Source organism: Sylvia atricapilla, chromosome 4, assembly GCF_009819655.1.
Source record: "Sylvia atricapilla isolate bSylAtr1 chromosome 4, bSylAtr1.pri, whole genome shotgun sequence".
Lineage (NCBI taxonomy): Eukaryota > Metazoa > Chordata > Aves > Passeriformes > Sylviidae > Sylvia > Sylvia atricapilla.
Genome location: NC_089143.1, coordinates 50,461,886 through 50,532,862, shown reverse-complemented (window position 1 = coordinate 50,532,862; position 70,977 = coordinate 50,461,886). Strand labels below are relative to the sequence as shown.

At 41.7% G+C, this 70,977-nt stretch overlaps 3 protein-coding genes and 1 long non-coding RNA gene across 10 annotated transcripts; 2 read left to right on the top strand and 2 right to left on the bottom strand.

Annotated features, from left to right (window-relative positions):
* The first annotated feature begins 14,659 nt into the window (after nt 1-14,659).
* Nucleotides 14,660-35,868, top strand: DAPP1 (dual adaptor of phosphotyrosine and 3-phosphoinositides 1). Of its 2 annotated transcripts, XM_066317886.1 has the most exons (9): nt 14,660-14,697; nt 23,214-23,336; nt 26,503-26,636; nt 29,297-29,427; nt 30,727-30,774; nt 31,014-31,076; nt 32,983-33,068; nt 33,592-33,679; nt 34,640-35,868. In XM_066317886.1, exons 1-9 carry the CDS (start codon nt 14,660-14,662, stop codon nt 34,688-34,690), a joined length of 762 nt encoding a protein of 253 aa, XP_066173983.1. In that variant the 3' UTR covers nt 34,691-35,868. The 2 variants fall into 2 exon arrangements, with proteins under 2 accessions (XP_066173983.1, XP_066173982.1); XM_066317885.1 differs by lacking the exon at nt 34,640-35,868 and having other exon boundaries at nt 14,669-14,697; nt 33,592-34,633.
* A 928-nt stretch (nt 35,869-36,796) lies between these two features.
* On the bottom strand, nt 36,797-41,960 carry LAMTOR3 (late endosomal/lysosomal adaptor, MAPK and MTOR activator 3). 2 transcript variants are annotated; one of them, XM_066317888.1, is made up of 7 exons: nt 41,879-41,960; nt 41,595-41,648; nt 41,106-41,140; nt 40,419-40,477; nt 39,485-39,618; nt 38,358-38,421; nt 36,797-37,655 (listed from the first exon to the last, which is right to left on the bottom strand). In XM_066317888.1, the coding sequence occupies exons 2-7, from the start codon at nt 41,601-41,603 to the stop codon at nt 37,582-37,584; spliced, it is 375 nt and encodes a 124-aa protein (XP_066173985.1). In that variant the 5' UTR covers nt 41,604-41,648; nt 41,879-41,960; the 3' UTR covers nt 36,797-37,581. The 2 variants fall into 2 exon arrangements, with proteins under 2 accessions (XP_066173985.1, XP_066173984.1); XM_066317887.1 differs by lacking the exon at nt 41,879-41,960 and having other exon boundaries at nt 41,595-41,776.
* Nucleotides 41,961-42,086: 126 nt separating this feature from the next.
* On the top strand, nt 42,087-43,529 carry LOC136360554 (uncharacterized). The gene is made up of 2 exons (XR_010743471.1): nt 42,087-42,618; nt 43,464-43,529. It is a non-coding gene; the product is annotated as an uncharacterized lncRNA (long non-coding RNA).
* Nucleotide 43,530: 1 nt separating this feature from the next.
* DNAJB14 (DnaJ heat shock protein family (Hsp40) member B14) lies at nt 43,531-70,777 on the bottom strand. 5 transcript variants are annotated; one of them, XM_066317879.1, is made up of 8 exons: nt 70,505-70,777; nt 64,752-64,926; nt 55,716-55,861; nt 52,578-52,763; nt 52,125-52,219; nt 51,364-51,473; nt 49,960-50,132; nt 43,531-48,299 (listed from the first exon to the last, which is right to left on the bottom strand). In XM_066317879.1, exons 1-8 carry the CDS (start codon nt 70,635-70,637, stop codon nt 48,175-48,177), a joined length of 1,143 nt encoding a protein of 380 aa, XP_066173976.1. In that variant the 5' UTR covers nt 70,638-70,777; the 3' UTR covers nt 43,531-48,174. The 5 variants fall into 5 exon arrangements, with proteins under 5 accessions (XP_066173976.1, XP_066173977.1, XP_066173979.1 ...); XM_066317880.1 differs by lacking the exon at nt 49,960-50,132; XM_066317882.1 differs by lacking the exons at nt 49,960-50,132; nt 52,125-52,219 and having other exon boundaries at nt 48,167-48,299.
* Between the last annotated feature and the right edge of the window lie 200 nt (nt 70,778-70,977).

The window sequence follows — 70,977 nt, the reverse complement described above, 5'->3', positions numbered from 1 at the left end:
GGATGCTTAGGATAAGGAGCACTGAGCAGGGTCTCCCCAGTCTGTCCCCTGCCATCATACACTTCTTGTCTTCTACCTTTGTCTCTGTCACTTCACAGCTGTCAGTGGCCTCCTGACCCTGCTTCAGGAAATGTGAGATGGAGTCTCACATTTCTGAAATCCCTGGTCCTTTTGGCCCAGCCCATAAAACAGCAGGGATGAGCCATTAGTGCTTTGGCACTGAGAAAAGCAAGATGGTCACTTCTCTCTGTTAAAACTGTTCTCCCAAACAGGCCCTTCCGCAGCATGATATGGAGAATGCTGGGCACTGTGTTCAGAGAGTGCCATCCCTGTCCTGCTTCCCAACAGTGCAAGCAATGTAGAGTTCCAGTGTTTTCCAAAGCACAGTCCATCTTGGATACAAAACTATAAAAATAGCAAATTCTCCTGTTCCAAATATCCACCAGCGTAGTACCTGCCCAGCACCCAGGCAGCACTTTACAGGTAGGTTGGTATCCCTGCTTCTTCCTCAGACAGCTTTCTCCAACTGCTGGCTGCTGCTGTTTCCCTCCTGGGTACACATACACATTAATGCGCCAGAGGGACTTCTTTGTTATACTATGTCATTTTGGGAGCTACAGATGGCAGTGGAACCTCAGTTTCTCTACCAAATTGTATGTGATCCAGAGATACTTAGTGTTAAGGTTAAAGAACTATATTATATTAATTAGGCCAAAGATTAATATTTTGATTCTCATTTTAATGAAAATATATATTCCCTACCACCATTCTTGAAAGAGTAATACTATTCCCTAATTAAACCCAGGAGCAAATCCATCAGGTACTCTTAACCTATAGGTTGCATTAGGATCCCCGTGACAGACACATATTTGCAAATTCTCTTTTTTATTTCTCCTCAATGACATTAGCTTTGAGGAGGAGCCACTGTTTATACCATGACCCACAGGTAATGAAAACTATTTAAATATAGTCTGCAAAAAGTAATTGCTAGGACTACAACTACAAACAAAAAGGAGGCTCTGTGCTTTCTCTTCTATTATCTGCCTCTCACCTCTCCACTCCAGGCTGTTTCTTTCTTCCATTTTTCCTTCTTCATTACTTCTAGTTCCTACCTCCCCTGTCATTGCTCTTTTGATAGCTTGTCTGGCTCCCTGACCATTTGCCTGCAAGTTTGATGGTTCATGTCCTGTGCTGGCAGAAAACATCTGAGCTTTCCTTTGCTCTCATGCTCCCCAAGAGTCCACAAACTGCTTTCATCAGCCAAGCCCCCCAAGTGTGGTGTTATGCTGCTTCAGTGCCTGGGGCTACTCTCATCCATCTTTCCTCTGCTGGCCTTATGGAAACACCTGTTTGGAGCATCATTTCCACTCCTCAACACAAAAAGCTTCAGTGATTTAAAGGCACTTTCTCCATGTGGTATCTCAAAGGATTTTTTACCCAGTGGTATCTCAAAGCATGTATCAAATGCACATAATTTTTCTACTTAACAGTTCAGAATTAGATATATTTTATCTACTCTAAAGTAAGTAGGAACAAAATACTGTTCTGATGCTTAGTTTTATAAAAGGCATCTGAGTTTGACATTGCCTGCATTTTTCTTTTGGTAACAATTTTTTCTCCTTCACTACTGCTTTAGTGCAAGTGGTAAAAGCACCTAAAATACTGTGAACTTGTTGGTTATGAAATTAAAAAGATAGGAAAAAGAAGAGTGCTTGGAAGACTGTTTTCTGTCCTCATAATTTCTGCACTCTTTCACTTCCTCTCATGGTATCAGTTTTTTCCTAGTGCCACAGAAATGCTCAAAGTCTTTGATTTTGATTAATGACTTAATGGTGGCTTGACTTGAAAGGGGTACAGCCTGGTGCAAACAGGACTGCTCACCCTTCATTAAAAAGGCAAACCAGAGGTGCCTGGCTAATCCCCAAAATATGGGTGTGACCCTCTGAACCTCTTATTTTTCCCAGTCACCTCCTGTGCCCCAAAATTAGGCAGCCTGGAGGTCTAGGTGCGGAGTCAAGAGCAGCATCAGCCACGTTATACTTTTGGTCTGCAGTATGCATCCTTTATTTTCTGTTCCTGCTGAGATGAGGCAAGAATGCTGTGATATGACAGCTATACAAAGAGCACACCATCTACCTGAAATCCTGTTTTTTCCTGTCTCCTCATTAAAGCATAAAATGAACAAAAAACCGATCCTGACTAGGTGATGACAAAAACTGGGCAATCCTTTAGCTGTCAGACAAAGTCCTGCCAAGAAAGACAATTCCGGTTTTCCACTCCTCTGGCTTCAGACTTCATGTATTAACCCCAGCTGCAGAAATTCAAATCTGGTCTTTAAATTTAGGTGACAGGTCACATTTATGGCTCGTCTGGACAGCTGCAGCTGTATCCCAAGTGGAAGGGGAGGGGTTGAGAGCAATTAGGACTTGATGAACTCCTAGGTATTGCCTCGAAGAGTTTCAGGATGCTCACAGCTCTCAGAAATTACAAACTATCATTGCTGTCTCTACTCTCTGTCCACTCCCTTTACACTTTATTTCATATTACTATATTACATATATTCAGGATTACTCACAAAATAACAAGTGCCTTCATTTGTGTTTATAGCATTTACCTTACTGATTAACATTCCCCAAAAAGGAGCTCAGAGAGCTCCTGACTATCAGCTCCTCTCCCACCATCACACCTCCAGAAGCCTGTGACGACTCTCCAGGGAGGCTTGTGACTGGTTTCCCTGCTCAGATGCCTGTTTTCAAAAGCAGAGGTAGATGAAGCATGACTGTGTCGATCCTGTGCTGTGTACCACTTGGAGAGAAGCCAGTTCTGCACAAAATTAATAGTATGTTGGCAGGCCCATAAAGATTTGTAATCTCCTTCACTGCTATAGGAGCAGCAAGCCCTACAGCTCCTGTCTATCATGGCACAGCTCAAAACAATGCTGTCATCAACAAAAGAGGTTTGTCCCAAGCTTGTCCCAGCTTCCCTCAGTGTACATGCAGGCACTGAGTCCCAGGCTGGAAGTTCAGCAGTGGGAGAATTGATGGTGTCAGAAAGCAGCTCAAAATTCTCCCACCACAAAAACCCATTGCTAACCTAAATTTGTGCCATCCTGGGGCCTGCTGGTGACAGGAGTGACAGGTAGTTGTGTGGCAGTATTTTTACCACAGCCACCACTGCAGTATCTGGGCAGTGTGGTATAAACACAGACCCAGCAATGGCCAGGGAAGCCCAAACAGTGGGCGAGGAGAGGGAGTGGCCAGGCCAGCTGAGAGATGCTGATTTAAGTGCATCTCCTTCAGCTGTCCTGTCCTCAGCAGCAGGTTGCCATGGGTTAGAAGTTGGAAAGATGGAAGGAACTGATCTTTGTTTTTTTTCCCTCCCCTTTAACAGCTCCTTCTCACTCTTTACTTGAGCCCATAAGATTCTTCATTTAAATCTCCAGCCACAGCACTTTGCCTTTCTACACAAAGTAACCATGTTACAATTCCTTCTTAGGAGATGATTTGTCTCATGCCTGCCAGCCTGCAGCAGCAAAAGATGAGGTCAGAGTTGTCATTCCTGCCTTACTGCTGGGGAAATCCATGCAAAGGGAAAGTACAGGAAGCACCTTCCCTCTGAAGGCCTGCAGCTCTGCTCAAAGGAAAGAGGTTCATGATCTCGCTCAAAAATCCAGTCACAGGGCTTTTAAGACAGCAGGTAGAAATAAGTTGAAATACAGGGAAAAAGGAAATGGTTGTTCAAGAAAAACTCCTGGACGTGCATCTCTCTGTTACATGGTTAGTTGCTTCCAAATACGTACTAAAGACAAGTATTTTCAACTGTCTGAACAGCTGGCTTTCAGCAGCAAAATCAGTGAGAATTTGAAATATGAGCTTTGTGTAGTGATTTCTGTCTTCTCTATAAATAAATTACAATTTTCTATTCTAAAAGGAAACCTTTGAAATAGAAAATGAGGGAGAGCGGGGAGAAGAATCCCTCACACAAGCAAGGGATTTGCCACAGGTATTTGCAAGCATGTAGCTGGCATACAGGAGCCCATCTAGTCTAACAATACTTGAGTACACCTTGCTAGAGAAGGAAGGGCACTTTGCTCTATTTTTTCCACTCAGGACACTGTGTTTTCTTCCGAAGGAATGTGACTGCCACAGCAGCCTACCTACTTGCTGCAATTCCCACAGGAAGGGTTTCTTTTTGGACTCAGCTGCTCTGCAGGGAGCTGGACTTGCCAGCAGCATCCTGGTGCACAGCCTGAGTACTTTGCTACTAATTTTGCCACTCCTTCAGAGCCTCTTGTACAGATGGAAAGGCTGGAATGAGCTGTTCTTAAGAGTAAGATCAGATTTGGGAGAGTGAGATCAGATTTGGAAGCCCCTTTCCTCCTGCAGCTGTGGAAATGGGGGAGTGCATGGACTGCCCTTATAGTGCAAAGCCTACCTATGGCTTATGGAATTCTTATCATTTAACTAATTTGAGCTATTTCTGCCCTTGCAAAGGAAATATTCTACTCTGATGTTGCTGGAAAATGCTAAAATTACTACTCACCTCTTTGCATTCAGAAGGGTATATGGACATTACCTCTTTTGAACAGCATTTTTCCATCTGTCCTGGCCTGATTCACTTAACAGCCTGGCTAAGGACTCTCTCCCCCTGGTAATTTGGCACTCCAAACTCCTTAGTAGATCACCAAGGTAGTCAAAACCAAGCCCAGATTTATGTGAGGCCCTTCCTTCCCTGTGTACTGGGAGAGCTTTTGGGAAGAGGTCTCTGACAAATGCCTTCTTAGCCCACTTCTCTGAGTAACGTGCTACAGCACCAGCTTGCTTTGCCCTGGCTTGACTGCAATACATGCTCAATAACATTTTTCAAAATACCAAAATATCTCGGTCCTAGACATCTTTTTCCCAGTTTTGCAGCAGGCTTCAGAGGCAATTTCCACAGTGATTTTGCTGTGGATGCTACTTTTTTTGTAAGATAAAAATCTGTCATAAGAAAGATCTATTTATCAAGCTGACAGTATGAGGGTTCCATGAAGCGACAGGGTTTGATCATGAAAGATCTGATGCAGCTTTTATTTCCTTGCAGTGTGTGCTCCTGTAGATGACCATCTGCTCCTGAATCAGTCTGAAGGGCCCGACAGAGCCACAGTACCAGCTATGTGCCAGCTCCTCCTGGATAAGATTTCCTCTTTCCTCCCCTGCTGCTGCTGTTACTCACCAGTGTGAGTGTGTGTTTGTGCTTGGACATCCCTGAAACAGCTCTGCTTCAATGTATTGTATTTCTATACATTTCTAAGGTTAAAGCAAAACTGGAGGACAAAAAAAAATAAGGGTTTTTCTGGTGTCAAGGTGTTTAACTTGCAAGCAGAATTGTTTACTCCCTGCATTTTAGATCCTAAAGGAAGCATAGAGTACTTAACTACATGCTGATGGCAGAGAGCAGCTGAACCTTCCCACAATGTGAAACAGCCCAGAAATGTGAGCAGAACCTGACCCTTAAAAATAAAAAAAAAAAAACAGTTTTCACCTTGAATCCCAAACAAGCAAAAGTTCGTTTTTCAAAGTACTAATGGGCGCTGCTGCTGCCTGGGTTATTTCTTGTAACCATGATAGCAGATAAAGAATCAAAATGACATTTTACTTCTTGGCATCGACTAAACTGCCCCCACCTTCACCCTCGCACCTGACTCCACAGTTTGGTGGGGTTTTTTTTCTGTAGATGCTGATTAAGATCCCTATTTGTGCACTGGTGAGACATCTCCAAGGTATGCTGGATGTGCAGCTCCCCTTTGATCAACATGATTAGGAACATGCAACTGTTATCTAAACAGGTTTTTATCACTTGCAAAATGTACTACAGAATAACTGCTGTTCAGCTTCTTGGAGCTTTGTTACATCCAGCTCAATTGCTGTAAAGTTATTGCCTGCAGCTTTCCCAGAAACACTCTGACATGACTGGCAACCGATACAGAAGTCAAAATTATGTTCACAAACTCAAGCAGATAAACATTTTGCTGTATTCTGAGATCTCTATGTTGAACTTGCATTTTTTTATACTGAGTGGTTTTGTTCAATGAACTTTTTCATTTCTAGAATTTCAATTTATTTCTGTCAGCCTCAGAACAGCTATTAAACGTATACTAAACCAACTTTGAATTTCAGCAACATTTCCCAAACAACTCAGCTCCTTTTTAGCATCTTAAAAATAGTTTTAAACTGATCAATGCTTTTCTCTGCCATGCCATTTCCATCCCAGAAGACAATGACTTTCAAACTTTCATTAGTGATACAGAATGGGATTTGCTTGTAAAAACACCTGTGTTCTGCTCCTGGCTGTGGTACAGGTTGCTTGGCTTTACCAAGCCATGCAGCCCACCTGGACTTCTGACTAAGTATTTCCAATATTTGGTGCTATCCTGTTTCCAGTTTGGAGCCATGCCAGAGCATAAAAGCTGGCAGATCTCTGTCTGACACTGGCACACGCTGTGAAACCCTTGGGTGGCACATTTCTGAGTGTTTGAAGTGAAACAGCAACATACATGTGGTGAAGTGCTACAGGCTCCTGCAGATCTGTAGTAAAGCCTCTTTGTTTTGGTGGGTGTGACTTTTACCTGGTCTTCAGGACTGAGAGGATCATTCCCAGGGGCAGGATCTCATGATTCCTACAGAAATATGGCAGGGAAACCTGATTTATACATGAAGCTCTTATGTTTTTTGCATTTGTGCAATATTTAATTTTTACACCAGTTAGTGAAATGCTTTCTATGGTTATAGCACATATACTTTGGCCAGTGGGGGGTTTTTTAAGGGTGCAAAGGTCTGGGTTATTATAGACATGAAATGTAGTTTAAATAACTTGAGTTTCCTGGATGTAAGTGGGGGCTTTGGACCTTGTGCATAATTACACTTCTCAATAGATTACGGACTATGGGGTTTTGGTTTTGTTCCAGCTCTGGCAAAAAGACTCCTGGACTATCAAATCCTTTCAAAGCAAGAAAAAAGTTAATTAAATTTTAATGTTCATAAAAATAATGATGTAGATAACTAGTACCTTATGAATTTCATGTTTGAAACTTAGGATTTCCTGGGAGATCACACATAGCCCAGTCCCCCTACAACCCTGGTATGCCCTAAAGGTAAATACTGGAGAAATGTCAAGAAATAAAAGTGGCCTACAAGAAGTCCCAAATTCTGATTCTGGCTATTACAGCTTACAGTCTGTCAGAAGTGAGAAAGCAAGCTGATTCACACATTGAATAAAAAAAGCAAATTGAATTTCTGAGTTCAAACAGGAGATTCCTGGAACCGAATCAGGCCATAATAGCAATAAAAGTCCCATGTTTCTAAGAGCCTCCTCCACTTTCTGTACAGTATCAAGGCTGTGTCTCAAATCTCAATTTCCTTAATTCTTCACCTTGAACCATAAAAACCCTCACTGGTTCATTCTTGGGTCATCCACAAATTCTCTCTTTGTTCAATTACAGCTTGCATTCCAGGCACCTGTACAGCAGGATACAACTGTCTTTTGATGAGTTTGGCCTATCTGCAATGAAATCAGATCAGTGGCTGGACTTGGAGCACACCTACAATGTTGACAAGGTCTGAGATATATCAGCTTTACAGTGGTTAAATATGAGTGCACTCTGCCCTGTTCTAAGGTAACAGAACCAAAGACCACTACCTGAAAGCTGTATTTCATTCAAACCAGAGCCAAAAATCAAGGTGACAAGGACATGTCTGAGCAAACTCCACAGCCTCTCACTACTTTACTTGTTTATGTCAATCAGTTTGGAGATTTTTAACATTTGAGTTATGTTTATCTGAACCGGTTTTCAAGGTCTAATTATAACACGTGGAGTGGGGTGAGATTGCTGCTATGAAAGTCGCAGTATAAATAAGAGACTTCGATGGGCTGGATGTTGGCACAGGCCAGGGCTGTGTGTCACGGGGGTGCCCAGTGCAGCTGTTGTGCTCCATGGTACAATAAATAGCCATAGGGAAGGGAAGTGTTGCGGTCAGGCAGGATTTTTTAGTACCCCCTACTGTGCTACTTGGCCAAATGCACTCGCCTTGCAAAAACAAAACAAAACAAAACAAAACAAAACAAAACAAAAAAAACAAACAAACAAACAAAAAAAAAAAAACAAAAAAACACGGAAATGTCTGCAGTAGAAATTAAAAACAACAACAACAACAACAAACAAAACAGTCCCTGTGCTTTTTGAAGGCTTTGCAGGAAAGCATGGCCTGGTTGCCGCCTGCCTGCATCCACTGCCTTCTGCTCTTTTTGCACAATCCTCCACAGATGACCCAAGCTTGGCTTTCCCCTCACCAAAAAAACCAGCAGAGGACATGCTCTTCTCCCCTTGAGCAGGGAGAATGTGCCAGACACGGCAATGTGCACAACCTCTACCACCTTTGCAGGAGAGATCCACTGCTGTCACCCCGAAATGGGCATGCAAAGATCATGCCTGCAAGCATGGGCAGATGGACATCTCAGGTAAGACCAGGCTTCTGGAGAGGATCTCTATTTATAACCTGGAGACTGCTCTTAGGTGTTAATGTGACAGAGTGTTGGTTTTTAAAGTCGCTGAAATGCCTGAACATGGAATGGAATGGAAGATGAAACTGCTGCTGGCTTGCAAATGGTCATTGATGCCATGTGCTGGTAGGAGAAGCAGCCATCCATGCCAGGCATTTGCAGTGCATTGAACACCCATTAGACCAGTTAGAGTCCACAAAATATTAGTTGTAAAGCCCCTGCACCCTTTCTAAGGCTAGGCTCTTATTCATTTTAGAAAAAAATTACATTCCACAAGGCATATACATCTTTAAATTAGCAACTGGCAGGGAACTGTGCTTTTGACAAGGCACTGGAAAATGCCTGGCATCTGTAATTTCAGCAAGATGTCTTCTGAGATAACCTTAACATGTTACATTCACATAATGTTAACATACTAAGCCATGCTTCCTCTGCAAGGAAAAGGCACTATAATTGCAATCATTGTTATCAGAAAGCAAGCTGCAGCCCCTTTTTTACCTAGATTCTCAGTATCCTGCTTTTGCATCAGCAGTGCCATAAAATGCAAAATGATGCAACATTCAAATGTTTTCAGAGCTACTGACGAAACATAATTTTATTTGGGTAAAATAATTTTTTCTCCTGACCTCCTTTGTACTCTGGTCTTGGTATTACTCCTATAGCTTGTCCCTAAAGTATCCATAAACAGTTGCATAAGGTGACAGGGATATCAAGTTTAATATTGCACAGATGTATTTGTATATTATTATTATTATTGTTATATGTTATTGTATTTATTATATATCACGTTATTTGTTATATATATAATTTGTTATTTATGTTATTCGAATTTAAACTTTGAAGTTTCAAAAAGCAAAAATGAAGAAAACCTAGTCTATGACACATAATAAGATCGCACAATTTTACAGAACAGCAAGTAAGACTGTTCTCAGCCTTTTCTTTTCTTATCACATCTCCAGTTTAAACAGATTCATTTTGTGTTTTATGACATTTTTACCTGAGCCTAGCTTTTCATGAGACTTTTACCAAAGCCTAAAATCCTATGCCGGATCTCCTTCAGTTTTCCTGTGTAGTGTGCAGGTGTGTGTGGTCAGTCCTGCTCTGGGTGCAGTCTCTACCTTACGCTTGACCATGGGTAGTGTAATGCCATCTGTGCGGAGCTGGGAGCCAGAACAGAGGTGGAGCTGGCACCCTGGGCTTTGCTGCAGGACAGAGTTATGGGTTGTCTTCAGGGGCAAGCAGGAATCCCTGGAGCAACTGCTGGTGTGAGGACATTCAGGTCTCCAACCCTGAATGTGCTCCCCACCCCAGACCACTGCAGCCAAGAGCTGTCTTTGAGGGAGTCTAGAGAGGCTCCTCCTCTCTACATCTTTAATTACTGGGTGATCTCAGAGCACAGACTTGCCAGCCAGGTCTGATTCCTCTTGGACAGAGGCTGAACCGCCAGCAGGTCACTTGGCTCAAGGCACCACATGGCCCACAAGAGGAGCTGCCTGTCCACAACCTTGCCCCTCATCCTGGCCTTTGGCAGCAAGACTTGCTCTCCACCACCCCTCCATGTGTGCTGCCACTAACAGCCACTGAAACCCACATTTTCCAATTTAAAGATAATTTATTGGTGTTTGGTTTTATTTCTGGAGATTTTCTTGGGGGTTTGGCAGGAAAAACATTTGCACAACATCTATTCAGAGAGCATGACACTGCTCTAAAGTGAGAAGTTTTAAGGAGACTTGGCTGTGTCTAAGAAGACATGAAAAATGTGTTGAAGGCTTCAAGCATGCATGAACATTAAACAGTGGATTGGCAAAGTTCCTAGAAAGTTTTCTTTGCAGAACTGAAGCTGGAAACATGTAATCTTTGCATTATTATCCGCATTATTGAAACTGTGAAAACCAAACCATATGCAATAACACAGCTGTTCTAGCTAGAGGGATTTAATCTCCCACCATCATCTCAAAATATACATGCTCCAGCTCCTGGTTACGCACATAGCAATCAAGAGCTAGGAAAAAATTTAGCAAGCACCAAGGGAAACTTCCTGCACTTATCTCCATGCCTCTGTTTTAGTTCAGAAAACAGAAAAAAAAAATCCTCCTGGACTTAGCCCTAGAGGAGTAACTGAATTTCCTACAGCAAACAAGAGGAGAAAATGTATTATGTTGGAAATGTTAACTACGTTTGTTCCCAAAAGTCACATCATGAAGAGTATGAAGAATGCTAGGGTTTTTTTACTAAGAGCAAAGTTAAGAGACTTATAAAGCTGAATTATTAAATTAATATCTCTGGGATCCCATACATGATCATATTCCTTTGTGGCATGGCTGGGCCTATCCTACTTGGCAGGAAACCGCAGAGGCTTGGGAGGGCATGGCTGTTGCACCTCTTGCTGTGCTTAGGTGGAGACGTGTTCCTAATCCAACTCTGGGGAATGAATCCTGACAGCAACACAGCTATTGTGAACTTTAGATACAGAAGCCCTGCCCTGCCCGAACTGTGGAGAAAATGGGGCGAGAACAACCCTTCCTTTTCCACAATTTGACTTCAAGCCATTTTTCCCTAGGAACCTGGGTAATTTTAAATTCCTTTTCTCTCCCCTGTTCTGTATTTTCTATCTGAACAGATTGCAGTCAACACAGAGCTAGCTGGCATGTTCTGGAAACATGCTTACTGTAGACATTAGAAACACATTAAATAAACATGCCTTAGGTACCTCAAAATCCACAAAGTAAACTCATCAATATGCTGGTATCCAGTATCTGAAGTGTTTTCAAGCATAAAAATTGTTTCCAATAAACACTCCAAGACAATCTGCGCCACATTCAGAAGGGAAGAATCAGGTTGATGATCAGATTCAGAGGATGATATTAGTGTGCATCCTGTGTTTGAACTGGGGAAAGACTTTTGTAGCTGCTTTAGAGAGTTCCACAGAATCCCATGGAGTCATACCTGAGTGTAATAGGGATTAGATGTCTTAGGCACTGCAAAATTATCAGATACAGTTCACCTTAAAAGGAATAAATCTATGGCCAGCTGTTTGTTGTGTAGAAAACCTGTGCTCTGCAGGTGCCCACTGTGCTCCATCCCAACCTGCCCCTCATCGCAACTGTGCTAACAATGGCTTGCTAATATATCTGTTTCTTTTACTTTTGTTTGGGTGAAATCAGTGTCTTTATGATTGACCATCTTTACTTGGATCATTCACAGCTATCTATAATCTATTCAGGTTATTGGAAGGCAAAATGGTAAAAGGAAAGAAATTCAATTTTCTGTTCTTGCTTGCCAAGTTCTGTCAAGTAACTGGAATTATTTGATTATACTTTTGCAGCAATCATGTCTATTTGTTAGTTAGCCTATCTAAGCCAAATTTTTCTTTAGTTAGTATATTTAAAAGTACAAAATTACAGCTACCTAAAAAAAATTAAAGCTTTCAAACAGTTTTAAACAATTGCTGCATAAAAACTGGAAAACCTTGAAGAGCCATCATGATACTGGGATCTGACGACTTGCAGGACACATGTGATACAAGCTCACCAAGCAACCCCACAATTTCTGCCCAAACAGAACACACAATCTCTAAAAACACTATCATAAAAGCAAACACCTGCTGGACTGAGAGGCCTGCTGGCTGCAGTGTAAAGCATTTACTGGGTTTTGAAATATGGGAAATATGGCACTCCGGAATAACCTAGTGTAACACAACACAAGGAAAATTGCACATATATTGATCACTATTGACCCTTCTTATTTTGATGGTCATAGTTGTCCTTCTGTTTTTCATGACCTAAATTTAAAACAATAGGGGTTTGGCGTTTGTTTCTTGTGAAATGGTGCAGTTATTCAAGAAAGACTGCAAGAGATTGCTCTTTTTCATTAAATCACACTCTGGTTTTTAACTGACAGCTGTGATGGGATGAGTAGAGATCCAAACTGTCTTTTGGGGGTGCTCTGTGGCCAGCAGTGCTCTGGCTGAGCTGCAAGCAGCAGAGCACTGCTGCTATCTACAGGTCTGCTCTGCATAGCACTCACACTGCACATGGAACCAGTCCTCCAATAGGGATGCCTGTGCCTGGGAGCAGGACCAAAAAGCAGACACTAAAGTGTTCTGGCTTTAGGGAAGGGCAAGGTAGCAATCTGTAGCCTTCCTGTCCAGTGGCTAACCTGTGTCAAAAACCTAAAATCAAGTGGACTTAATTAAAGGGAAAGAACCTCTGCTGCATAAGAGTACAATTTCTGCCCCCCTTTTTTTTTTTTTTTTTTTTTTTTTTTTTTTTTTTTTTTTTTTTTTTTTTTTTTTTCTACAAATGAAGAGGAAACACTGCACTCTCAGGTGCAGAGTAAGAGGAAGCATCTCCTCCCAGATGGGAACCCCCTCCCACCGCAACACACTGGTGTGCAAAACACAGTGATGTACACAAGGGCTGGAAACCACCTTGGAGCCTGTATCACTGAACTTTTAAGATCATTTATGATGTAATTAGAATTTACTAACATTTAGTTGTGGATCTTTGTTGATTGAAATTTAATTTAAATTTATTTTTAATTAATTTTTCCTTCTGTGCCTTTTCATCTGTAACCCAGAAATTTTCATAGGTGCTTTTCTGCCGCTATCAGTAGGACAGAGAAGATAACCTGGAATGGGTTCATCACTGCTGAAATCAAACACAGCAGCTTCCAGAACAGGAGAACAATAATAAATAAACCTATCCAGCAAATACAAGCAAACAGTGGAGACATCAAAACATCAATTTAAGCAAAAGTTGTGGATTTCAGAGTCAGGTTACCAAAGAGAGTATCACAAGCTTTCAACAAGCAACAGAGGAAGGGGCAAACCCAGAAAAAGGGAAAAAGCATTTTTCCTCACAAAAAAATTATTTTTTCCTAGTAAGGAAAACACCCCCAGCTTATTTGCAAAATCTTTACCTACAACTGAATGTCTGCCTGTCGACATGAACAGGTAAGTACAGAAGCAGAGCACCTTGCAACCACAATTAGAAGCTCAAACAAACGACAGCCTGATCTGACACATGGAACTTCTCTGAAGACTTTCCCATTTGGGAGGCTACAAAAGCTCTTTCAAAACTCATTCCCCAAAACAATCAGGATGTGCAGGCTAAAAAAATCCTGTACCAAATTACTCTTTGTTTCACACTGAGCATGCAGTTCACAAAACTACTTACGAGAAAAACAGTACCTGTTCCATCCTCTTTAAATACCAGTTTTTCTGGAAACAGCTGATTTTCAGTACTGGATACATGGCGAAAACTTCAGTATGACTGAAAAGGAGCATTCTGTCTTTTTTATATTTTTGGTGGAGTCCTGTCCTTTTGTCAAAAAAGTTTAGTAAGGAAATTGCCACACGTATAATAATTACTGTCTAAGAAGTATTGGGGTATACAAATAAGCTCTAGTGCTGCAGGAGATCGTTTAAGCATCGGAAAGAACAGACAGCAGACAACGCCCAGAAATTTCTCGTCCACAAAACTCAGTCCTCTCGATACTTCCAAAGAGGGAATGAAATTGTAAATTTCTAGCAGTTTATGTTCCTATTCCCGTTTCAGAAAGACAGCGTGACCCCTTCAGAGCCTGCACGGAGGATCACCACGGAGAGCAGCGGGGCAGGGAGCCGGGGCCGTGGCGGGGCAGGCGCTGGGCAAGCAGCATCCCCCTTCCCGGCAATCCACGGCGGGGCCATGGAAAGCTGCTCTCGGAGGGGCAAACCCCAAACCCCCTAGGTTCTGGGGACTGTCTGGGGACAGGATCGGACACCTGACACTTACAGAATACTCCACAAATTTCACCTCCCCAGCTTTCCTGGCTGGGTACGTTGGAAGCAGAAGAGGCGAGGGGCATTCGCTGATAGATTGCCGGAGAAAAACGAGCGGACAGAGAAACCCTTGGGACCACGAACTTCTGACGCGGGGGACAGATTAAAGCCACGGGAAGTGTGAATTATTCTGGCGAGAAACCAAAGCGTTAGCAGCACGAGAGCGGCACCGGGCGCCGCTGGAAGCCGGGGCGTCTCCCCTGGGGCGCTGCGGGCCGGGAGGGGATGGCCCCGCCCGGGGAGGTGCCGGCCCGCACTTCCTCAGCCCCGCGGAGGCCGCGGAGCAGCCGCGGGACCATGGCCCAGCCGCTGCACCGGGAGCTGATGGCGCTCGGGTAAGCGGCGCTCGGGACCCCAGGGACCACCTCAGTGCCAGCCCTGGGCGAGCCGGGACAGCCGGCGGGGCTGGCAGCGGGGGAGCTGCTGCCTCTGGCTGTGGGATTGCGGGGCGAAGTGAGGGGTGAGGGAACGCGGGGTCTGCCTGTGGGGAGCTGCCAGAGGGCTCCGTGCGCGCCGTGAGCCCGGGGAGAAGCCCAGCGGCTGGTCCCGGGGCCAGGGCTGAGAAGCCGGCGCGGGGGAGCGGGACTGATAAAGAACACTGAGAAAACCGAGAGCGCGGACACACGGTTCGGATGTAGCGCAAAGCTGGTGGCAGGAGTCTAGCTTCCCTCGGAGAACCTCCGCGGCCTTGAAGGCGTCGCCATCGGATAGAAGAGCCCAGGTAGTGCCGTGCCGCTCCCTGCGTTTCCAGGGGGCACCAAACCCAGAGCCTGTCCTCAGATCCCTGTCCTCCCCGTGCCATCCCTTCAGCTGCCTCCTTGTAGCTTAGCCTGGGGAGCTGCTGTCCTTGCCGGGTGGCAGCAGGATTCCCGAAGGTGCCGGGGGCTTCAGGAGGGAGAGCAGCGGACAATTCACAGCCACTACGAGGATATCGCGCTCACACCAAAAAGCAAAGCCCCAGGAGCAAAAAGGAAGGCCGAAGGTTGCAACAGACCTCGTTCCCTGTCTGATGTGACTCGCCCGTTTGTCTTCTGCCAGTTAGTTTTGGTTTTTACGGGAGGGAGGCTCGGGTCATTCTGTCACCGGCAGCATTGCCGTGGGCAAGAGGAAGCGCGGCCTGGAGGAGCAGCGCAGGTGGGCGCAGGCAGGGAGGGATCAGCGGCAGCAGTGCAAAGGGAAGGCGAAGCAGAAGAAAGGCCAGTGATCATTCTGACAGAGTAAAAAGGCTCTGGTGTCGCCTCTACCTTCAAAAAGAACTGATGAAAAAAAGTAAAGGTGGTTTTCTTCCTGAGTACTTGTGTATTAGGACCAAGTCATTGCTGATTTTTGTGATTCGTTCACCTAGTGAACAAATTGGAGTGCACAAAATAGCTTGGAATTGCTGTCTCCACACTGGTGCTACTTTCCCATGTTGAAAAGAACCTTTTAATGAAATGCCTGTTAACTGAAGCACCTAACAGGTATAAAATTAGGTAAAGCCACTTTGCAGTGGTACCCAGAGTAGCCATTATATACTTTTTCTTTACATCTCTAAGATTATGCTCATCCTAAAACAGTATCTACAGAGAAGAAGGAAAGAAAATTAGATGCAGCTATTGAGAAGCATAATTCCCAATTACCAGACTTCTACTGATTTACACAGTGTGGCCTGAGTTAATACATGCCAGTAACATGTGCCTATAAACAGCAAGGAGTCCATCCTCATAGATAGTCTTGAAATGCAGATTGATGTAGTACTTAAAGTGGCATCCATCAGAAGGAAGGAGTACAGATGAGAGGGCTATGAATAGGCATTTTTGAAGCTGTACCTTCTTTATTTTACTTCCAATTGAATGGAAAACCTAAACTTTTCACCTTTCCACAGAATACTAAATATCTCTTTCACGGAAGTGTGTTAAATGTATTAAAGGTGAATAAACAATACCAGGCAGAGTCCCTTCAAGTAATTAAACAAAGCCCATCCTTTTCAGGTAGTACTAAAGCCACTTCTTGTTTTCTTTTCCCCCCCAAATATGAAAAAGAAGTTCTCATGCAGCAGACATCCTTGCGGCATAACCTGAAGGATCTCTTATCATAAATACTTCTTCAGCTGGGCCAACTGGATGTGTCACTCTCCAGACTGTAAAATGAAATTCTCAGTCATCACAAGGGTTGTCCATCCTAAACTTAGTCCCATATTCTCACAGTGCTGAGTTCCCCTGACAGCTGATGCAGTATCCAGCACAACTGAGACCCAGTAGTGGTGAGGAGTGTGTGTCCAACAGAGACCATGGTCATTCAAATGAGAAGTAGCTTCAACATTAATGTAACTTTGAGAGGGGTTTGAAGCAGCTTATTTTAAAGCTTCTGCTTTCTGGTGCAAAAATCAAAGAAGTTGGATAAGGTTTAAAGAAGTGTGAAATGGGAAGGATTTCACCCTTAAGAGAAAAGGCTGAGTACCAGGATATGCTCAGAGTTTACCAGGTTAGCTGCTCAACAGAATGGAAAGTTGTCACCAACGCAGTGAAAATTCAGATTACAGTCAGCTTCATTGTATTGATGTGTATATAGGTGGCCCTAATGCTTAATCAAAAGGAAGATCAAAAGCAGAACACATTGTTAAGAAGTTGCTGCCTCATTGATAAACTTAGTCCCTAAATCTACCAAAATATTTAAAAGGGGACACTGAAAGTCCCTAAATCTACCAAAATATTTAAAAGGGGTCACTGAAGTTTGCCAAGAGAGACATAAGCACCTAGGCTGAAAGGAAAAGGAGACTGAAAATATTCAGGATTCTTCTCTGAAGGCCTCTTTGGTTATTCCCGGAGTCAATCCATTTTCCATTTGCCTTTGCTGCTGTTAGATCTGAAATCAGAGCCCGCACACGGCGGCGGGGAGCTCCTGCGGCTGGGCACGTACTGCGCTGAGTTTGGGGAATTCCGCTTGGTTCTTTGCGCAAGAGAGGAGAATGTGGAGTATCTCGTCAGCCCAGTAATTACTGGCTGCTCTGGGAGCACAGTTTGCATCCCAATACAGAATAGTTTGGGTGATACTCTTTGTCTGTCGAAAGTGAAAGGCACAGGGCAAGAGGAAACTAATTATTGTGTCCTTTTCTCCTTCTATGGTCCAAGCTTTTTTTATCACCCCTTGCAGCAGAGCTTTTATGCTTTTCTAGGTCTCACAATACCATGACAGATGATATTTGTAAGGCTGGACAATATATCTCATGCTTAGCTTTAGTAACAGAAGAGAAATTAAGCCACAGACCTAGATGGGGTGATAATAAAATTGAGGAACTGAGGAACATGTTGAATTGGAACAGGGTAAATGATCATAGGAATTTTTTTCATCTCTATTTTCTAATTTAAGCAAGATAAAAACTGAAATGACTAGAAAGTGGGCCAAAAAATTGATGAAAATTAGAGTGCAGGCAGTTGAAAGAAGGGGGAGAAAAAATGGAAGTGAAAAGCAGAAGCTGAACTAGTGAAAGTCTACAGTTAGAAGACAAACGTTAAGACTGGATACAATGATGTTATTTCCTCTTATTTCTATTTTTAAATTATTTTCCCCCATATAACGGCATCCTTGTGTTCCAGCAAAGTACTTTACACAGGTTTGTGACTAAGTGCTTCAGTGTAACACATTGAAAGGATGTCTAATAAGTACCAGTTTGGTTGCCTGACACATGTAACTTCTGTCTGAGCATTCTGTCCCTTTTGGAGATTCTCTAAAACTCTGTCAGCTCATGCACCATTAAAAACATGGCCAAAACTTCACTTTTAGTGATGTGAGGTAAAGGGAACCCATTTGTAATTTTCAGATGATGGGCAATGTTTCCACTGTGTGATATTGGGATTTTTTTTTTTTTTAATTCCCGAACTACAAACCTTGACTGACATGAGCAGAAAGTTGCTGAAATACAAAGGGCCAAAAATAGAGAACTAGTGAGTCAGTTTTACAGTAATTTTTGGAGCACAGGCATGTGAAGAGGAGATAAGCCAGAGGAGATGTCAGTGCTTTCCCATGCACTCCATGGGGCAGTACTGTGTACTACTGCTTTAACCTAGAAGTGGGAATACACCTTTGAGGCTAGAATATATAGTTTCACAGTGTAAGCAAATTCAACCCCTTGTGGTAGAAGATGCATTTAATTAAAAAAAACAAAAACAAAACACAAAACTTGACATCTACCATCACAAAAAAAACCCCAACCAAACAAACAAACAAACACAAAAAAACCCCCCCACAAACAAGCAACAAAAAATTCAATCAACCGAGGGTAAATAACTGCTGTGAGTAGTATTTGAGTCCTACTGGGAGCACATGTGGCTCACCTTCCCAGTAATATGGGTCGTTGTTACCTTTCAGAGGTGGCCAAGAGATGAATTAGGCTTGCTGTGTTTCTGCTTGGCTGCTGCAGCTCAGAGAGCCAAAGTGTTTTGCACCCACCACAGAGCAGCAGCACTATTGCCCCTGCTGCAGTAGGGGAAGGAGCTTCTGGGAAGAGAGCACAGTTCACCCAGCTGGACACCAAGAATCTCCTTCTTGCTTCGCTGAGGGAACTTTGAATTGCCTGACTTTTTCACAATAGGGAGCCAAACATGCACACAGTTTCTAATTCCATCCAGGCCACACCTGTCTGAGAACATCTGATAAGGACACAAAAACTACTCTGCCTACTGCAATTATATGGTAGCTGGGCATACCACAGTTATCACTCCAAACACTTACAGCAAATAGCAGCCAGAACTTCCAGCTGTGCTCTCTTCTGGTGCTAATAGCTTTCATGTCTGTGAGGAAGAAATACATGTGTTTCTACTGGTTGTTACACAGTTTGCACATAAAAATGGCTCAGAAGAGAATTATGCAAGTCTCTCAGCATTCAGCCTTTCATGGATGAGTGTTTGTGTTCCTTGTGTATTCTGTTATTGTTAAAATGTTTATCCACCTGATGACATCTACAAGCTTATTCAGCAGCCCCTATTTATGCAGGCAGATTTTTTTTGCAAAATATCCACATGATTTCTTTGAAAACAGCATTATCAGAAATGACAGATGCCATACCTAAGGGCTCTCATCCACAGGGGACACAGAAATGAAGTTTCATTAACATTTTTCATTGGAACAGCTTGGGTTGTTAAAGAAAGAATGAACATTTTGAGGATGATGTTCTAACCCTGACAGGGCGTTTCCCACCCCAGACTTTGCTCTAACGTATTCCTGATCTTCACCATAGTGTAGGTAGCTCCAGTTGCTGCATTCACTACACAGAGATCTTCTTAAGAAAAGATTTTAACGTGAGTGCATCCTGTTCTGGAGTTGTGAGGATTAGCACAGCTGCAGGGGCACAGCTGGCCAGCACAGACACTGCAGCTGCCACCAGCTTATTCCATGGGGAAACCCCACTGGTGACTGGAGGGGCAGATCTTCAGGGCAAGGCTGTGTGCTCTGATGAGTTTGAGCATTCTGGGGCACTGGGTGTCTAATTTCCTTCTCCTTCCTGTAAAAGCTGTCAGTAAAGTCCTTCCTCATTGCTGTCACCAATGCAGTGTGACCTAAAGAATAGGCTGATATCTGAAAATGCTTTCTTTTTCAAAGGGTAGCAAAAATTATCTCACTGGCTGTGCTTGCCCATCCTAAAACATGCCTTTCCAAAGAGCAGGAAGGATGGCATGGTCATTCAACAACACACACTGACAGCACAAACATGCTTACATGGGCAGGATAAAGAGATTTAATGTCATTTAGGATGATGTTTAAGTAACAAGAATGGATAAATGATAGCAGCTATAAACTCTGAGCCTGAGATTGCTAGTCAAATTGTAGAAAAGGAACTCCAAAAAGTTGACCACACTTTTTTTTTTTGATAGAAGAAATTAAATAATTAGAAAAGAGAAACCTCTCAGAAGTATGTATACATATCAGGAGGGTGTACAAGGCCAAGGGCAGCCAGGAGAAGTGCCTTAAACAGAGAAGGAATTTTATCTGTCTTTCTTCTTGTGTTTCTCACAGCAATCTCAAACAAGAATCTCAGGCAATTTTTACACTACTGATGATTTTCAGTCTGAAAGGTGTCAAAGCACAGAGCATGTTTCTGGACTTGTTTTGTAGTGAATACAAGACTTTATAAAGATGACTTGGAAGGACCTTCAGAAACGTCCTGATTACCCAACATTATCCACCACATTCAAAACTGAAGATTTAAGGCAATTCAGCTTTAGGAAGGACTTCCTAGGGGCTTCAAAGAGATGGGTGTTTGTAGAACATTTTAATTTCCTTAATGTCTTGTTTTAAGACAGCATGAAGGTAGATGCAATATTCAGCTGAAGGTGGACTGCCTTTTACAGTTTTGCCATTTAGCCATAGCTCCCATTTTGATTTGCCTGCCAATTTCAAGGGACTGCTTAAAAGTTTTTTTTTTTTTTTTTGACACAGATAAATAGAAGGATTCTGCCTGTGAAAAATATTTAAATTTACCTGAAGTATACATAATACTGTCTAACCACAGGACTGTTTGGGTTTATTTTTAGTCCTGGTGATTTCAACTTGTACTGTCAGCTCAGGCTTGATTGTGCGAGCAGACTGCATAGGTGTGTATTTGTTTACCTTCCTGGTGGTCTCTGGTACAAATTCTAAATTTTCTACAGCATTTTAATATTTTACGTGTGTTTATGCAATTGGAATGAAGTTTGCGTGACCATTTTCACAGTGGAAGATTGAAGTAACCTGATCAAACCATCTGTCACAGTCAGGAAGAGAAAGAAAACCCCAAAACTATGTGCAACAGTCCCTTTGACACCAAGATCTGCATTACTGTCTCCATCCACTTCTATTTTTTGAGATGAACAAGAGGAACCCAGTAACATTTGAGGGATTTTTGTCTGAGACAGCGTATTTACGCAAGAAACTGGTGCAGCCTTGTCAGCAAAGTTTTAAAAGTGCACCTTCAAACAAGATTATTTTTCCAATTAAGGGTTTTGTTGGTTTATGGGTTGTTTATCTATTTTTTTGTGTAGTAGTAACATTTCATTAGTCACTTGCCTTTTACATGTAAAGAAAGAGTGGATTTAAACTCAGCATTTTTTTTTAACTTAAGTGACTTTCAAAATTTAGTAAAAGGGATTTTTCTTGGAAATAAGGTAACAGTGCAGTTACGAGCAGTGTCAAACTAGATTTCCCTCCTTCATGACAATGACCACTCACAGGCTTTCTCAACATCTGCTTCTTTTGCACAGAAGTGAGCCAGATAGTGTTCTGAAATCCCCCCCAAAGCACAGTGCTGCACTCTCAGCTGCAGGTCTGGCCATGCTGATAAAATCCTTCCCACACCGGGACAGCTCTGACCTTTGCCTGTTGCTTACTTGGGCAGTCAATCCCAAAGCGGATTTTGGCTAACAGGTGTTCCAGACGATGACACTTCGATCTTCAAGTATTCATTATTTTATTCTACTGTGTAAATGGACCACATTCTAGAGCCAAAGCAGCGATACCCTGCCTGTATTGAATTGCACATGGATCTTCTCTTCCTCTGGGTTAATGGTCTGGAGACTCTCATAAAGCAATTTGTCAGCCAGCTGGCCTTTCAAATAGGCAGCCATCCAAATTCAGAGTTAAGGCTTTGTGTGAGATGCCAAGTTTGGTGGAAACTTGGGATGAACAGCTAAGGAGAAAGAGGATACAATTACACCTGGTTTCATTTTGGAGACTGCTAGGATACAAGTTCTGGAAAGTGCTGTGATGGCACTTCTGCTTTCAGTGAAACTGCGTTTCTTTGGCTGCAGTGACAGGCTTTGATCCCCATGCTACAGATATTTTAAAGGAAGGGAAAGGTGACCTGGCACCACTCCACACAAGGGAAGCTTTCTCCCAGCAGAACCTTGGGCGTAGTCTCCCTCCTTCCTTCTGTTCCAGAACCTCGTCTGTCTGTGCATGGCTATGGTTATCATTGTGTGCCTTGCAGGATTGCAGCTCCAGTCTTTTATACCTCCAGCTTTTTGTCTTCAGTCTCAGGTTCATTTCCACTGAGATCCTTGTCTCTTGTGAAAAATTGGCTGTTTCCATTGTGGAACATTCTGAATGGGAACAAACCCATAAATTACACTTAAACTACACTTCCTGGGACTCTTTGCAGGATTCTTTTCCTGTGAAGTCCTTGCAAAACTTTTCATATAAATATGAAGTTAATTTTCACTGAAGATAAATTGAAACAGTGTTTAGATGTTTTCCTTTGTTGCTCAGATCGCTCCTGGCCAAGAGGCAACAATAGTAAGATACCTTAATTTTCACTGAAATTCTGTCAGTTGATTTTGATCCCTTTAATTCTAAGCTTAGGCAAGCATGTTTAATTGCAGATCTTGGCAGTGAAGACTCATTGAGGGAAATACAGACTTTATGAGGAGTTTAAGTGCTGTCTGTTTGCCCAGAAGAGGAAGTGTACCAAAGAATATACATGTCAGGAAGTACAGCTTCTGAAAATAGACAAAGGATTCTGTATACCCCCAAACTGTTTTCAGCTTATCAGCACAGACCTGGCTAATTTGTTGCTCATGCAAGTAGAATTTGCAGGGGTTTTAGATCCAGCAAAACAGCTGTTTGTACACAGCTTTGCACTAATGGAAAATAGTTTTTTGACCGTGTCAAAAGGAGGCCACTGCAAGGGGCACAGATCTGTGTAAACTGAGAGTGCCTGTGAGAAGGCAACTCTCACAATTGTGAGGAAGTTTTTGCAACTCAAAACTGTAGAGTTTTGGCAACTCAAAATTGTAGAGGAAGGACTGCAACTAACAGTGCTTTTTCTAACCCTGCTCCTAACAGCAGCAGCAGCCAGTTAAGAGAGAAGTGGAGGATGCTTTATCCCCTTGTGTCTCCCCAGGTGGTACCATGACAATCTCACCCGACACGCAGCAGAAGCACTGCTGCTCTCCAACGGGAAGGATGGGAGCTATCTTTTGAGGAAGAGTAATGAAAGGGAAGATTTGTACTCCCTCTCTGTAAGGTAGGCTGTGGGCAGAGTGAACTAATCTAATGCTCCACTTACTTCCATCTTTGAATTATGTGTGTCGTCCCATGCATTACAGGGTTGGGTTTTTTCCTCGGGCTTAAACTAGTTTGAAATATGTTCCTGTTGGTATAATCCCACTGAATGACATTTTGCTAGAGGAAAAATATTGGATTGGATTTGACAACTGCTTTCATTTCTCCAAATTATGAATTAATCTTATTGGTAGAGAACATAATTCTATAGAATGGCTGTAAATATTCAGGCTCCACAATAAAAATCTGCGTGTTAGTTAAAAGAGCTTAAGAAAGAGCTGGTGGGAGGAGAAAAGTTTTATGATGAGGACAGCAGCAAACATTTAACAGGTGCTAACCTTACTAGTTTCAGGATCCCTGTAAGGAAACATCTCTGAAGGATGATCCAGTGTTTGACTGGCTGGTTTTACTCCTCCATTTTGTGCTAAGATTCAGTCTTAGCCAGGTGTGTGTGACTAAATCGAATAGCATCTTTTGAGTGATTGATGTCAATTACAGCAGAGCAGGACACAACTGTTCAGGATACAACCTGAGCAGAGGCAGCCTGGCCTGGTTACTCCACTGCTAATTCACATTAAAAAGAATCTCCCAGGAGGAGAGAAGCCACAACATTTTCACGAGGCAACCTAAGGATACATGTATTAGACATACAAGGTAACCCTGCACATCAGCTGGGTGAGGGTAATCAGCCCTAAAAACATTGGTGGCCTTTGGTAACTGTATGATACGAGCAGCCTCTAGAGCAAAATTTTAAGCTGGTGCATGCAAGCTCATTCCTGCTGCACACTGAGCCTCTGAACAATTCATGGCCGCAATTCAGCTGAATCACAGTGACTTTAGAAAGTCACTTTGATCTGTGTAATGCTGCTAGTTATTTACAGCTCTGACAGAAGCACAGCATATTATGCCCTTGAGATTGTGGCTTTCTGCATATTCAGTACCAGGAGCTGTTACAATTTGGAAGAGTCGTTGTTTGGGAACTGAGGATAGTCCAATCTGCACATACCCTGTTCCCCAGGAAAGACAACAGTGAGGTGTTTCACCCATTTTTGACAGAAGATCTAGGAGCAAGTGTGCCTATACACACACACTGTTGAAATTATTACCACTACAGGCAGACCTTTATACAAAGGGTGCCCAACAAATCTGAAGGTGATATTACAAAATGAGCATTTAGAGTAGCAATGACTGAATTGAGTGGAAGTGTTGGCAAAAAGAATAGTGACATTTAAAAGTAATAGCTTTCCTTAAAAAAGGGGTAATTTTAAATTAATCATTATTTTCCTGGTTAATATTTTTTTTATTTTAAAATGTTAAGCATTATTTGAGATAGCTACCTCAGACAATTAAATATATATACATGTATCTTGAAGGTAGCTTTAAAGGGCATTCAGGAAATAAGTTATTGTAATAAACCAAAATTTAAATAGTTCATTTAATAGGAAACAGAAGTGTTAATGAAAATAAATTTGCTGCTTTAATAGATTCTAGCCTTAGAAGACCTACAGAAGTCTATTTTTGGCCTGTTCCAATCTCTTGTTCAGCTCTTCATTTATTGAGGATTACTTACTGCATTGCCATATGAACTGAACAGCCCAGTCTGAAGTGTGATCTTTTATTCTGTTCTGTTAGTTTCTGTTGTTTCTGCTGGTACATCTTTGAATACTGATTTTGATTTTAAAATGTTTTACAGTTTTTCTAGTGGTTAATTTTACGTTTTCTTTCAATTTTTTTGACTAATATTAAAACTTAATTTTAGAATAAGTAATTCAATTTTGTTCTGATGCATTTCTGTAGAAAGAATAACTTCAGCAATTCTAGCTGTCATTTTCCTTCTGTCCTAAAATATCTTCTGTAGCTTTTACTTTAGTTTCTGCCTCAGCCTCATAAGGAACTTTGGTCATGATTATAGTTCGGGGTTTTTCAAGGAAAAAAATGCTTAGCCATCCCTTGAAGTTTTTATTGACAGCTGTAAAAAGAGATCACACATTGCCTGAAATCCCCTCCCCCAGCTACGTTAACCAGTTTGAAAAGGAAGTCGGAAGCAGAGTAGAATTTGCTCTCATTGCAACATTGTCTTGAGAAATTAGACAAAAAGATGGAAAACCCTGTAACTGCAGCATAGTCACAGCAGCTCTTCCCTGGTGTGGTGCATTTTTACTTGGCTTGTTGTGCCCCAGCTGACTGTAACACAAAACATGTGGGAAGCCCATAGAGGTGTCTTCTACAGTATCATAAATACTGTTCAAAGACAAATATTACATACCTGTTTGAAATAATAATCTTATTTGGAAGTGACAATAAACAGCTAAAGAGATGCTACAATCAATTTTCTTCACATTTTTTCAGTATATTTGCTATATAAGTTTTTCTTAGACAAAATTTACTCAACTATTTTGGGTGCTAGTAACATTAACAAAAGTAATTTTTCACTGGAGAAATACTTGCAATAAGGGCTTCACTGTCTTTTGAAGGCAAAATAATTGCCTACCCAGGAAGTGAGACCTTGCACACTTCTCTAAATGCCATCAGGTTTCATAAACAAAAGCTGTTACTTCCCTTACAGAACAAGGACCCTGGTTCATGTTTGTCAGTGCCCATCCTAGTGGAACCAATCATCCAAGTACAGAGACAAAGCAAACAAATCCTGAAGCCCTAGGTATTTAAAATTAGGTTATTAAACCCCTCTTTGGGTGCAAAACAGAGACAGCCTTTTTTCCAAAGGGAAACTGAAGACATTTTCAATGAGATTGGGACGCTACTTGAAAAGCGGGACATATACTGAGTACACCATCAAGACTGAAGTCCAGTAAGTGAAGGGGTTGCATCCCATTTAGGCAGAAGGCTTGAAATCTCTTTTGTGAGTCTTTTTGCTGATGAAAGACCTAAATTAACCAACTTGGCCTTTCTAGGCTTTCATCATCTCATATCTGTAAATCAACAATTAAGATCTGATTTTCAGATGTGTTGAGTGAGGGACAGTAATGGCAGTAGCATTACACTAGGACAGCAATTGTCAGCCTGTGATCTGGGTGAGATTCCCTGCAGTGAAAGCTGCTATTTAAGGATTGTATGTGCCAAATGCCTTTGGCATTTATGTCTTGACAAATTTTCCTCTTTTATTTTAGGGGGAAAGATTCTGTGAAACACTTCCATGTTGAACATACAGGAACTTCATTAAAATTTGGATTTAATGAATTTTCTAGCTTGAAGGAAATGGTCATGCATTTTGCAAACCAGCCTTTAATTGGAAGTGAAACAGGTAAGGAGAGCCATATTGTGTGTATGAACACATTTGTAGCCATGCTTCACAAAGTTCTAACTAAAAGGAGCTTCTGATGTGTTAGCAAATAGATCTTCTGCTAAAGTGTTCATCTTCATAAATTCACATTTGTACCTAAAAAAATTCCACTTCAAAAAACCTTTCAAGTTCTTTGAAGATAAACCATGCATAAACTTATTGGGTTTTTGCTAACCAGGGCTATGAGCTCCTTTCAGTTTCTAAGCGGAGGAATCATTTTAAAAACTGGGAGGATTAGAACATTCTCAAAAATGGCAAAACCAAAGCACGGTGTTAGTGAGGAAATAAATATGCATCTGTGAAGCTGAAATCCCCCAATAAGAATAATTGGAAAAGAGACTTGAAATTGTTTAATCTCATTATTCTTTGTCCAAGGAAGGAGTCTACAGTGTTATGCTCCTCTTTCCTGTAGGGAATGTGTTTTTAACTAGCTCTCCTGTTCTGCCTGGTGTGCCTCACCATGCTGATGCCATCTGCCATCACAATGATCTTTTTCACTTCTAAGAGGAGAGAGAAAAGCACGAGTTTCCTTTACAACCAATGTGCTGCTTGAATTAAGGGTCAAAATATTAAACTTGATTCCTACTTGTGAAGTGAACACCATCAGACTAGAATCCCTGGAGAAACAAATATTACTATGAAAATGTCAGTTTTATGTTTAGCTTCAAGTGTAGCAGTTTGAGACATGTTAGTACAAGTTAATGCCAAAACCTTCTGTAGCCTCTGTGGAAAGTGTATGCAAGTAACTCAGAGAAGAACTAATTATATATGCAAGAGTCCAGTTAAGTGATAGTTGGCACATGCAGTAACTGTAACATGTCACACACTAAATATGCACCAGTGCTCTTCTAACACAAACATTAGATTAAAGGGCTCCTTTGCCAATTTCTTCCCCCAAGAAAAATACAGTGGTACACTCAATATGGCACTTGTATCTTTCAAAACACTCTCTTTTTAAATTGCTTTCAAGAGTGGTTTAAACACAGAGCTCCTACATGTATCCTCTGTGCCAGTGAGCTATCTTTCCTGGGAAATCAGGCATGCACCCACAGGCCTATCTCTATAAAGATTTCAGATGACATAAAACTTGTATTTCCCCATTCCTCACTCCTTCACTGCATGTGTTACAGACATTAATAAACAAGACATTGGTTTTATCTGATCTCTATTGATGGGATCAGCACTTGTCACATTAAGGTTTCCTAATCAGATTCTACTGGCTGTGTGAAACATCCAAGTCAGATGTGCTACAGAATAAAAATAAAATAATAATTTTAAAAAATTGAACAACATATCAAGAAACCTTCTACTTTATCATACCATGGAAAAATAGTAGAGAGGAAAAAAAAATTAACACTCAGGCAATATTCCTTCAGATACAGGTGTCAAATTTCTCCTGGGTCATAACCATCTGTTGTCAAAAATGGGATAGGGCCTCTTCAGAGTCAACTCCAACCCAAGCACCAGCAGATGCAGGTGTGGCAGAATAGTCTTGCTACAGTGCAGCTTTTGCTAGATTTGTGTATAATTACCAGATTATTCTGTACAATTGTCTTCATGGGGAAAAAAATCCACAGAAAATTTATTAGAAAACAAACAATGTATAAAATGTTATACTGGTCATCCCAGTTCTGCAATTGTCTTTTTTTCCATGGTGTACAGATGATGGTATCCTGATTCTATGCAACAGCTTGGGAGTAGTTTCTCTGGAATGCTGATGAAGCTGTTCTCAATTTTACTTTAAAGTTTATTTTATGCTTTTTATGGTAAAGCATAATTTTTCTGCAAGGCCAGATAGAAATAAACCAATGTTGACTTTCCACCTACCGTTGAATAGATCACATTTGCATACACCCCTGTGCCCACAAACAAGTTACTTCAAATACAACTTTTCCACTTCTCTTTTTAGCCCTTCCCATTACAGAATACTTTTAAATTACCCATACATCTGTAGGTTTCAAGTTCAAGTTGTTACCAGTTCTAGCACCCCTCCTCTTAAAGAGCTGCAATATCAGCATAAAATGCAAATGGAGCAGCATTTGGTATGCTGTGACATTATTTTTAAAGAATGGAGTTAGATGGTGGAGCAGTTGCTATTTTAAGGATGTTCTTCACTGTTCCGAAAAGTACAATAGATTCACTATTGAGAATGCAGCTTTTTTTCAGGGAACATGCTATAAACATGACTCACTTGGAGACAAAGAACGGGTGTAATGAAAAGGTTTGACTGGGAAGGGCTGTGGTGAAAACAGTTGAAGGGGATGGTGACATGGACCTACTGTTAGGAAGCCTGTAGCCAAAGCTCTGACAGATCAAGTGATTTAAGCACCAGCTAGTGGGATGTTGGCAAACCTAGTGACTCTTATGGCTTCCTATCTAGTTTAGCATGCTGCCTACCCTCCAAGCCAGCCTCTTGGGCAGGAAGGAATAATGAGTCAAGAGATTTCATGCAAACATTTGCCAGGGTAAAGGTTTTGAAAAAGTATATTTGCAGTTTTCACAGCTGCCTTTTTAGTTTTAGGAAAAGATGGAGTTAACCACTCCTTAGAGATGTAGCAACTGACAAATTATTTTCTAAGCTGGACTTGCCAGATGACTTACTCCTGCTCTTTTCTCTCCAGGAACTTTAATTGTATTGAAGCATCCCTACCCACGGCAAGTGGAAGAACCTTCCATTTATGAGTCTGTCCGAGTTCACACTGCAATGCAGACAGGAAAGACAGAAAGTGACCTTGTCCCAAATGCTCCCTCAGTAAGTTGTGTTCTGGTGGCAGGGGTGCTTCTTGCCTGAGCCTAGCATGATTGCTGGAATGAGCTATGGAGTAAGACTGGTTATTAATCCCTTTATGGGTTTGTAAATACACGAAGCCTTTGCCAGGCAAGGCAAAACAAATACAGACTTGCTCAATACAGTCTCATGGCAAATAAAGGCTTTTATAATTGTTGTCACTTCAGCGATGTCCCTGGAAAAACACTATTTGCAGCTGACCTGGGTGAGTCTGACTATCCTAACAAAAAAATATATTAAAGAGTTTCATTCTTATGTTATCTTTTAGAATAATTTATCATTATTAACATTATCATAAGTAAAAAAAAAAAACAAATGCACACACACAAATCATATACATTTGGGCCACCTATGCTGACATTTGAGACTCATTTGAACAGCAGTTAGTCTCTAAATCCCTTGTAACTCATGTCTAAGTGAGAGAGGTGATTTCTCCAGAACAATTTACTCTGAACAGAGAGGAAAGTGTTTTACTTATATACTGTATTTTGTGGGGCAAAGAGGAGGAGTTTTGTTAATATGGGTTAATGAAGTTGCTAGAGGAACCACTTCTGATGTGTCTCACAACCAACCCTTCATGACTGAGTTACACTTTAACCTCCAAAGAAGCTTGACTTTCACATACCAATAAAAAGGTAATATTTTTTCAAGAACAAGTGGTAATTTGGCAAGGTTTTGATTTTCAGAGGTCTGCAATCTCACAGGCAGGTCCCTACACAGTATCTAAGAAGTCATAAGGTCCAAGTGTCACTCATGATGTCAGAGAAACTGTTCAAATCCCAATTTTTCAAAAAGCACATTGCACATAAGAGGATTTTCCTCTCAAGCGTGGGCCTGGTTGAGAGAAGAGAACAGCTCGGTAAAACAGCACTTTCCCCTGTTTGCATTTGAGGAGCATTTTCTGGGGATGATTCTGCTGTCTGTTAAACCTCATGTGCTTCTGGTCACAACATGTACTGAGGGAGCCATCCAGCTTTACTAAATAAAGTGTAAGTGCAGTTCTTTTGCTGTGTTTCCTGAGAAGGTGCAGGCCAGGAGCTCCCTGAGGGAGGCACAGTCAGGGGGCTGCCTTCAGAGCCAGCACAGCTCCATGTTTACCCCCAGACAGCTGGATCTGCCCAAGGGGAGCACTGACGTGAGGGCAAGGGGCCATGGGGAGTTTCCCAAAGAACTGATCCATCTTCCTCATGTAGGCAAAGAGGAGGATGTGGGAAAAGCAGAGTTCAGCCTCTAACCCTAATCCCTTTCTTTGTTACTTCACAGCTTGGTACCAAGGAAGGATATTTGATAAAACAAGGCAAAATAGTCAAGGTAAGGAAAACTCTTACTTGTTGCTTCCACTCTGTCATCACCCACAGAAGCTAAAGACAATGTGGACCTGAAATTGCTCCCCCTGTATTTCCCTGCAGGGAGGAACTATTTGTTTTTTGGGCAACAACAAAGCACAATTGTGAACCAGAGCAAGCCAGCAGCTTTGAAAGTTTTTCTTTCCTAAGAAGTTTTAAACTAAATTCTCCCAAGAGAGTTACCATTCATTCTTGATCTTTCAGAACTGGAAAACAAGGTGGTTTACACTGCATAGGAATGAACTCAAGTACTTCAAAGACCAGACAGTAAGTAGCAAACACCAATTCTACCTTTTAAACGTCTACACAAGCCTCCTTGTATCTCCGGCTTCTCACATCTGTATCACAGCTTTCCAAGCTAAAGCTTCCCAAACTAATAGGGAGGGTCAAACCTGTCAAGTAAAGTCAGTTTTTCTGATTACTTCAACAAGAGAAAGTTTTGCAGCTAGAAAACATTTACTGTGCTCTGCCAGTCTTAGCTACTGGATAGAGTTTACAGGGCTTTTTTACACAGAATCACAAAATAGTTTGGATTGGAATGGGAGTTCAAAGATCTTCTTCCAAGCCCTCCATCACAGGCAGAGACACCTTCCAGTAAACCAGGTTGTTCCAAGCACTGCCCAGCCAGGCCTAGAATACATTTTTGTGTTGCTTTGTTAAGTGGATTTTAAGCTACCAGCACAACACAACCTTTATTTGTAGCTTAGACACAACCTGACAGAGAGTATGCTGCTAAAATAGTTCTAAAATTACCGGTAGTGTCCTTTGCATTCTTTGAGTTTATCCTTTTATTTCAAGTGGTCTCACGGGATACATGGAAAACTGTTAATTTAAAAATTCCTTCTGACAAAGATTAACCTGCAGAATCCTTACAGTTGCTGCTATCTTAATCTGAGTAAAGATAAGAAATACCCCTGGAGTTTCTTTGCCCTTACAATGCCTCTGTTTGAGGTTCCTTCATAACACAGCCAAACTGTTCACCTCTGCTAAGCCCTGTTTCAAGCCTCTAACAGATTTTTACACAAGAGCAGACACAACTGCCTTCTCTCACCAAACACTACCATTTCTAAACAGCTATGTTTTTGCAGGGCTTTCCATAAGTTTTCATTTCAGTTCAAGACAACTTGAATTAAGTTTGCAGGACAGCATTTCAAAGAGCAGCACTCTGCTAGTGACTTACCAGGCAAGAAGATTTCCTGTCTTTGTCGGGAATATGACCTCCTTCCAGGCAGCAGCTCCAGTGAATCCTAGCACTCCTGTTGTTGCTGTGGGTTTGCAGGTACCTACATGTGAGCAGCCTGCAGCTGAGCCTGGGACAGCATTTGCTACCACACCACAGCACAAGGGGCTTTCTTCTAATGCAGGGTATTACTAACAGCCACTGAGTCAGCAAAAACATTAAGGGAAGTTCAAAAAGCAACAGCCACCTCCATACACCTGATGAAGGACCAGGGTAACAGCTAAATATGTTTGGGCAGAAAGCAATTGAGCTGCCTCTTCTGAGGTCTTAACAGTGTGAGGCTGAAACAAATGGAAGAAGAGCTCTCACATCTAGGGAGAATGAAACTCCTAAGGGAGATACATAGTCCATGTCCCTGCACCTTAGCCTGTCCAAAGAAACTTTTATATATGTGTGTTTGTGTACACATGCATGCAGACATGCTTTTCAGGCAGCCAAACCTATAATTTCTGCTGCAAGCAGTACTTTGGCTTTGCTTCTACACTTTTCCTTACCCAGCTTCATCCTTTTAAGGCACTTAGGAATTAGTTAAATCTCCAACAGCTGGATAGTCTGGAAAGACCTATACCCATGCCTTTGTCTCTGTAAACCTTAGCTCAAAGTAGTACCAGACTTGCTGCGTCAGTTACATTTCAAGGCACCAGCCAAACCTCCAGCAGCCGTCATGTAGCTTAAACATTCCTGCAATAGAGATCTCCTCTTGCTTGTCCAGATGTGAACTGTCCTGTGTTTTTCATATTAAGCTCACTTCATATCATGATACCACTGAAGTTATGCTTGCTAGTTTGGGTTTATAGTGTTACAGCCATTGTAACTATGCCTGGAAAAACCTGTGGAGGTGCCTATAGAGGTCCAGATGCACTGAAGATGAACTGAGATAGCCTTATCTTCTGTTTTCATGTGTCCATATTTTAAAAACATTTTCTCTTCAAGGCTACGGAACCAATTCGAGCACTTGACTTAACTGAATGCTCAGCTGTGCAATTTGACTATTCCCAGGAAAGAGTCAATTGTTTCTGGTAGGTTGAGGATTTTCTCCACGTTTCTGGGAAATTTGAAATAGAAAGGGAATTTTGAAATGTAAACAATGCATGCTTCTGAAAGGTCCCTTGGTGGTTGTGACCTTTCTCATCCTCTAACTCACAAGTCTGTCAGCCAGTCTCTGTCAATTCTGCAAGGCTTTGGCAAATTACTTCTGCCAAAAGGTGGGCCCATGTGTAGTGAGCATTTCTAATTCTATAAGCATCTCTAATCATCACCTAGATTCATGGGTTTTGGGGTCAGACATTGGGACAGGTCACATGGTGACTTCTTCTGAGCCCAGATGTTGATCTTTTACCCTTATGGACCTGGGGTGGCATCTCCCTGGGCTGTAAATGGCTGTCACCCATTCTTGGCTAACCCTCCTCCTGGTGACTGAACAGAGCACAGCCTCCCTGCCCTGCTCTGTCTAAGCAACTGTTGGTACAGGCCAGCTGGGGCCAGTTTTGGGGTGAACTGCCAGTTGTTCCAGCAATTTAAGGAAGCTTTGTTTGCTTACAGTTTGGTGTTCCCACTAAGGACATACTACCTGTGTGCAAAAACTGGGATAGAAGCTGATGAGTGGATTAAAATCCTGCGGTGGAAACTGGTAAGGGGCTGTGTCCTGCTACGCGGCTTTTACCCTGGGCAGCAGCACCTGGTACTGCCATCAGAACCCCCCCAGAACTCTGGCATCCAAGTGCTACAGCTCTCAGCACCTGCAGCAAGGGATTACTTGTTCTGGCTGCCAGGCCAGCTAGATTGCAATACTGCAGTGTTCACATCATAGAATCAATTAGGTTGGAAAGGATGTCTGAGGTCATCAAGTCCAACCTTTGATCAATCACCACCTTGTCAACTTGACCATGGTGATGAGTGCCACAGAAACATCCTTTTCTTAAGCACCAGGGATGGTGCCTTCCTGGACAGCCCATTCCAATGTTTAACCCCTTCTGTGAAGAAATTCCTCCTGATGTCTAGTCTAAACCTCCCCTTGCACAGCTTGAGGCTGTGTTGTCTCGTCCTGTCACCCGTTGCCTGGCAGAAGAGACCAATCCCCACCTGGCTACACCCTCCTTTCAAGGAGTTACATAGTGTTAAGTCACTCCTGAGCTTTCTCTTCCCCAGGCTAAACACCCCCAGCTCCATCAGCTGCTCCTCATAGGACTTACGATCTAACTCCCTCCCCTCCACTGCTATTTTCTGGACTCAGGCCCCTTCCTGAACTGAGGGGCCCAGAACTGGGCACAGCAGTTGAGGTGTGGCCTCATCAGTGCCATGCACAGGGGCACAATGTATCTGCTGCAAACCCACTTCAGTGTATTGGGGATGCACTTTTAACAGGCATGCTCACTAGTAAGAAAAAATTACTTCCATCTCTAACGATGTCATTATATGTGCTTGGTAAATAATATGGATCCTCATGTCCTGGGTCATTATGGCAGGATGAGAAGACAATGTAAAGGCTTGAAAACACTCCTTCCTAAAAATACCAGGAATTGTGTTGGTTGTTCTGACCCACATCCACATGCACACAGACAAGCAGTAATGGACTGTCTTTCTGTTCCAGTCACAAATAAGGAAGCATCTGGAGGAGCGCAACGCCACCCTCAGTTCCTAGCTGAGTGCCAGCCTTCCTGCTCCACTGGCAGGAATCGCCTCTCTCCAAGGGGAAGGCACTGCTCGCCAGAGGGCAGCCTCACGTCTCCGGTGCTGTCTGCGCCCTCAGACGTCACCCAGCCCTACACACACGGCATCCTGCAGCTCTGGGGCTGCTGAGTCACGCATGGGGAACAGCTGCAGAACCAGAGTGGGGGTTTGAGACCTGTGGTGTGTGCCTGTAATGCGCTTCCCTCAAACACCTGCCAACTAATCACAGAAGTGGTCACTGTTCAAAACTTCTGTGGTTATTCAGAGCATCCGTAATTTATTGCAAGCTCCATCACAACTAAGCATCAGTATCACGTTCTGTAACCTTGAACTTTTTATTTAAAACAGGTCTTTCCTGGAAACATTAAATATCTTTTTATTACCTGTTTAGGCTTTAAACCAAAAGAAAAATGACAGAATTATATCTTGTAAATAGTAGCTATATTGCAATCCAGAGAGTAGCCTTTCAAGGCCCTTTTCAGAGACAGATGTGTGACACAGTTCTGGGCAAACAGATTTTTATCTGGTTTAGCTTTATACCACAGTGATGGCTACAAAGGAATGTCTGTTTCAAACAGCATCTGTAGGTAATGGTGAGCAGCATCATGTAAGCACACTTGCATACACACCAGGGTTATGGGAAAGAGTAGCTGCTTCCTGGCACACATAGGACACACATTTAACAGTGTTGTGGCTCACTACAGAGACAAGAAGTGGAATCCCATGATGTTGGTGCTGTACTCAAAATAGATGTTACATTTTGGAAGCAAAGTTTGACACACTGGAGAGGCTCAAGACCAGCTTGACCCAGCTGCAAGATCCGCTGAGCGCTCTTGTGCCTCCTCAAGGTGTGGACAAAAAGGGGGGACCCTCTCTTCCTGCATATCAAATTCGTGCTGAAACAGCATCTGCAAACCTTTCCTGCTATGCAACACTGCAGTCTTGTTTGGTATTGCTCATGCAGAAGGTTTTTGATAATTGCCTTTACTCGGAAAAGAGTGCAGAAGAGCAAGGCAAAAGCACATCGGAAAAAGAAAGGAAATCTACATTTGGACATATAAATAGCATTTTATTTCAACTTAGAAATTCAAAGTATTTGTAAATATTTTATACAGACTGTTTTCTGAATAAAATGTCATTATAAAACTACCATGGGTATTTTATATCCCTGTACTGTATTGTTAAAGGTTTATCCTCCTTTTTCCCTTAATGAAGCTTTAACAGACTGGCATCTCCCATTTAGGTAAAAACCTTCACCAAGTTTGTGTGAGAGAGAGGCAGCATAAGGGGAAGACAGAGATTACATTCTCCAACAGCATCACTGTCCTTTGAACATGGCATTGGAAATGGAGCTTGTAGGGAAACCACAAAGGTAGCCTTCCCTTTTTTACAGCAACAGGCTGCTTCACAAAACACTGGAAACATGTTCAGCACATCATGTCACAAACTGAAGCCAGTGAAAGAAACGGCGCTTGGGTGGCCTTGGAAGCTGTCACAGACAGGTTGAACAGAAGCAAACAGCAAGGGGAGGCCTTTGCTGGAGCACAAACACATTTTGCCAGAAATACACACACATTCCAGCTGCTTCTCTAATGACCGGCAACAGAAGTCCTATTCCAGCTTAGCTTAAATGGAAAAGGCTCGACTGACAAGCTGCAATCTCTTTTTGAGCCAAGAACTCTCAGCTGTCATTTCCAACCCTGCTGTTTCCCCCCATCCTGCCCGACGCACCCAAGGTCGATGAGGTGTGAACATGGCATCCCTTTTCCCAGCCTGGGGCACAGACCTGCCCAGAGCTGTCCCCCAGGCCTGCAGTGCTCGGCAGTTGTCATAAGGGACATGGGAGGGAACAATGGGGTGGGGCTAAGAGCACAGGCTTGATCCCCAGGAACAGGATCTCCACACTGTCCTGGGACTTGGTATCCTTACTGCCCAACTGAGAGACACACTGGTTAGTTTTCAGCCTACAAATTAATGGATTTTGGACATTTACAAACAATTAAGAGACCCATTCTCTCTAGAGACAAGCAGATGTGCTGTGGGGTATTACAGTGCAACAGAAGAGTGGACCAGGCTCTGTCATTTAAAAATACTGTATTTTATTTATATTTATTTACTTCAGAAAACCTAAGGGTAAATAAGCTGAGAGTGTCACCAGTGATGAACCCACACGAAGACTATGAGACATGAGATCTTCACAACCATATTACACAAAAAACCCCATGAAGAAGTGAGACATTGTTTGGGTGCTTCTAGCTAGGCATCATGAAAATCCCTAAAGCAACATCTTCCATAGAAACAGCTTCCTTTCTAGTGGAAGCAGGATGCAGCTAGCATCCAGATTAGTAGCACTCCCTTGCCAAAGTACACCGTGTAAGAAATCTGGGATCTTGACTGATTGTACCGACACATCACCGCTAACAGACTTGCTCTCACAATGCCTCCAACCACGTCTTTGCTCACTCCCTCCACCTGATTTGCTTTCCCACACGTAGTGGTGGCCGGCCTGAGGACACACCCTGCCCTGTGCCTGGTGCCCTGTAAAGGAAGAGATCTGGGGGCTGCTCCTTTGAACCAAGGGCATTGCAGCGACCTGGCTCAGCTGGCTGAGCTAAACTCCATGGGAGCTATTTTGGTGGGCTCTCCAGTACTGCACAATACAAGAAGCGTGGCCTAAAGTAACATCCACCTACAACACACTAGTAGATCATTTCAGATTCAGTACTATGTACAATTTACTCTTACTTAGTATACTAAGGAGCTGTGGTATTTCTTCTGAGACTTGTTATTTGACTGACGATTATTGAATCTTTCTGTCCACTGGGCTGCAGAGGAATGCTGCACTCTGGCTAGACCATCAGGTTAAGAAACTTCAACAACCTGCCTCAATTCTTCAAACAAGGGTGTGAGCTCCTTCTCCAAACTTACAATCAGCCCTGGAAAGAGAGAAGAGACAGAAAATTCCATCAAACAACATCACCAAGAAGCCTCTTTCCAAAGCCTGCAGCTCCCTTCCCTCCCAAGTCACAGGCAGTGTTTTTCAAAGCCTGAAATGTTTCATGGGAGCTATCCACTTTGCTGTGAACAGTGGGCAACACCCCCAAGCAGGATGTCTGCAGCCCCTGGCATACAAGAGGCACCCAGTGCAGCACAACTCTCCCCCACTACTGCCTTGCCATGTCCCATAGCTACTGCGGCCCAAGAAGCTGTACCAGAATTAAATCCCTTCTGCTCATACACATTAGCCAATGTCCTCACGAGCAAGGCTAGGATCTGGATTTCCCCATCCCACAGAACTGAAAACATATCTGCACATGTTTCTGCAGAATGTTAACTTGACTGACAGAAAGAGACCAAACAGCTGACTTGTACAGCACATCACCTGCCAGTGCAGCAAGGGCAAGGTTCATCACAGGAGAAATATGCTTCTAAAAGAATAACCACTCCAGCAAGCCACCCAAAATCTGTGGAATTTTACTCACACCTTTTCCTTCTCACCTTTCACAATATGCTGACAAAATTTACAGCAGGAACAAAGTTAACGTAGCTTGAAGTGAATTTCAGGGAATTTATTCTGAATTATTAAAATACTCGGGCCTTAAAATACTGCCATCTTTAAAACAAATGTGTAGACATACCTGTATTGGCATTGCTGCTAGCAATGAAACTCACTACCAAAGGTAAGCGATTGAACTGCACCACCTGCAAGGACAGAGAAGTGCTCAGCCAGCAGCTAACACACCTTGGATATCAGGGCTCTGATAAATTCTTTCCACAAAAATTCTTTCTGCAACAAGCAGCCTCCTCAGTTTAAAGGACAAGCAGGAGCCAAAGCCACAGAGGTGATTTTTCAGTGTATCTATTTCTTAAAGTTCATGGTTAAAAACACCAACAGAACTTACACTACAGTACAGGGAGCTGCAAGTGGAAAACCTGGCATTTTCCTCCACCTCCACATTCTACAGTGTGCTGTCCACTAGAACCCTACCTCAGCTGCAGATTACACTATGGAGACGACATCCTCCACAGGAAACAGGAGGGCAAGCATGTTTATGACTTTGAAATACTGTTCCCTGTACAGAAGTATCTGTTCATCCATTAACAGGGAACTTGGCACCTTGGGCACAACAGTAAGCTAGCAGAGTCAAAGCAATGTACTGATGTGGGCAAACTAACTCATTCACCCACTGATTTCCAAACAAAGCTTGACACACTGTAGGCTAAACAGCTGGTCAGTTCACTGCAGTCTTAACTAAAAGCTCTCAGGATCACCAGAACTCGTGAAGGAGCAGAAATGTAGCAATGATGGACTTCTTGACACAAATAATCAAATTATTTGTGAAAAATTGTGGTATTTCAATGCTTTTTTACCTCAGAGCCATACTGGCAGCAAGATTAGCTATTAAGTAGGCTGCATGGGCTTAAATTAATGTCAGGTATCACTAATTATAAACACTGTTTATAAAAGAGAAAATAAACCCTTCATAAAAGATTCAGAAGACCATATGAGCAACACCTCCTGCAAATTCAGAATTACTACACTTACCCATTGTCAACCAGTAAATCTCAGTTTTGTGAAATGCAACATAAGTTTAACAAATACTGTCTGGCGTAACCATTTAAGCTGTGCAAGAAAAAAACCAAAATTACATCAATAGCAGCCTAATGAAAATCTACCAGATCTTACACAACCTTTCTTCTCTTGCTCAATGTAATCCAGGAACAGCTCAAGTCACTGAGGAGAGGGCGCACTGAGGTTACTCACCTGGTATGTATTGTAATAGCAGATGATACTTTTGTTTTTAGAGAGTCCTAATTTACTGCCCTGATCTGTGGCAAGGGCAAAGGTGGACAAAAAGCCAGGTCGAAGTGCATGTTCTGGAGCATTATCATTGGCAACTAGAACAAAACAAGAAAATCCTTATCTTTACATGGTGTCTCTGACTGCATCCCAAACCTTCATCTAGCTTAGTGCTCTGCCAAAACCAGAACAACATGCAAGACATCTGAGGTGCTCCCACAGGAACACCAGAGAGTCTCCAACGAGCTGTACATCATTTAATGCTCTCTGTATGATCAAAGCTCCTTATACCAGCATCCTTCCTAGCCTAAGCTAAGAGTCTTTTACTTCAGGATGCACAGCCTGTGCTGATGTCCCTTTAGTGTCCCACATTGTTTGTATCCATTCCAGCCTCTGAACTGATTACTGGCACACAGTCACTTGATTGCAAACAGGTGAAGATGTGCAAGTTCTGCTGGGTGTTTGAATACTCTAGGGCATTGAACAAAATAAATCTGCAATACTTGAATCTTTATATCTTAAACTATTGTACTCACAAGCCAAAGCCATCTGAAACTGCAGAAAACTACAGTACCATAAAAGCCAACAAAACACTGCCAAGCTCTCTCTACTACTTAGTATCGATCAGCCTGTGAGGGATTTGAAGATACAATGACCTTAACAGCACTCCAACCCCTATCACCCAGGAAAACTTCCATGGACTACAGTTACTGAGGGCACAAACAAAAGGATGTATTTAAAAAGGTAAATAATCAACTACTGAACTTTTATTTAAAGTGTAATTTAATCCTCCCACTTAGAATATTTGGATATTTGCCACAACCAGGAAGATTTTCCCGTACTTCTCCACCCCCTGCTGTTCAATCAGAATTACAGCTGCAGAAGAAGCTGAAGTTACCTTTGATAACAGGCACACCATCTCTGTCTGAGACTACAATAGCATGAAGACCTTCAACACTGGGGAAAAAAAAAAAAAAGAAAAGAAGAGACACCATTTTAAAAACCACAGTAATTAGCAGGAAAGGGTATTATCTGCAAGGAAGGAGAAAACTGAAAAAACATGATGCCTTCTCTAATTTAGTATTTGCTCTGTTTAGTAGAGGTCTGGTGACCCCAATAATAAGAAGGACATGGAACTGCTGGAGCAAGTCCAGAGGAAGCCATTAAGCTGATAAGAGGGCTGGAGCACTTCCCCTGCGAAGACAGGCTCAGGAAGTTGGGGCTGTTCAGCCTGGAGAGGGGAAGGTTGAGTGGAGACCTCACAGCAACCTTCTGGTATCTGAAGGGGGTTTGTAGGGGAGCTGGAGAGGGACTCTTCATCAGGAACTGCAGCGACAGGACAAGGAGTAATGGCCACAAATTGAAACCCGGTAAAATTAGTTATATATTAGGAAGAATTTTTTTACTTTGAAGAGTGGTAAGATACTGGAACAGCTTGCCCAGGGAGGCTGTGGATACCCCACCCTGGAAATATTCAGGCTGGATAGAGCTCTGAGCAACCTGGTCTAGCGGGAAGTGTCCCTGCCCGTAGCAGAGGGCTGGCACCGGAGGGCCCTCGCCGCCCACCCCGCACGGCCCCGCGTACCTCGGCAGCTTCTTGTACAGGAACCGCTTCAGGTCCTGCGGGCAGAGACGGGCGGCGCGTTACTCACGGCTGCTCGCGGCGGGCGGGGCAGCTCCGGAGCTCCCGACCCGGCCCTAAACACCGCCCGGACAGCCCCGGCCCCGGCCCGAGACACCGCCCGGACAGCCCCGGCCCCGGCCCGAGACACCGCCCGGACAGCCCCGGCCCCGGCCCGAGACACCGCCCGGACAGCCCCGGCCCCGGCCCGAGACACCGCCCGGACAGCCCCGGCCCCGGCCCGAGACACCGCCCGGACAGCCCCGGCCCCGGCCCGAAACACCGCCCGGACAGCCCCGGCCCCGGCCCGAAACACCGCCCGCCCGGATGGCCCCGGCCCCGGCCCGAGACACGGCCCGCCCGGGCGGCCCAGGCCCGACCACGGCACCCCCCACCCCAGCCCCGCCACAAACCACCTCCCGTGTCCCGCCCGCCCCGCGGAGCCGCACTCACGTCGGCCATGGCTGGGGCCCGCCCGGTGCTGCCGCCGCCGCCACCTCCGCGGGCCTGCGAGACAAGACGAGAGGCCGCCCCGTCACCGCGGGCGCGGCCACCGCCTCCGAGGAGGGGAGCGGTCGGAGCGAGGGCGCGCTCCGTCCCCGAGGCCCGGCCGGCCGCCACCCCCCGCCCCGCTGCCGTGGTACAGCCGCTCCCAGCCGCGCCGGGAAGGGCGCGCGGTTGGGCCGAGCCCACCGGAGGTGGGTTGCGGGGGGCGCTCCCTGCCCGCCCCGCCGTACCTGTCCGCGCCCCCGGCGCGCCCCGCACGGCTCCGCCGCCGCTTCCCCCTGGAGCCGCTGTCACATGAGGCACGGCACCGCCCTCCCGGCCCCGGAACCGCTTCCCCGCCGCCTCCGCCCCGCTCCGGCAGCAAAACAAACCAAAACCAAAACAAGCCGCGGCGTTTCAGTTAAACATCAACAACAGAAAGCAAACGTCTTTTTGTGCCGAGAAGAGTTACTGCCGGCTTTACTCTTCCACTGCTGCTTATTTCCCCTACTTTTGGATCTAGCCCATCAAACCATGGAACTGCAGGCTAATAATTTAACAGCTAATGTGAAGAAATAAAATAGTTCAATTTAGTAGATGCCTACAGTGTAACAATGGTAGCTGCAATCTGTTTTTAAAGTCTTCTATCAGAATGCAGGACCCTCGTGGTAGGTCTAACAAACCTCCAAGCCTGCTCAGCATGTAACAATGCTTCTTCTCTAAACATAAGAGCTGCTACAGGCCAAGCACAGATTCACAGAATGATTTAGTTTGGAAAAGACCTCCCAGCCCATTAAGTCCAAGCTATGACTGAACACCAGCATGTCAAGCAGACCATGGTCCTGAGTGCCAGATCCAGTCTTCCCTCAAACACCTCCAGCAACAGTGATTCCATCACCTTACTGGGCAGCCCATTTCAGTATGTAGTCACGTGTTCTGTGAAGAATTTATTGCTAATGTCCAACCTGAATCTCTCCTGACACAGCCTGAGGTAATTTCCTCTAATCCTGTCACTGGAAGAAGACGTTGACACTCACCTGGTTAACACCTGTCAGGGAGCTGTAGGGCAGTGAGGTGATCCCTGAGCTGCCTCTTCTCCAGGCCAAACACCCCCAGCTCCCTCAGCCTCTCCTCACAGGACTTGTGCTCCAGACCCTTCCCCAGCTCCACTGTCCTTCTCTGGACACTCCCCAGCCCCTCAATGTCCTTGTAGTGCGTGGCCCAGAACGGGTCACAGCTCTTGAGGTGTGACCTCCCCAGTGCTCAGCACAGGGGCACAGTCACTGCCCTGCTCCTGCTGCCCACACTATTGCTGATACAGGCCGGGATGCCCTTGGCCTTCTGGGCCCCCTGGGCACAGCTGGCTCATGTTCAGCCACTGTCACCAGCACCCCCAGCCCCTTTTCCACTGGGCCCTGTCCAGTCACTCTGTCCCCTGCCTGTGGCACTGTCTGGGGTCACTGTGACCCAAGGGCAGGACTCAGCACTTGGCCTTGTTGAACCTCGCTCCGTTGGTCTCAGCCCATTGATCCAGCCTGTCCAGGTCCCCTGCAGAGCCTTCCTACCCTGCAGCAGATCAACATTGCCACCCAATTTGGTGTTGTCCATGAATTTACTGGGGATGCACTCAATCCCCTTATCTAGATTGTCAGTAAAAATACTGAACAGGACTGGGCCCAGTACTGAGCCCGGGGTAAACCACCAGTAACTAGAGCATTGTTGATACCTGTAAATTTTGCTTAAAGGCCAGCATCAAATTAAAATTTTAAAAAGTATAAATTAAATATATATATTTATATATTCACTTGGAAATTGCTAATGTTTCTGATCATATAGGTTCAGTGAAGTTCCCAAAAAGCCCAAAACAGAGATAAGCCACTTTTTGCAAGTAACAGAGAAAAAGGTCATTCAAAAGAACAAATTTATTTGAATACTGAGAATCCATACCTCCTTCTTAATCCAAGCCATGCACACACAGCAATTTGGTAAGACTTGGTCATATTTGAGAGATACTTAAAAGAGAACCCCATAAAATCATCCTGTGAGCTTCTGATAGTATTTTGAAAATGCTACCTGGGACAACTTTGGTCTTCACATTTATTAAAATAGTCCCTACTATATACTAAAAATGTTCAAAAAGGCAACTTTTTTTTTTTTATTATTTGCAGCCACAATGCTCAGTGATCTATTTTACTGTCACATTTTGATTAAAAGCTATGCAAAAGCATCTGTGAGATGACTCCTGTATTGCTGTTAATGGGAATTTATTCTCCCATCCCAATGACTGGCTTTCTATACCTGGAATAAATCAGTACTGAGGGAGAAATGTATTCTGCATGAGGGATAATATCATAACTAAACAGTGCATTTTAATATTACTTCCAAAAATGTGGAGAAGCCCAATACTCAAATCTGTTTCCTGCCAGACTGAGAAGTATGGGAAGTATAGTTTATAATGGTGTCCTGCTTTCAGCTGGGATAGAGGAGTCACTTGTCTTCCACGCAACTGGTACAGTGCTGTGCTTTGGATTCAGTATGAGAATAATGTTGGTAACATGCCGATACTTTGGCTGTTGCTGAGCAGTGCTTACCCTAAATCCAGGATTTTTCAGTTTCCCATGCTCTGGCAGCGAGCAGGTGCATAAGAGGCTGGGAGGGAGCACGGCCAGGAGAGCAGCCCCAAATTTGCCAAAGGGATATTCAATGTCATGGAGCATCTCATGGTCAGTGTATAAACTGGGGAGGTTGGTCAGGAGCTGCCGACTGCTCGTCAGGGACAGGCTGGGCTTTGGTCAGCGTGGTGTGCAATTATACTGGGCATTGCTTCTGTTTCTTGGGGTTTATTTCTCTCTCCCTTCTTGTCTCCCTTTTCACTGCTGTTTATCATTGATATTTTGTTTTGATGATTAAACCACTGTCATCTCGACCCACAGGTTTTACCAGAGTTCCATTCTCCTCCCCATCAGGCTGTGGGGGTGAGAGCAGCTGCCTGCACAATGCTTAGTTCATGGCTGAGGCCAAACCACAACAAATGGCCTATTTCTTTCCTATATTTATTACACTACATGTAAGTAAGTTATAGCTTCAGGAATTTATTTAATATTAGCTGCTTTTTAAAAAACAAAATGCTTTTACTATTACACTTCTCTTTGACAGAGCTACAAGAAGTCAGAATAACAACTACTTAAAGGCGAATGAAATTTATGAACAAACAAACTTAAAAATATTCTTGCCCTCCCATTTTAATCCTTTTACAGCATTTGTTACAAAATTATATTAAAAATATTTATAATTTAAAGTTGTCTCTGCTGTCTATTTAAATGCATCTGTTACATTTTTAGTGCTGTAATGTTCTACCATTTCTTGGAAACTTGTAAAAGAAAAAAGACCATTTTAAAAAAGGTTAAAAAATCCAATTTAGACTTGTTTTACCCAAACAGAGAACTTATAGGGAAATGTTCATCAGATGTGAACACTGAACACGCTTGTGACTCAGGATGCTCCATAAATAGAACACATACTGATGTTATATTTCAGCAGATGCAAATCATCTCGTTTTTTCATTAGGCTATGTCACAGTCATGCCAAGATTTTTCTCTTTTTGCAGGGCTTTTCTGCCTGCCCTTTTAAAGGATAAAACCAACAACCTATGCTCGTACTATCCTTAATTCTAGATTAAATGAAAGGTAATGACTAAATAAAACCAGTAAGGAGCAGGTAGCTAAAACATTGAGGGATTTTTAGTCAGGCTGTTCAAAACCAGTTTTGTTTTCCCCTTTTCTTCCCAACATCTTATTTTAATGAGAACTTTGCCTTCTGAAGAAACGTCATCTGTAAAGATTTAAGTACTCCATCCTCTTCAATTTGCATTGAGAAAATGAATTCTGAACTTTCCAGCAGATTCCCTCAACAAATCCAGGGAAGATACTGACATTTCTGAAGAAACAAACCCTTCAGACTTGAGGAAAAAAGCAACAATCACGAGGAGAAAAACACCTACTTGAAATATTAAAAGAATGTTTGCAGGCCATATTTAGAGCAGCTTAATCTTTATGCCACAGGAAATCACAGCATCCTTTTGCACATTACTACTTATTTCAAACTGTGCAACTATTTAATCTGTTAAATGCTAAGCAGCATACTTCCACCAGTATAAACATATTATCTCCTTCTCAGAAAGTGTCAATTGCAATAGGTAGTCAAATGAAATGTTGCAGTCTAAGTCTCAGTTTTAACCTTCTGGGATGTCTCTGTTGCCATAGAGCACAGCCACCACATTATTCCAGTTTACAGAGGAACTGACAGCAATGGAACCAAGCTGAGACAGCTCAGCATCCATCCATTTCCCCACTTCTCACCTGTACCAGAAGTGGCTGCAGGGCAGACACAGCCCATGGGATTATTATAGGCAGCTTTGCTAAGACCATCTGTTCACTCTGATTTCACAGTTCCAATATTTGATAAATGTGTTATATATCCTTCTTCCTGTTAACTAAAAGATCACTTGAAAGCTCAAACTCATTTGTAAACAGGAAAGCCCAAGTACTTTTTAAAGCCTTTGGAATAATTTTCTTCCTTTAAGAAGACACAGGAGTACCAGGATGTATTTTGATAGTTTGTTTTCATTAATATAATTACAATACATTCTGGACAGTTACAAAATCTAGGGAATCTCATTTTCTCCGTAGATTTTGATTGCATATTTCAAACAACTGGATGTCTTTCTATTACATCTGAACCCTTTTACTATAGTCTTAGCAAGGACATTCAGTACAGCAACCCTATTTTCTTGTTGTTTCAGGAACTTCTAGTTCTGTTTTGTGCCCCAGACTTTTATGTCCACCTTGAATGCTGGTTTAGCTGCTTAGTTAAAAGCCTGCAGCCAGTCTCATGTTACATGTCAAGCCAAGTAATTTTCACTGGGACAGTTTAGAAAAGGGATATATGCAAAATGTTTTCTGGGTCACTTGGAGCAATAGCATTTAGTGTATTTGTAAAGTCATATCCTGCTCTACATCAGAAGGCATTGCAATGAAGTCAGACAAAGTATTTAAATTTTCAATTTAGGAGAAATATTTGGCTCCACATGAACTGACAGCATTGTTCAAAGAGCAGTTTTCTCAAACAAAATATATTGCCTATAATACAAGCTATCTGTCATTCTCAAATACAAGAAACATTCCCCTGCATAACACTGTTAAAATGTAAAAAACATCAGCTACTGAACCTAAAAACATTTTCAACATACTTTGATAAACTTTAAGTACATTGTACTTAGCTGCTTCAGGACACCTCTTTGCATCAGCAGGTGTGGCTACATATAGTTTCCATTTCCAGGCCACTGAGTTACATGATCTTCTATGTAGGAGCCAAAGAGTAGGCTTGCTCATTTCTAGGAAGTCAGTTCAGCTACATTCTGGTCCCAAAAAATGCATACCCTACCTCTTCTGACAAGTGATAGGGCTCTGACCATAGGAGCACACTGCAAAGCAGCAAAGCATTTAAATAGTTGGCAAAAGGGTTGAAAGGCACATAGCTTGTCCTTAGCAAAATTTCCCTGTTCCACTTGCGGTGCCCATTGAAGAATCAGTATTGTGACCTAGCTTGAAATAAAAAAGTAGTAAGAAAATGGAAGCCTGCCAGGAAAAAAAAGAATTAGGTTGCCTTTTTATTTTAGTGTTAAGATTTTAGTGTTGCATGTTTTCCTCTACCTTTCCAGTGAAAATTAAGGAAGCTATGGATGCATGTTAGCCATACGTATGGATTTACTACTACTGGAATACCAAATGGTAGAGCTGCTGTAAACTGTTGCAAGTACTAAAAGCAATGTTTATAATGGTCTGTACAGCATTTGCAAATATTTACTTTGAAAAGAGATTAGTGTAGTTCTTATTTTTCTCAGCATTGCTTAGAAATGCTAAAAAACTACAACAGCTAAACTGCTACTCTACACCAGATCAATATACCCCAACAGATATTTAGGAATATATGGCATTATATTTAAAAATACCAAGTTCCTCTAAGCGGTAAACCTAGAAGATTTTACATAGAGTTAGAGATAAAATATTAAAAATTATTGTTTCAACTCCACACACTTGACATCTGAATAGGAGTGATGTAATCATACTATTTATTCCATCAGTGAGACAAAATGTAGTATGGAACTAAATTTCTGAGATTTTTAAATAGAAAGTCATTTAACTCGTATATACACAAAGTGTTCTTTCCACAGATATTTACATGGCAAATATGTTAGAGGAGAACCACTATGACTAAGTCTCTACAAGTATAGCATCCTTTCTGAGCTATTCTCTCTGCTGAAAGAATTCACAGAAGCTTTGAAGTAAAATCTAGACAATTAAAGTTACCTATATTTCACAGTAGGTAAAGAAGCCGTTAAATGATATTTCAGCATAAGGTTTCTGGAAACAGCTACACAGTAGAGTTTTACATCCACCCTCTTTTCCAGCATCCATGGTGAAACTAAATCTCTTGTCAGTTTACAGGAGAGATAACAGAATAGGTAAGATGTGTGTGTAACTGTAGCTCATCCTCCTCGGAAGAGGCTGGTCAGCCGTTCTAGCTCTTTGCAGTTCTCCATGGACATGGACTCTGCTTTCTTTCGGAGGCGGTCATCTCTGTATACTTTTGCTGCATAAAGTAAGTCTGTTTCTTTAAGGAGAAAAGAGAAAAGTTTTGTTTTTTTTTTTTTTTTTTTGTTACAAACTGAATACTTGGCACATTACAGAGTTGTACAAAACACCTCAGGTTTTAATCCTCCCCCAGTTTTCCTTCTCACTATTCTAACTTCCCTCAGACACCACCTAAACAGCACCACTACCGTTTTCCTCTGCTGGATCTTTGTAACAACTTCACCTTTTTGAGCAGGTAACGCTGTATCAGCCTTCCAGCTCCCTCAGAGTTCATGCAGCAGTATCTGATTAAAAAGAAAAACCCACACCCTAGAAAAATCCCCCACAACAACAAAATAACAAAAATCCCCCGCTACTTCTGTGAGACATCATTAAACATTACAAATACAGGCCACTCTCAGTGATCCTGCATTGTTATTGATAGCTCTAGCATCTTGTCTGTGCTCCCAAAAGTCCAATCTGAATGTAAAGCCCTTTACTCCAACTGATGCTGATTCAGACTGTCAGTGTTCAGAGGTATTAATAATTAAGAGCTCTCTGTATTATACTGGTGCTCAACAGCTTGACATTGCTGAGCATTTTAATTCTGTAATATACTTTTTTTCACTTCCACTCAAAAGGCAAGACATCCTTAAATGTCAGTCAACCCTGGAAAGATTTTAACTGTCAAGGAGATTTAACACACAACAGGTATTTTAAATCCATAAAACCACAAGATCAGCTGTTTCTATAATAAAAAAAAAGATTAGGAGCCACTTACTCAAAATTAGTTCGGGTAGTTTTCACAAGCTAATAAATTACAAGTACCAAACAACTGGACTGCAGAGACAGGCAGGAACATGAGATTGGACTCAGAGAACTGCATTCTATTTGCTTCTGGTCAGTTTACTGACAGTACATAAATGAATTATTTTTCCAGTTGTCTATGACTGAAGTTTACCACTGGAAAAGTTAAAACCATCTGGTTTCAACACTGATGTAATTTCAGTAGTGCTGCTTCCACATAGCTCACAAAATGGTCACAGATAACGTAAGAACTGGCTAAACTTGATGCTGATTTAGAAAGGGCTGGTGCTCTTCAGTATTTTTATGCTTTAACACCGAATTCTAAGTTTCTGAAAAGAAGTAACTCATTGTGTAATACTAGATGGGAGAAACAGATGGCAAGCTAAACCCCCTTGTTTTAGAGGATGTGCTACCTTGCCCTTAGTTGCCTGGAAAAGCAGTGTTTGTATGTACTGCTGTCCAATGCAGATTATGTTTTCATCTCTCTGGAAACACCTATGTAAGCTTCTGGTCTATTTATTTACTTATATAAAAGCACCTAGGGAAATGAGCTATTGCCTCGATAAAAAGAATTCTTAGAAATTGCAGTGAGTTAAGGACAAAAGCTTTGTCATTATCAATTAAGCGTAGTCTTATTTTCTAAGTAATTGTTATAGATAATAAAGCAGCAGGTTAAAATTGCTGATAATTTGCAAATGGTTGTTAGATCACCGAGTAAAATTCAAGAACTAAGTGACACTGGGGACAATTTTAAAGGGAGAAACAGCAGGGGACCTTTACACTTACTTTTGCATTGAGATATTGTAATCATACAAGCATTTCCTTCTTGCCCAAGGCAAATTATTTTATAGTAATGCATGATTTAATGAGATTACACATATTACCAAACTTACTTTGTTGCCTCTCCTTCCAACAGTTATTACGAATGTTGGACACATAATCCTCTTCCACACTCTTTTCCACTTTCTGTAATGACACTCCTTTGTATTCATTTCTAAAGTCCTTATTGACATAATAAATGACACCCAAATTTTCTGTCTGCATTTTTATGGTCTGCCCCGTACTTCTGCAAAAAGGACGCAGGGGAGAGAGAAAGACTAAATATTAATTCCATTATTTTTTTACACCACAAATAGACTTAAAAACAACACTGCCATTACAGAATAATACCAGCACACTCCTAAACTTGCCATTTTGAGACAAATAATAAAAGAATGGCTCTAATAATCTGCTAGAGAATAAAATTATTGCATTCACCTGATCATTAAACTTCTGCTCCTTAAACGCTTTATCTCAAAAAAAATTCCACTTTACTAAGACATTTATTTCATACTTCTTTAGAGAAATTTAAGTTTTAATAGTAGAAAATTACATTTAAACTCCACAGAAACAGGTCACTATTGTGTGGCAACCCAGTACAGGCATCTCCATTCTGAAGTGTTTGCTGCCAGCCCTGATAGATTCATTTTCCTGCTGGCACTCTGCAGATTAAAAATCAAAGATTGGATACAAACATTTTGGCAGAGATGCTTTTCTAAGCATTACAACAGCTTAGCTGCAGAAGGGAAACACATCCTACTGCAGAAATAGAGAACTTTGAAAAACAGGAGAAAAGAAACCTTTCTGTTGTGGGGCTGAGAGTTCTGCAAGAAACTAAGGACCTTTAAAACCACTGTGGTGAGTGGGCTAAGTCTATCAGCTAGCTGCAGTCTTGATTCAAGTTATTTATTTCTCACAAGAAGAAAAGGTTTAAATATCCTACTGTACAAAACAGGTAAATTTCACAAGTAGAATTCTTCACAAGAAAATGAAGATTTTACCATCACCTAGAATGAAGTGAAGAACAGACAATCTTGCCAGCTGTCATCAAGTTTAGCACTTAAATAAGGACCAGAAGGTTGCTTTCAAGTTCTCCACCTTCTCCAAACACAGAGGACCCCCAAAAGAGTAATGAGCCTTAGCAGACTTCAGGTTTTGATTAAGTATGTTGGAGATGTAAACACCATTGCAACACGCCATGTTGCATGGATCCACTGCCTTGTACTAGACCTCCTAAACTCCAAGTACTGCTGACCTCTTTTCTCCTTTACATTCTTAAAGCATGTTCTTTGCACCTAAATTTTTTGTTCTTCTTCATCTACACCTTCCTTTCCTTTCTTCACTGTGGGAAATCAAAGGTCAACTAATAGAAGACACTCCACAATGTTTCTAAGCGGGAGATTTTTTTTTTACAATATTTTTACGATGACAATACCTTTCCCTCTGTTTTAAGGTGATGTAAATCAAGCATTACTTACGATCTTGGGTATAAGGCGTAAGGAGGGTTAGATACCATCAACTGGCTCAACAAGGAAACAAAGATCAACACAATAATAGGCATCAGCTGAATGACCATAGAAAAACCTCCCTAAGGAACAAAACAGATTCAGGTATTTCATAATTTATCAGGCAAACAGGTAAATTTAACAATACTTAATGCTAAATGTGACTTTCTGCTTTAAGCCTCAAAAGCTGCTAGGCAAACAGTAACTGTGAACACTGTGGTATTATCTGAACTTTCAAATGCATACACAATATTCACAGAGTGCTCAAGCTGCAAGAGTTCATAGGTTAGCACATATACACAAGCAACTACCGAATAAAAGCTGATTTCACCTACACTGTATGCCATGATTTGGTCTCATCTATACAGTGATACATGGTTATACAGGACTAGAGATAATTCATGTAGGTAATATTGAGCTGTAAGCTCAATTCTTACCTCAGCCCAAATAAATTTTTAAATACATACAAGGATTAGTGGCCAGAATTAGTTAAAATTTAGGTTAAAAATACTAGTCACCAGTAAGAGAGTGACATACAACAACAGGTTTACAAAACCAGGCTATTACCTTCTCAAATTTGCATGCCTATTTACCAGTCAGGAAGCCAACCACCCGCTTAAGTTTAGAATACCCAACTGGCAGATACAAATCCTCCTCTACAGTACAGAGCTCCTGTACAATCACACCACTGAAAGCAAATTTCATAGTTTAAAGCCAATGGTGCTTAAACTTACATCACCCCTCTCTTCCTCCCTCTCGTGCCCACTCTGACGGTGCTGGTTCGGATGGCTGTAGCCAGCACGACCATTAGAAAATGAGTGTACACTACCTGAGGAAGGAACATCCACATTTAAATCATGTACAAAAATACTATTTAGCGGTCAGTACACAACCAACATAAAGCACTTTACATTATCACACAATGGCACATAAAATGACATTAAAGTACCTCACAATTTCAAAATTGCTTAAAATAAGTATTTTAAGCTCTATGATAGTAAGCCCAAAGAAGTGACATTATTGGGATTTAGCAACACTTGAGGGAAAAATAAACTGATGCAGATTGTAGAGTTGGGCTCACAAGGCCGGCTGGAATAATTCTATTTTATAATGTCATACACTCTAATGCCACTCGACGGTGTATCTTGGCAGTACATCTCGACAATTATACTGATGTATACAAGTACCTGTTGGAAAGGCCCCTCCAAAAAACATGTTGAATAGATCCTCTGGAGTAATATCTGCCTCACAGCCTCTATGGAAGTTGAATCTGCCATTGCTAGGGTGATTGCAAGTTTGCTCTTCGCTGCCTGTAAGGTCATACTGCTTTCGTTTTTCTGGATTACTCAGCACAGCATATGCATTTCCAATTTCTGAAGCAAAGAATAAAACACAACTCCATAAATGCATGATAAAAGCTATTCCAGCATGAAAATTGCAATTTCAAAGTCAAAAATAGGCAGCAAACGATGTAATTTACTGTATGTTACAAAACAACTACAGTAAAACAAGGTCCAGAAACATCTCCACTTTTCTTAGAATATCTTCCACAAAGTTTCCCACCAACGCTATTCAAAGGCCTTTTATCCTGTTAAACAAAGCAGGAGGCAGGAGAGCTTTGTTTCTTTTTCTGGGGGAACACCTACACCTGTGGAAATGTTCTCACTCATTGCAGTTATAAAAAAAGCGTCAAGCATTACAATGAGATTCTGAAGCTGGGTAATTGAAATTTGCTCTAGCAGCCTAGCTTAAAAAACCATCATAGACTTGGCACAGTTCTCTTTGGTTTCATTTGATAAGTGGTCATTTCTTGAAATGCACCAACTTCATTATCTACAAAAGTGTAAATGTCTTTTTCTTCATGCTTGTGAAGGTATTTTATGGATTACATTAGTAATCACAAAGTTTTGCATGATGTAACATGAAGAGTACAACACGCATATGTGACAGGAACGTGTGTGATCCTCAGACGGTCAATATGACCTCAGTGTTTGGAGGGCCTGGCCTGGATGCTTGTCCCTGTTTATGCTATGGTATCACAAATAAACAGCTTCAGTTTTGGCAGTAGAAAGGAAAAAACCTCACTTAGATACGCATGGAAAAAGTCAGCAAGAAAACCCACATATTCGGCTGACTTCAGAAGTTTTTTTCTTGCTGCGCCCAGACATAATGATCTTGCAGATTGATGGAAAGTTTGTGTTGTCACTTGATGAACAATCTTCACTCATTCCTACCTTCACTAAACCCTTTCTGCCTTCCTTTCTTTCTCTCCAGTCCTCTCCAACAAAAGACTTCTTTTGCAGCCAACCAACCCAAGGCACAAGCATTATGATTTTTAGTGTTGAAAAGCTATCAGTCATCAAAAGTTCATGAAAGGTGCAACACTATAACCTCAACACAGGCAAGTAAGACTGTGGCTTTATAATTATATATTTTAATCATTATCCAGAAAAAGAATTATTATTAAGAAAAGGTTTTAAGGTGCCCTTAGGAAAAAACATAAGCAATTCCTTTAAGTGGAGGAGAAAACACAAAAAAAATGAAGCCTGGTATTTTGCCTAGAAAGCATGATATAAACTGTTGCTCTGTTGCTCAGTACAAGGACAAAATTTGGAGTAATAATTTAGATTTTCCCAACAATTAAAAACTTAGAGAGATCAATCAGATGACTGCATATACAGTGAAGTTACCATACTGTCACAATACGCCTGTTTGTTACTTGCTCTTCATTATCTGGTGCTAATCCACAACAGATTTGATTCCAATATAATTTTCTTTTCAAAAAGGACATAAAAATGGAAAAAAGGCCACTGCCTATAAGTTTCAAAGGAAAGATTTATTATTGAATTGATAAAAGATGGCAGAAGTTATTGTATTTGCACAAACTTTTCGATTTAAAATTCACTTCAGTGAGATTGCTCATAGTACTAGGTATGTCAAGATCTAAGTACCTTACCTAACATGAAACTCAATTCTTTTTCATAATGTGACCTTTCCTTAAAATAAAGCATTATTATGAAATAAAAACGATTATTATGAACTCCTTTTCTCAGATGGATGTCAAAAACTGATCAGACACTTTACAGGAAAAATAAACCATAAATTTACTCAGCCATGCAAAAGGATTATGATAATTTCAATGCAAGAAAATGCTAATTGTCATCAAATAATTTTTGGTCAACGAGATTCACCTACAAAGTTTTCTGTTCATTTACTCATCTAGTTAAAAACCAGAAAGTGAAATTCAGCTGAAGGAAATCAGACTTGTACAAAGTGCTGATGTTAAATACAACATTAAGAAACTGAGTTTTAACATTTTAAAGATAATTTGAAATGCTGTTGACAAGGAAGAACTATTTACTTCCTAGGACAATTTTATAGGAATGGTATCTTTTGGATAAAGACATCACATAGCTGTATTAAATGAATCAAGAGCAATCAACTTTCCTGCTCTGCTGTATCTACTTTTCACCTGGAATTGTTAATATATTATTATAATTACCTCTTAGAGTCTGTATCAGAAGTCTTGCTCAGGACTTTTTTTTTCTTTTTTTCCCTCCCCAATTTAAGTGTTTTATCCGAATGATTTTTACAAATATCTGCATGTAAACCTCACACAGGAAAAAGAATAAAAAGATGTACCACAATCAGATTGTTTATACATCATCATTTCTTACAGATACACATATTTCTTCATCTGAGATGAAGGTGTAGTTTTCTTTAATAAGCTTTTCTTCAACAATTTACCTTGTGCAGGTCTAAGCTGGGCAGCCTTAAATAAGGTCAAGTCAGACTGTAAATTTTACCTTAAAAATGGTCAAAGGCAACTACTAGTCAGGCCATGATTCTACTCAGGTGTTTTTGTGTAGAAAAAGTAGTAAAACTACACACATACGAGAAATTCCAAGGAAGAGGTAACTTACTGTGGCACATGATTCAGTAAAAATTGCATTTGGCTATCAAGGATTGCTTTCTTCTTTTCTAGCTCAAGTACAGTAAAGATCCAAGGTAGTAAAATTCAATGACTACTTTAAATCAACAACAGTAAAACTGCAATTGGGTTTCATAGATCAAGTATTTGTTCCCTGTACTGAACATTACAGTCCATTTTCTGAAACCAAGCCCTACTGCCAAAGTCCATGTTATTTATCTATACCTCTAATATAACAAAGGTCAAATATTTTCTTGACTAAAAATGTCAGTTTAACAATAGCTAAAAAATCCATTTACATTTGTAAAAATACAAGTGACCAATGCAGACAAATATGTCTTATTTGGATGAAGTTTAATCATAAAAGAAATTTAAAGTAAAAATAGTGTTTTACTTTTAAAAGCCTCTGTTGCTCCAGGTGCATGGTTTTTGTCTGGGTGGAATTTCAAAGCAAGTTTTCTATAAGCCTTCTTTAGGTCTTCTTCACCTGCATCCTTTGACACTCCAAGGACTTCATAATAATTTCTACATTTCTTTATACTGCAAAAGAAAATGATGTAAAATGTTGCAAACAAAAGGATGTAAAAAGAATGGGTTAACACACAGCTGCAGATGAGGTCATACACTACATTGGTGCACTACATTGTATCTTTTGCTTTCAATACAAAATATTTTTTAAATATCCACTGTAGAAATAAAGAACGTAATTTTTTCATAATAAACTCACTATTGAGCTTATTACATACATTTCTTTTACTTGTACTGTAGAACTACCACAGTTGTAAGAAAGGATTTCAGTTTGCAATTATTACAGCATTTCCTCATCCACAATTACATTAAAATTGCTGTAAATAACCCATAAAAAGAGAGTTCCAAATTTCTTTTGTATGAATAGCAGGTAGGAAAATCTGTTTTGACTGTAAACAGCAAATGCACTTCAGTATGAAGGATATGCACACAGCAAACAATACCTCCCTTTCTCCAAACAAAAGTCAAATCATACCACCACTCAAGCATTTACTTTTCAGGGAATAAAACATGTGAGACTACTTCTGCTGGGAATGTACCTGGATCTTAATCATCTTTCTGTAAGTATTTATGTAAATTCAAAGTCACAGTAGCAGCTCCAGCAATTACATATTTAGCTCATCTCACATAATCAAGTGTAGAATTTTTAAAAACTGAAACCTCAGAAATATTCTTTTTGTAGGCTGTCTAACCCAGACAGGAAAAGCAAAATCTGGAAATGATGTAGTATACTTTACAATACCCCAGAAGAAAGAAAGAGCACTTACAGGAAAGAGAGAACATTAATTCTATGTGGGCAGGAAGGACTGATCAAACCAGTAAATACAGCTTAACAATCAAACCAAGTTACTTGAGTGAGAATTCAAAAAAAAAAAGAGGCTGAATCCCAAACTTGCACTGCAGAAATGAGGCACACTGACAGTAAGTGCATGCCAAAAGGAATGGGCTGGTCTGAGCAAGAAATAGAAATTAAATCCATAAATATTTCAAAAGTTTCATGTGAGTCTCTTCACATGGCTGTGATTGTATGTGCATTCTCTTACGTGCACGAATTTCGATGTGAATTCGGGTTTAATGTTTCCAACACTATACACGGGGCAGCCATGTGGAAAACAAGGGGCCAAAGCAAGCCTTTGGCATTCTCATGGAAGAAGTATGGGTATGCTGTAATCAAGGGAATGTGAGCGTCACAAGTACAACCACACCATCATGTGTGGCCTGTCCTACTTCACAGATTGATCAAATCAAGTTTCATTTGAGGGATCCTGTTTCCTGTGTTCAAATACAGGAGCTTTTATGGAAGCCTCAGTGTAATGCTCACAAGAGCACTGGATTGAATGTATGCAGGGAGCTGCCAACACAAACATCCTGTGAAATAAATATAGCTCATTATATTGAAGTAACATTTAATAAGCTCCAATTAGGAAGCTGATAGAGCTAACTGAAAAGAAAGTGAATCCATCAAGAAAGGATGGAAAGAAAATACATTAAATTATACTCTTGAGTACTGGGAACATTTTTTTTTTGGTAATCTGTACAAGCAGAAAGAACTGTGGTTGTGTACAGATCCCCTAATGCATAGCCTCAATGCCTGGACAACTGATGAACTGTATCAAGAGCAGGTAGTTTTATTTAAATGTGTAACAGTATCAAATTAAGCTTTTATTTCAGGAAATTGCTATCTCAGCTTCCCATCTAAGTTCTCTTCAATAATTATTTCTGATCTGTTTGTGGGCCAGACTCTTCAGAACTTTGGTTGATACAAAATTACATAGCAAGCCCTCAATGTGTAGCAAAGTTGTTATTTTTTTAGCATTAAAACTCTGGTGTTAAACATTCATTCAAGTGTTTTAAGCACTGTACCTCCTCAGCAACTTTCTCAATAGCATATTGTCATTTTTCATGAAAAAAAAATTAACATGAAAGTTTACTTATTTGCAGACCCAATATACATTAATTTCACAACTCTAGGATGTCAAGAGGAGAAATATGAAAAAAAAAAACCCCAACGAACAATGCAATAGATGCCAACCTGTTCTTTTAACTCCTCAAAACCCACTCGAGACATCCCTCCTGTTCAAAACCAGGGGATGTTCCACAGTGGACAACCCTCAAAGGAGAAGCAGCAATGGTGGGTATCAACCAAAAGATCTAAATTATTAATGCAGTCACCTCCATGCAACAGCTGTCCTGAACCTGGCCCACAAATGAGGTATTTTTTATTATCAAAAAACGTGTTCAGCTGAGGTATAACACATTTGGTTTTACTTTGCAAGTCTTTCCTAGTGGTAAATGAAAAATTCTACAAACACAAATATGGAACATGCATATTTATATGAAAATTCTGCAGTTTAGCAAGCCTTTGGCTGAGGCAGATCAAGCTTTAAAGCTAAAAACATTAAATGATTCTACAAATGCACAGGGGACAAAACCCATACCTAAGCCTGGAATTTTCAGCAGTGACCTTATGCCATGAAGCCCTTGCCAAACCCTGCCATTAGCCATCAGTTTTACACCATTGCTTGCCCACTTCAAGGCAAAACCCCCCTGGGCTGTAAGTAGTTATCATCTGGTCAATGCAGTTTCCTCCTGGGAGGGAGTCAGCGAGTTGCCAAGAGGTTCCTGACAGAGCACGGCTCAGGGCAATTGTGACAGGATAACAACTCTGTTCTTCAGCTGAGTTCATGGGAGTTTTTCACCAAAACTTGCACTGGGGACAATGGGACAAGCCAAGATGACTAGAAGGTGCTTTCCATTTAAACAAAGTTGTCAGTGTTTGTCATGTACTCCCGAGAGGCAAAACTGTAATGCATCACAAACTGAACCTGGTAAGGCAGTTTATTACAGGACAAACTGTGGGGTCACCAGGACTCAGGTCATGCATGGCTGTGCAGCCACAAGCTTCTCTAATACTGTTGGAGCATGTAGCCCACCACAATAAAACCTCACATGCCCCATCCCTCTTCATCTTTAAGAGATGCTCCAAGTCTTCTTCCCCGAAAACTCCACCGTCCTGATGAGAAATTTTTCTCCAGGTGCTGGAAGCTGTTAGGAGCCATGGCCAACTTGATCCTTGTCCCTCAGAAGACACAGACCTTTTTGGACATATTCCTCACCTCTTTAGTAGACTGACCTCTGACAATCCTCACTCAGCCAGAATCCCTCACCTGCACCACTGAATTATCCTGTGGAGATTTGTCATGGGAAGGCAGGTGGATGGAAGGATCCTCTCCTTTCTCAATTTTTTCTGTTATTACAGGGCACACAAATCACCAGTAGAGGCAGGGAAAAAATAAGGGTAAAACTAGTGGAGGTTCTGGAAAAGCCCCATCACTTATGTTACTGCTGGCTTTTAACTGCACCTGAAACCCCTGCAACACTCTCAGTATGAACAAGTTTCTGAATGCTCCATTTCAAATTGTTTTTTGTTTGCTCTTGCTGCCCTTAAGGTGCTGCAATTCCTACTACTAATTTTCTTGCATACATAAACTCCATGCAGACATTTCTTTGGAAGATTCCAGTGTACACATCACTTGCTTACTAACTGTCCATTTTGTATTGAACAGGTTATTTTTGTTGTTCTTTATTTCTGGCTTATTTGAAGTTTGGTGTTTTCACTGATACTTTGCTTGGAGTTTTGGTTTTTTGTGAATTGCTTTTCTTGTACTTTTCATTTCTGGTTGGACTTCTGCATCTGAATTACTATGAAATTATTTCTGTTGTTTAGGTAATTTCTCTCTTTGTTGAATCGTTACTCCCCTGCCAATACTTTGGCATTGTCCTTCTGATTAACAGATTTGCTGGCTGTTCCTGAAATAACAGCTGAGTTTTACAGAATAGACTTCTCAAACAGCATGAGAGCAAGTGATGGCCTACATTCATCCCCAGTCTGTTGACAGAGGTATCTCACCACGACTTGCAAAGCTCCACTATCTCAGCTTGCAGCTGACAAGGCACCTGCAGTAGAACTGGTCAGCCAGCTTTAAACTGCAGCACCAACAACTCTGCTGGATGCTGGGCTCCTCTCCATGCTCTGACAGCTGACAGCAGAAGCCCTTAAGGTCCTGAATTGTCTCTTTCTCACCTGCAGAAACCCTAGGGCTACCATCACTGGTTCTCCTGTGACTACAAAATGATGTGATCCTGCTGCTGTGCTTGGCAGATCACCTTTCAAATCTACAATTCAGATTAGGTCAGCACTGCCATCTTTTATCAGATTAACAAAACCTACCAGAGATATTTGCCTTACTGTATCAAATACTTGCAGCAATGCACAATCATGAAATTTGGAGTATGATGTACTGCGAAGGGTCTTCCAAAGCCTCACAGGAACAGCCCAAAAGACAAATACTTCAATCACAAGCATATCAAGGGAGCCACAATTATGTCTCCCAATGGTAATCTGAACTGAGCAGCACAGTAAGCAGCCATGTGAACATTAGTGACAAAAAACACAGCAAGAGGAAGCTATACTGAACTCTGATCCTGGAGTTGAGCAGAAAAACACAGTAAAATGCAGACCAAAATCTATGCAGGTCAAATTTCCAATTATGCCAGAGAGCCTGATGCAAATGGTATCTCACAGCTGAGTTGGGAATGAGCCAGTCACAGTTTAGGTGCCATAAATATGGCCTGAAAGAAGTGCTCTAGAGTGGAAAGAGAAAGTTACAGCATTGTCAAGGAACTCAAGCTGGTAGCAGCATATCCCTAGCTTCTGAAACAAATGCAGCAGAAGTCTCAGATCTCTGTTGATTCAACAACACATTACGGTGCTTGTCGTACTACTTTGCTCTTGGATGTCCCTGATCAGTTTGTTTCTACTGTGTGTCTTATGTGAAATATTCAAGGCTGTGTTTACATCAGCATACTTTTCTCCATTTAAGCATTTATTTTAGTTATGAGCTTTCTGACAAAGTCCATCATGTCTTCTCTGCCACTTTTCCATGACCGACACTATGATTATGACTTCCACCTCAATTTCTAACCATTCAACTGGATATTTCAACAATTCATGGCAGCTCTACAGCCTAATTAAAGGCATGCCTTGATTTTCTTTGCTTTGGTGGTTTGGTTTTTTTTAACACATATTGACTGCTCTTATTAATCCATTTCCAGTTAATTATCTTCTTGACACCATGCTAGAAAAGAACCAATATCTTTTTGCTGGATTGAAAAAAGTGTCAGCAGAATGCCTCGAAAAAGTCAGTCACACAGCTTATACTCCTAGTTTGATCCATGAAATGTGTAGAGGCAATTTTTTTGTTCACTAGGTGAATTCAAATCAAGCTATTATTCCTGACCACTACTTGATGGCTCTTAATCCTGCCTTGCAAGGTTTCTACAGAACGCATGGCTCTATTTGTTTCTTTGGTTCTATCTCAAAGATCCAAACACAAAATTTGATTATTGTGCTTTTTTCCAAGAAGCAAGCACTGGCAAGGCAGGAAAAACAGTATTCCACCACAGTTTTCACAAGACAACAATGCCAATTTAGCATATTACTAGTCATGGCAGTTTTCTTTCAGATGTCAAAAAGGCAATATGGAATACACGCTATGGTTTAATGACTAAAAAAAAAGAGACCAAAGACATCAAACATCATGTGCATTTTAAGGTAATTTAAAGAGAGCCTGTATAAAACATACAACAGGAAAACACTTCCTTTTTTTTTCTGTTGTGCACATGCTTCTCACAAATTTGTCTTAAGCTGACATTGCTTGGGTAGCTTTCAGTTGCCCAGAGACCTCTAGGGCACTTGCTCTAAAAAGACATTAAGTCTACTGTGAGTCCTAGCATATTTCTGCTAGTCTCCTGTCAGTATCTCCCACATGCAGGTCACCTAAAGGTGATAAGGCAACTTGATCCTGTTCTCAGTGACAAGGTAAGAATCATTAAGAAAAAGATACATGCACTACAAGATGGGATTTTCAAAGCATTTCCATTTAAAAGCAACAAAGAGTGCTGTGGTATCTCTCAAGCTTCAAACTGTCACACTGAAATAGCAAGCATGGCTCCTACAAAGAGCATCATTACCCAGCACTTATGCAATCAGAGGAAATAAGTTACATCTTACACTTTTCCCTGCTGAGCAACTTGCAAGCTCGTGTAATACTCTACAGAACTGCTATGGTAACTTGCTAGTGATCAGTGTCCCCTGTGTGTGTGGAAAAAAATTAAGCCAGCACAGAGGTGCTTGTTTGTACTCATACTTACTCACATTACTAGAGGAACCCTGATGAAAATTAATGCACCTAAATTAGTTACATTGCTCCAAGTGTGTCTTTACTATGCTTCTTAAATCTGCTGTCACAAGCTACGTCAAGATAGCTGTACAACTCCAGGAACTTTAATCAGTGATCCAAGCCAGAGAGCTCAGTCAATCCCCGTCTGACAGCTTACTAAAACTTGTAACAAAAGCATTGCAAATGGCACGGAAGTGTAGTTGAAAACAGAAGTGTTTTCCCTACGTCTACATTCAGTTACTGAACCAAAAACTCCTAAAGGGAAGGATATTTGAGGATAATGACCTTTTGAATCATGCACATGCAAAGCAACTCTGTTTGTACAATGTCAAATTCATACTAAGTCTCAGAATTTATTGAAGACTGGAGATTTTGCTACCTTGCTGTCTATAAATTTCTTCCCTTACAAGAAAAAAGACAAAAAACTGGGCATGAAATACTGTTTAAAACCACTTCTTTTCACACACTATTTCTTTAACCAATTCAAACATCTGAAAACCATTCCACTGCGGTACAGCAGAAGCATATGGTGATGACAAACTGTATCCTCTAAAGAATACCCTCCCCAAAGGGGCATGTTTCATTTAATTGGAAAAATCTGGGGCCTGACTGAAGCAATATCATATGCTGCCTGTCAGGTTTCCAACTAGAAAGCTCATTCTCACTGTGGTTTAAACATTAACTTTCTCTCAGTTATCATCACTGAATGTGTTATATTTTTTCCATTTAGTTTAGCTCATTGTTTGTATTTAATTCTGTTCTCCTTGGCAAGGCAGACACGTTTTTTAATTCTTAACCACAAACTTTTTAAGTGGCTTGTTTATGCCACTAACAAATAACATGAAAACATTTCCAAACTTCCAACATGAACTGGAAACTTGCTCTGTTGATCGCTCCACATCTAAACAAAAATTCCATGTCCCTCTAAAGATTCATGAACTGCTGTATTAAAGGGCAGCAGCATTCCCCAAGTGAAGATGAAGATACTCCTTTAACACATGATTTTAAGTGGTATGTAAAACAAACATGGGTCATTCTGTAAAGTATTACAATTACTTATTTTGCAAAGATCTTGATAAGTTTTAAAACTCCATAGTAAATATTCAATATTCTTGAAGCAATGTTGCATCAAGATTATTCTCAATGTGCAGTTCTTGAATACCCCTAACTCTGGCCCAGATCTCAACAAACTGGATTAGGTTTATATAGCATCTAACAAATCCCTTCAAGAAAGCAATACCCAATACCACAAAAGCCTACCAGCACAAAACATTAGCTCTGCATTTCAGTTGAGACAAAGTAGGCAACATACCTTCTGCTAAAACAAACAAACAGACTGATCTTGCAGGAAGCCTGATGTGGAAGCAGACTGCAGCTCGGAATGGCATGTCACAGGTGAGTGACTACTGGCACCAGTACAGCTCTCCTTGCAGCAGCTTTCTGGGAGTCTTATTTTGACCTAAACTGCATTCTTGTCTTATTTTGACCTAAACTGCATTTACAGAGGACTTCTTTCTGGATATTTTGTCTCACACACATTCTGCATTCATTTTAACAGTCGATATAAGGTGGCCAAAAATGTATACAGGCTTATCCAGGGTTTAGTTTAGATGTATGACGAAAGGCAGTAATATTAACTAAGCAGAGATGATGGTAAATGAAAAGCTCTAGTAAATAACACCAAGAGGATAACCATGTGAGAGCTGCTGCCTGAATGCAGAGCTTCTGTATCAATAAAGAAAAGCTACTTCTTTCCTCACTGGTTAGCACAGCTGAACAAATTATTCAACCTCAGGAAGATCCCAAGATAGTATCAACAGCAACATACATTTCACAGACGCACACACAAAAAAATCCCCCACAAATTTCTGTAATGCTCAACAGTTCATCCAATGACTAGGAGATGACAATGACAAACTAGGAGACAGGAATCTCTTGATTCATCTGAAAATACCAGGGTTCGAGGTGTGCAATTTCCTCACTGTATCCACATTTCTTTAGCAGAAACCTAGGCACAAATCATACAATATCTTTCTTGCTCCTACAGCCAGCAAGTATGCAGTGATAACATGACTTAAGAGTTACTTGCCTCAAAAGGACATTTTTATTGACCTTTGTTTCTTTTCACACATCCTTTCCCTATGTCATCTTATCTTAATACTATCAAGCTGCACTAAGGAGTAAGGAGAGTTTATATTGCAACTCAGATTATGTGTTCCAGTACTTCTCAGACACCTTTATATCCAAACCAAAATCATTTTAACAATTGTCTAAGACCAGTCTGTACAGCAAAAGATTAGCTTGAGAATAAACTTTAGAAGTGAGCATGTATCATTAGTATAAAAATATTGAATAGAAATACTTTCCTGCAAGCTGTTGATTTACCATGAGATCTACTCAATAACTATTTTGAGTATTATTTTTCCATAAAGTAACCTTCCTAGTTTGAAGAAAGGAGTAGCATCTTTCTTGCAGAAGGTGACAGCGTCTCATTCAGTGTTTAAAACCAGCAAAACTCTCCTCTTCCTCGTAGTCAAAGTTCAGTATGAGTAACCCTGCTGAGCTAACCTCAAACTTCCTGTGGCTCCTTTAGATGACAGAGTTGAAAGAGCAAGTACAAAACGCACAGAATTAAAAGCAGTGACATATTTAAGGCATACCTTAATACTCCTTCCATTTGTTCTTTGTTGTAGCCTTTTCCACTTTCACCTGCAGCAGATGCATTGTTCTCCTTCGTGCTATTGGGCTTACTTTGATCACTGCTATTGGCTGGTTTTCGGCAGTACGCGCCTCCCCCAGCAGCACTTCCATTCTTCATAACAGCTTCCAACAAAACTACAAAAACAACAGTATATCATAGTATCATTACAGCTATTAGTGATTAAGTCAGGGCTCTCAAGTATCTTAGATGAGAGCACCACATTACAAGAATAGCTGCTACATCCTCCTTCCTCATCAAATCACCACTTTGTGCCACAAATGTTTCTGCAGCCAGTCTAACAATTCCTTTTTGTGGCAAAACTATGGAAAAGTGTTGCAAAATTAGTGACTGGACTGCTCCCATCTATCTCTGCCAAGGTAAGGTAACACTGGAGAGAATTTTTCCATGTGCTCGATTTCTAGATGTTTTTCAGAGGCAGTGAACCTGTGCCTTAGGGTTTAAACATCTGAACACCTGAATAACAAATTGAAAATTGAAGAGGAGGAACTAACCTTACACTCTATAGAAACTGCAAATTATTCCACACAAGACTTCAAGCCCATCTCCAGCACATTTCAGTTCCTACAATACATTCCTATCTGTATCCTGAGTCATTAGTGGCCACAAACTGATGTCTATTCCTTCCACGCAATATCAGGTGAAATTCAAACCATTATTAAAATGCCACAAAAATCTCCAGACCAGCCAAGTACTCCCAGCTCAAGACCTGAATCTTGAAAACCAGTTGGCTTCTGCTAGTTCTTGAAATCCTCTTTTATTCCATGTTCCAGCAGATCTCAAATTTAGCAGTTTTAATAAACATTGTAAACAAAGTCTGCCTTTTCTTTCTGTATATAATCCTGTATTTTGGTGGTATCTATCTTAGCAATGAATCAGAAACAATACCATTGTAACATAAGGAACTGCATACAAAGTATAGTATAGATCAAAGATTATTAAATAGTCCACCTTTCCTGAAAACAGATTCCTTCAGAGCAACATGGCAAACTACATAGGCTAAATTTGTTTAATAAAGAAAATGAGTTATTATCTACATTTAAAATGCACTAATAAAAACTGCTAAGGAAAAATGTCCCATGCACTGTGAAAGCATAGCACTTTCTTCTAGAAGCCAGTGGGAAGAATCCTTAAGAATTTTTTGCTAAATTAAAAAAAAAAAATTCTTCTCTGCCTAGCATGGTCTTTCTCAGAGCAGCAGAAAACTGGAATCCTACACATCATAGCTTGTGTATGACAGGAAGAAAAGAAAGTGGAGCTTTGTTGAAAAGGAGAGCCACCACTTCTTGAAAGCTCCCCAGTACTTACTTTTACATTCACTTATTAGTGGATAGCTACACTCAGCCCAAACAAGAAAGTCAGCTGACTTCAGAGCCAGTCTTGCCCTCCAGCTGCCTCAGCAAGACTCATAGATTTATCAGATCAGGATCTTACAGCAGATATAAGGAAACAACTAAGCTTAGATGTCTAATTGTAACTGAGGAGATGCTTTCACTACAAGTGAAATCTGGAGCTTGAAAACAGGAAAGTTACAGTTGCATTATGGATTAAAACTGAAGGACATATTCAATATTTGAAATACTTTATTCTAAATCCTCTGTTGTGGTATATGAAGTTGTGAGGTAAATGAAGTAATAACAACTCCAATGAGGTGACCAGGTCAGCAGGTAAAGAACTAATCAAGAACAGAGCTTTGAACAGACAGTGCCCTCAGAATGAAGTGTTTCAGTCTGAATGTGGTCCAAAGAAGTGCTACCAGAAAACAAACCAAAAAAAAATATTCTTTTTTCTATCTAGTGAGTATGGCATTTAACAATGGCATCCTACTGAACATGTGGCCTTCTTGAAACAATGCTTACTCGTAGTTTTGCAGTTCCTCCTTTTATATTGGTATTGCTCTAGAAATTTCTCATCCCTGCACCACCATGTATGCAGAACCTGTGGGAGCAGAAATGGCAGAAACACAGGCATGGGCGATGGTTTGCACTTTCAACATCCAGTGTTTCTTCAAGTGTGTTCTAAGGCTCTTAATAAATAGGTTTGGCTGCAGTATACCTTAAACATTACTATTTTCTAACCCCCTTCTCAGACCTCATAATGGAGTTGCATTGCTGAGAATACAATGCAGGATGCTTAAAAAAATGAAATTCAAATATATCAGTGTGAATTTCTTAAAATAGCAGGAGATGGCGTACACAAACATGCTATTGTCCCACACTGAAAAAGAAAACCACACAAAGGGTATGGGGCCATTGTTTCCTTCAAAGAAAAGATACAGTTTAGATATTCAGAAAAAACTCTGACTCTTCCATGAACTGCTGGTGGTAAAATCAGCTGTTAGAACAGTAGTACTAATAGTGCATTAAAGAAAATTTTCACTGTGCATCTACTATTTCAAAATAGGGCATACAACCAACCAAAGACTTATTTTGTTAGCAGCTAAGACAATGAATCTTATCTCTGGATGTGTCTGAAGCCTCTCTTGTGTGTACTATTACCTGCTGTTGAATGAAAGATCCTTGGACTACATTTGATTCCATTATGCATTGAACATGACCCCTACACATACCGTTTCACTAATGGAAGAATTCAGAATTTCACTAATTCAGAAGTTGTCCTAACGCAACAGCCTAAAAACTAAGCTGACATGCTCCCAAAAAAATTGTTTTTAAAGGCAGTATCAGAAATGGGCAAAAAAAAATCTTAAGAAGCACTGAAAAATAGTTTTTCTTAACATTGTTTTCTGCCTTCAAACAGAATGGCACCTAAGTTTGAAAGGGACATCTTGTCCTTTGTTGTCTTTAAACCCACTCTTAAAAATATTTTCCAGACAAGAGATTAGATTCCGTTCAGTTGCACGATGAATCATTAGCAAAAAATCAAAATCAAACAATTTTTTGAACAGCTGAAGGGTAAAACAATTTTCTAGCAAAGAATGACGTCAGCATGGACACTGCTACTATGAAGTCATTAGCTCAGTATCATTAAATAAGCACTGACCTTACACTTCACACTAGTAAAGCCTTAAAATAGCACTGCTGCAGTCAGCGTATTTCAGGCAGAAGCTTTGTTTGGCAAAACTAAACCTCACTGATGACTGAACTAGTGCTGAATGCCCTTTAAATGTAAATGTTGCCAAAAGCAGATCACACATAGTATTGTTTCAGAGACAAAAGTTAAAACCTATTCTCTGTTCTTTTGTAATCCACTATAACATCAGGAGAAGCAAGCTCCCACCAGTAAGATTCAGCATTACCATTCTCGTTGCTTTTATGACTGACAGAACTTTGTGAAATGGTGGGCAATTGTTCTCAAAACGATGCTAAAGGTACAACACATGAAGAATCTGCAACTTCAGTGCGAAATTAGCACAACTACCTTCTAACCCACACTGTAGAGAAAAATAAGTCAGCAGTGACAACTGGGGCTGCACCACATTGTCCTAGCACCATATAAACCCAATACATTATGACTGTAGAATAAGGATTTGTGCTAGAACTAAAGGGCCTCACAAAACCTTAATTTTCTTTCTCTCTGGTATATGCTATGACAGATTTTTGATTACCTGAATTATGGGTTGGATTTTTTCTTCAAGTGGATCCCCCACTAAAAGATGCCAATGAGAGCAATTTAATTTGTTCTCAGTGTAAAATGCCAGCCATAATTTACTGCACTTCTTCCAGAACCTGTCCTGAAAAAAAGTTTGTGTCCCTGCACCTTACTGCACTTTTAAGAGGCACCTTTAAGTGCCTCAAACTTTAAACCCAAAACAAATTCAGTAAGATGGTGTTGTTTTGGGAGGAAATGAGATGAGTTTAAAAGATTTAACAACCTCCACAGCTAGAAAACTGAAGCACAGAGATATCAGAAGTTTACAGAGTCCCCTAATAACCAACTACCTAGTTCACATCAGGCCTAGGTCTTTTTCACTGGTATTAGCGCAACTGCAATTCTCTTTAGCTTCAGGTGGGGCATTAACAGCCCACCAGTTCCACAAATCAGGCCCTTGTTTCAAGCTGAATACCTGAAAAATCAAGTACAAACAATTAGCTGGTCATTAATGGAAACGGAGTGAACTGACTTATTTAACATCAGAGAGAAATTCTGTGAAGCTTTTAGTTCAAAAGACACAATTCCTCAGATTACAACCCACTACCACAAGGCCATCTCTTCTCCTTCCAGGTCTGTGCCTCATTTGTGATTGACTTTGCTAATTTCCACAGTGACTAAAACAAGTGTCCTACAGACAATAGCCTAATTAGCTATCTATTTCTTGCACTGAATACTTTATAATTGTGATTATGTAGTGACAGCCCTACTTAAAGAAGAAACCAAAACCAAATGCTCAAAACAAGTCATATGAAGATTTTTTTCCCCTGAAAGCTACTCTAGGTTTTGAGATATAAGATGATAGCAAGCTGTGTGAAGCAGACAAAGCTATTTCCTCTTTGGTGGAAGAAGCTGAATTGAAATCCTCTACCTTCCTGTTTCCTACAGATTCCAAAAAGCTCAAAGTATTGTCATGCATGTCATGTTCTCAAGACACAGAAATTTAGGGGAATATGGCAACATCCATACTGTCTTGCAAGAGAAAAAAACAAACACTTGAAAAATTAAACACTAATTAAAAAATAAAATCTTCATTTATTGTTTGCACATAATAAGAAGTCAGGAGATAAGAGGCCCAAAATTATTCACTGCATCTCCTCACAGCAACTTCCAGTCAAGATTTTGCCTCAAACTTACACTCCAGAAATTGCAAATGCTGAGGCCTTTAAGCAGTATAGGGCCCTGAAGTAGTTCCTGCTCCTTCCACAGCACAGACCACTGAGAACCAGAGGAATGTAACATGTCCCTGCTGTACCCAAAGGTGTCTTGAGCTAACTTCTGGCACTGTGTGACAGAAAGGCTCCAAGACAGGTAACAGTTCTACATACACTGAAACCTTACTACTGTTCCTTATAAACAGTTATTTCTAAACAACTTTTGCTAAAAGGTTCCAAGTTTTTAGTACGGAATAGTCAGAAGAGCTGATTGCATCTTGGGGAGAGCCACATATTCCATTCTCTCTAGGAAGGGTAAAGTCGTGTGCAATATTCCGATGTGGCTGCTGTACAAGCAAAAGGGAACCGAACCAAACCCAAGAAAACCCAAACCACAAGTATACTGGAGAATGTAGACGTGGTCCACTCTGTAGCTGCAGCTCTCAGCGCAAGCTGTTAGAGAGGGGTGATTCACAGCGACAGAAAGAAGCCAACGCAGCCTGTCTCGGCCTGGGGCCTGAGATGTCCTGATGTTAATCGGGGCTAAGCCTCCTCTGTACGGCCGCGCTTTAACTGCTGGCTGTAGGGAGGAGGGGGAATGCAGACGAGGAGCGGGGTCGGCCCTGGGAGATCCCCGCTGGCGCCGGGGGAGACAAACCCACTCCTCCGCAGCGCCTGACGCCAGAGTCATGCACTGGCGGGGGACCGGCACTGCCCCGAGCGCTGCTCCTGGGCACACACTCCGGCCTCCATCCCCCGCGCCCCGCCACAGCCCCCGGGCTGGCTCTGGGGCCGGGGCCCGCTCGCCTCAGCCTGCAGGGCCCCCGGGGGCGGCCTCCCCTGCGCCCGCCCTCCTGCGGGCCCCGCGGGCGGCCCGGGCTCGTCCAGCAGGAGCCGGGCCGCGGGGAGCGGGGAGGGGGCCGGGCTTCACCTCGGGCCGTCTCGGTCGGGTAGAGCTTCTGCGCCTTGCCCAGGAAGCGGAGGGCGCGGTCGCGGTTCCCGGCCTCCAGCGCCTCCCGCGCGATCGCGATGCACTTCTCGGCCTCGTCCCGGTTCCCCTCCATGGGCTTCTCCTTCCGCCGCCTCCGCCCGCCGCAGCGCAGAGAGAAGGGGCCCGAAGCCAGAGCGGAGGCGGGCGGGGCGGAGGAGCCGAGAGCGGCGCGGGGCGGCAGGCGGGGCTGCGCTCACTCCGCAGGGCTCATCCCGCCGCTGCCCCGGCGCTGCCGCAGCCCCAGCGCGGCGCTCGCACCGGCGCCAGCCCGGACGCCCCTTCCGGGCCCCGCCGCGCATGCGCCGCCCCGCCCGCCCGGGGCTCGGCCGCTGCCCGGCCTGGATCAGCCGGAAGGACCGGGATCGTCCCGGCCGGGAGAGCGGCCGCCCGCACGGCCGGCCCCACGACGGAGC

Bases quoted from the DNA above. Each gene is read 5' to 3' on its own strand.
- LAMTOR3 (XM_066317888.1), bottom strand. The intron at 39,619-40,418 runs GTAACTTCAGCT...GTTTTGTTCTAG, and splicing joins TGGTGTGCCTGTTATCAAAG to TTGCCAATGATAATGCTCCA. The intron at 37,656-38,357 runs GTATGTCTACAC...CTCTCTTTCCAG, and splicing joins TAGCAGCAATGCCAATACAG to GGCTGATTGTAAGTTTGGAG.
- DAPP1 (XM_066317885.1), top strand. The intron at 26,637-29,296 runs GTAAGGAGAGCC...TTTTCTCTCCAG, and splicing joins TTTAATTGGAAGTGAAACAG to GAACTTTAATTGTATTGAAG. The intron at 33,069-33,591 runs GTAGGTTGAGGA...GTTTGCTTACAG, and splicing joins GAAAGAGTCAATTGTTTCTG to TTTGGTGTTCCCACTAAGGA.
- DNAJB14 (XM_066317879.1), bottom strand. From the start codon at position 70,637: ATGGAGGGGAACCGGGACGAGGCCGAGAAGTGCATCGCGATCGCGCGG. The intron at 52,764-55,715 runs GTAAAACACTAT...TCTTTGCTTCAG, and splicing joins AGCAACAGAGGCTTTTAAAA to AAATTGGAAATGCATATGCT. The intron at 50,133-51,363 runs GTAAGTAATGCT...TCCTTTTTGCAG, and splicing joins TACGCCTTATACCCAAGATC to AAGTACGGGGCAGACCATAA.